Genomic DNA, 72089 nt, shown 5'->3' on the forward strand with positions numbered 1-72089 from the left:
GGAAAGAAAACAAGTCTCCTCAATAAATGGTGTTGGCAAAACTGGACAGTCACATGCAAAATAATGAAACAGGATCCTCATCTTATAGAGAGATCAGCTCAACATGGATTAAAACCTTGAACATATAACTTAAACTCTAGAAGAAAAATAGAGGATAAGCTTCTTGGCATCAGTCCTGGAGATAATTCTTTGAACTTGAAACCAAAAGCAATGGTAACAAAAGCAAAAATAAGCAATGGCACTACAAATAAAAAACCTCTACAAAAGAAGCCATTCACAAAATTGAAAGTCCTGCTACAGAGTGGGAATAAATATTTGTAAGCCTACCTGGCAAGGGATCAGTACCCAAAATATATGAAAAACTCATACAACTCCATAGCAAAAAATAAAAATTAAAATTAAAATGGCAGAATAACTGAATAGATATTTTTCCAAAGACCTACAAAGGGCCAACAGGTACATGAAAAGATGTTCAGCATCACTAATTATCAGGAAAATTCAAATGAAAACCACAATGAGATATCATCTTGCACTTTTTAGAATGGCTCTCATCAAAAAGAAAGGAGATAAATGCTAGCATAGATGTGGACTATTGGGAACCCTTTTTTACTGTTTGTGGAAATGTATATTGGTTCAGATACTATGGAAAACAGCATGGAAGTTCCTCAAAAAATAAAATACAGTTACTATACTATCAAGAAGTCCCACTTCTGGTATATATCCAAAGGAAATGAAAATAGGACCTTAAATAGATATTTACAGGCCCATGTTCATTGCAGCATTATTCACAGTAGCCAAAATATGAAAACACCCTAAATGTCCACCAATGCAAGATGTAATAAATATATATATATAGACTATATTATACACACACGTATATATATGTTATATATATATATATATAATGAAATGATATTCAGCCAGAAGAAAGATATCATTCTGCTGTAAAGATTATATATCTAAAGATTATATAAGAAAAAATTAAGAATAATAAAATATAGGAAATTAAGTTCCATAGTTTGACATTGGAGGCCTGAAAGCTAATTAAGGGAGATTTTTAAAGATTTAAATGACTGAAGAAACATTCTGTGTTCATACATTGAACAACTCTATTTCACAAAAATGTTAATTTTTCTGAAATGTGTGTATAATTTCACTATAATTCCAATCATATGTGTTTATCAACTCCACATTTTAAATGCATCTAGAATTTGCCTTCTTCTCACTGCCTACTCTGCTAGTACCTCTTAGTTGACTCTGCCATCATATTTTTCTTGGACTGTTGCACTGACGCCTTAGCTGCTCTTGTTGGCTCTGCTCTTATTCCTGTACAGTATAGTCTTACCAGGATCTACAGTGACATGTCTTTCCTTGTACAAAGCACTCCAGTGTTTGCCAAATTGTTCAGAGTAAACATCAATATTTTAGGAACCTTCAATGTCTTTCTTGATCTACCCCTATCCTACTCAGATCTCATGTCACTGCAGCAGCCAAAATGGTCCTTCTTTTGTATCGTGAACATTTTTGGCACACTCCACATCAAGGTCTTTGCTGTTGCAAGTGCTCTATCCTTTGCGTAGATGGTTTTTTCCCCAATCAGCCACAGCTTGCACCATACTTCCTTCAGGCACTTAGTGACTTCAGATCCACCTGATGATAACATTTGAATACAGAACTATCAACAGCAGGATCTACACCAGGGCCTGACATTCATGCATTAATGTGTTCAGTAAATGATTGTTGAATATATCTGATATACATGTACTATGGCTTGAAGGATGCCAACATTGAAAAGATTCAATCTTTGTCAGTGAAAGTGTCAAGCGAGGAAATAAGTATAACAACTAACATTTACATAGGAGCTGCATTTTACAAAATATGTACAATTTACATACTGCTTATATTTGAGCCTCCCAAACACTATGTTGAGAGAGAGCAGGTGTTTCACAGATGTAAACTCGGAGAGGTTAAATAATTTGCTCAAGCCTCAAAGCCTGGCTTTCTGATTTTGAAATTTTTTTTTTTCCCTTTGGTCACACAAGATTGCATTCTCTTTGCACTTTGGGGAATACAATAGAAGAGTAAAATAAAGTCTATTCCTATAATAAATTTGAAATTTTTGTGGGTTATAGCTGTGGCATGAGAAACAAAATGAATACCATGACACTCAGTTCCTTAGGTTAGTTTATAATCTGTAAAATAGAAGTCATGCATACACAATTATCTTAGGGGACATTGAGAAAATTAATGAAGCCATGTTTATGAAAAATCTTTAAATTACATACGGAAAAGCATTATCTTCAGAAAAGGAACTATTAATAATACATATTTTTCTTATATACAAGCTTAGCATATGATCTTGTGAAAGGAAATCCATAACTGTGTAATTCTAACTTTGAAACTTACTATTATTTAAAAAATAATGTTGTGTGTGATTTGATTTCTAAATATTGCTTAAGTTCTTTAATAAAAAAGGAAAGACAGATATGTTTTCCAGTGGAGCTCAAATTTGTAGACCATCTCTCCTACTATTAGGAGACTGAAAAAAATTAAGTACTTCTAAATTTTTAAACTCTGGCAGCTGAACTATTGAGAAAAGAACAAGAATAATATCAGGAAGAAAAATTAAAACAATGTTGAGCAAAAGAATTGAAAGGGAACTATTTTATTTCTAATCTCAGCTGGAAAAATTGTAAGGTTAAAAAAAGATTACTAATATATGAAAATGGCATTTAGTTAATAAAAACTACAGGGTGACTAAGGCATTAGTCTCCTTAAGAACATTTATTTCATTATGACTATGCTTCTTATAAATAAATTTGTAAAAAAGTGATAAAAGAAGTATTTATATAAAAATACAAATATTTTCTAAGTTAGAAAGTTGCATAAAATAAGGTTTAAAATGCTACCAATTAGACAAGCATTGGTTTTATATAATATGCTTTATAAAAATATTTGTTTGTGTGTATATCTAAAATTGATGCACCATATATAGCCACTACAATTTATTTTTGTAAAATGTAGATAATGTAAAGAAGATTACAGAATAAATGTTCAATGTTAAAAAACAATTTTACGAATTTATGTTAGCTTTAGAGAGCATTTTATAACACATCAAAGTTAATTTATCTCTCCTACATAAGTTTGATCAGATTTTCTGTTTGGGAAATATTGCAAGTCATTTTTCACTTTGATGAATTTCCTTAAAATACATTTTAATAATATTTAATATTCTAAAATAATATTTTAATAAGTTTTTAAAGCTTTAATTATTTTTTGGCTGCCCTGGGTCTCCACTGATGTGCTTGGGCTTTCTCTAGCCATGGCAAGTGAGGGCTTCTATTGTTGCACACTACTGGCTCTAGGCATGTACAGGCTCTAGGCATGGCTTAGTTGTCCACGGCATGTGGAATCCTGCTGGATTCACGTCCCTGGCATTGGCAGGCAGATTCTTAACCACTGGACCACCAGGAGAATATCTAAAATAATATTTTGGATTTTATAGTTATATATTCAAAATGCATATTTCCCCAAATATTTCATGTTACTATATTTTTATGATAAATTAAAATGCAATACAATTCAGATTAAATAAATTTCTGGTCATTTGACATGTCAAAGGAGGGACTTGTGACAAAATTAAAAGTAATTGTTAAGTTTATGTGTTAACTTTGGTTTGGCTATGGTGCTCTGTTGTTTGGTCAAAGACGAGTTTAGGTGTTGCCGTGAAGTCATTATTTAGACATGCATCACTATGAATAAAGCTAGGGGAGGTGATGGAATTCCAGTGGAGCTATTTAAAATCCTGAAATATGATGCTGTGAAAGTGCTGAACTCAATATGCCAGCAAAATTGGAAAACTCAGCAGTGGCCACAGGACTGGAAAAGGTCAGATTTCATTCCAATCACAAAGAAAGGAAATGCCAAAAAATGCTCAAACTACCGCACAATGGCACTCATCTCACATGCTAGTAAAGTAGTGCTCAAAATTCTCCAAGCCAGGCTTCAGCAATACGTGAACCGTGAAATTCCAGATGTTCAAGCTGGTTTTAGAAAAGGCAGAAGAACAAGAAATCAAATCGCTAACATCCGCTGGATCATCGAAAAAGCAAGAGAGTTCCAGAAAAATATCTATTTCTGCTTTATTGACTATACTAAAGCCTTTGACTATGTGGACCACAATAAACTGTGGAAAATTCTGAGAGAGATGGGAATACCAGACTACCTGACCTGCCTTTTGAGAAACCTATACGCAGGTCAGGAAGCAACAGTTAGAACTGGACATGGAACAACAGACTGGTTCCAAATAGGAAAAGGAGTATGTCAAGGCTGTTTATTGTCACCCTGCTTATTTAACTTCTATGCAGAGTACATCATGAGAAACGCTGGACTGGAAGAAGCACAAGCTGGAATCAAGATTGCCGGGAGAAATATCAATAACCTCAGAGATGCAGATGACACCACCCTTATGGCAGAAAGTGAAGACGAACTAAAAAGCCTCTTGATGAAAGTGAAAGAGGAGAGTGAAAAAGTTGGCTTAAAGCTCAACATTCAGAAAATGAAGATCATGGCATCTGGTCCCATCACTTCATGGGAAGTAGATGGGGAAACAGTGGAAACAGTGTCAGACTTTATTTTTGGGGGCTCCAAAATCACTGCAGATGGTGACTGCAGTCATGAACTTAAAAGACGCTTACTCCTTGGAAGAAAAGTTATGACCAACCTAGATAGCATATTCAAAAGCAGAGATATTACTTTGTCCATCTAGTCACGGCTATGGTTTTTCCAGTGGTCACGTATGGATGTGAGACTTGGACTGTGAAGAAAGCTGAGCACCGAAGAATTGTTGCTTTTGAACTGTGGTGTTGGAAAAGACTCTTGAGAGTCCCTTCGACTGCAAGGAGATCCAACCAGTCCATTCTAAAGGAGATCAGTCCTGGGTGTTGTTTGGAAGGACTGATGCTAAAGCTGAAACTCCAGTACTTTGGCCACCTTATGTGAACAGTTGAATTATTGGAAAAGACCCTGATGTTGGGGGAGATTGGGGGCAGGAGGAGAAGGGGATGACAGAGGATGAGATGGCTGGATGACATCACCAACTTGATGGACATGAGTTTGAATAAACACCGGGAGCTGGTGATGGACTGGGAGGACTGGTGTGCTTCGATTCATGGGGTCGCAAAGAGTGGGACATGACTGAGTGACTGAACTGGAATATTTAAATCAGTAGACTCTGAATAAAATAGGTTATCTTCCATAGTATGTGTAGGCCTTATCCAATCAGTTAAAGGACTTAAAAGAATGAGATCCGACAGAAAGGAAGGGATTCTGTCTCCAAACTGCCTTCTAACTCAAGAGTGAAACATCAACTCTTACCCTAAGTTCTAGACCATAGGCCTGCCCTACAAATTTCAAACTTGCCACTATCCACAACTGCATGGGTCAATTCTTTAATCACGTGTATACCCACACATATTTGTATGTACACATGCGTACATCCTATTGGTTCTGTCTGGAGAACCCTGACTGATACAGGGTTTATAGCCATACCCCTCCCCTCAAAATAACAGACACTGCGCGCTATAGAAACTATCCTAGTATGAGAACAAACAACAGCAGTTTGGACAGAATTAAAGAAATAGTGGAGGAAAGACACATGGCTGTTCTCCTGAATTTTGTTTTTAACTGGAGTAAAAGTTTTGATATAATGTCCCTTGAAATTTTACTTGAAAAATTAATTTGATTTGGCTGGGATGAAAATAACCACATTATCAGTGCTAAAAATTGGCTTAAGACCATTACTTAAAGTGTTGCAGAAACCAGTAATTAGGAAACCAAGCACCACACTCGGAGAGTTGGAGAACTCAGGTTTATTCTGCCAGCGTGCCCAGAGGAGTTAACACTCCAAGCTCTGAGCCCCAAACAAAGGGGTTACAGAGTTTTTATAGACAGACTGTAGTGGGCAATACCAGCTGCTAGTAGCCTGGTTTAAACTAAGGGGTTTGGCGTGTGCAGGAACAAACGGTTAGGACAAGGTGGTGGAATGCCTGACCTTTATACAGACAAGCATGGTTAAGCAGGATTAGAGAGGCTGGGCAATTGAAAAGAGCAGGACAAGGGTGAGTGAGATAAGCTAGTATTTTAAGTCCCCACTTCCCAAGACTACGAAGTGATCCAGACTTTGCAAGGAGTAAGCTGAGATACAGAGACAGAATGAGCAGGAGATTATGTAAAATTTTAACTTTTCCTCTTCAAAAGAAGAAAAAAATTATCAAAACAGACTCTTAATGAGTTAGACATAAATAATTAGGAGAACATTTAGAACAGAAAAGAGATTGAAAATCAGTGATAGTTTTATGAGTAAAATTTGATATTACCTTCCTGGAAAGGTGATAAATCTTTTCAACATGATTTCAGAGATGGATGGTTGGAATTCTGGGAATATTCATGCAAAATGGAAGATGGTATTCTAAGCAGAATGGATGTGGATTGGATTTCATGATGACGCTATTGGAAGAGAATAGCTTTGATTAACTAAATATTCATTAATCCTCCACACTAAGGGGAAACATAAACTCTATAGACAGAGCACGTGAGAAATACTTAAAGGAAGATGAGACAAGTGCTCTAGGCTTCTGCCTTGGCATCTCAATATCATTCTTTGTGTTCATTCTTGAAGATAACCACTCAAGAATGAACACGAGGAATATTTTGCTTCTATAACCAGTCAAATAAAATAATAATTATGGTCACCCAAATAATTTTACAACCATACCCACTCCAGTGTTCTTGCCTGGAGAATCCCGGGGATGGAGTCTGGTGGGCTGCTGTCTATGGGGTCGCACAGAGTCGGACACGACTGAAGCGACTTAGCAGCAGCAGAAGCAGCAGTATTGTACGGAGAAGGCAACGGCACCCCACTCCAGTACTCTTGCCTGGAAAATCCCATGGGCGAAGGAGCCTGGTAGGCTGCAGTCCATGGGGTCTCAAAGAGTCGGACACAACTGAGCGACTTCACTTTCACTTTTCACTTTCATGCATTGGAGAAGGAAATGGCAACCCACTCCAGTGTTCTTGCCTGGCGAATCCCAGGGACGGGGGATCCTGGTGCGCTGCTGCCTATGGGGTCGCACAGAGTAGAACACGACTGAAGCGACTTAGCAGTAGCAGCAGCAGTATTGTAAAAGGATGGTGACCAAATCAAAGAACATTGGAATATGTGATCAGACTATAAATAAAGGATTTTATTCCATCAGAAGCACAGACATTTTTCGAAACCATTTCTGGCTATGAATGGTTTGGAAAAGGTAAGAGGATGGGAAAAGGATTCTTAAACTTTTTATTTCTCATAATTCATGTGCTGGTCATTTGCTATCTGATCAATAGTCTCTTTTTCCAACTACTTTGCTTTGCTCTCTATCACAGATCATCATGTCTATAGACTTCTGGTTATATTCAGCAAGTTGTAGGCACTGGTGAATGTGAGAAGGGGGTAAATGGGTATTTCTCCTTCTCTTGTTCTGCCTACAGTAGCATTCTAGCAGTGATTGTGGGTCCACATTGGTTCCAGGTTCTGATAGGAAGCACGGTTCCATAGTTCCAGCTCCTGCCTGCAAAGAAGTGGATTCTAATGCACATTAGAACTGCTCTGGTTACACTACTTTCTCTGATTTCCCTGTTGCCCTAAAAATAGTTGATGTCTTCCTGCTGTTGCTTCATGGTACTCAGTTTGGCCATTCAATGTTTTTATCATTTGCTTAATCAATTCTCTATGTTAAATTTCCTCAGTATGAATGAATTAAATAGATATCTTTTTCTTACCTCATACAGTTCTTACAATTCATCACATAATTATCTCCTAAGAGAACAGAATTTCTCCTAAGTCAATTTAGGTATAGTCTCATATGAAGCCAGAAAATTGAACTTTCTGACCTCTCAACATCTTTCCAAAAATTGTCATAACCTGTTACATTTTGCATTGTCAAGTGCAATCCAAAGAAGTCATAATCTTATGGTTCGTGGCATTTTACATTCTATCACTTCTAAAATAAATGCTTTACCGTTACTCCCCCAAGTACTTTTTTATTTCATTTTTTAATAGGGGATTTAAAAATTATTGTTGACAAAGTATAATTGACTGCGTAGTTGTTAACAACAATGGCCTTTCTTTTTTTGCTATGGATCTGATCTATTTTAAAACTAATTTTGTTTTTGGTGTAGCTAATTACTTCCAAAATATCCCTAGGCTGAGTGTAAATGCCAATGTTTAGGAGAAAATTTATAAAGACATTATATATTCCAATTTTGTTCTATTAAACAGTATTTCACTAGAAACGAAGTGAATACCTTTAAGATTCCTTATTGTGCTGCCCTTGGGATCTTTGCTATGGGCCAACCTTGAAGGTACAACTGTTAAACAGCAACTACATTCTAACAATTAAGCCACTTGAATTATCACAGATTATTAATGGTTTACTTAGAGGACTTATCTACAGAAAGGCTTTGTGAGTGTGTGCATGTGTGTATGAAGTTCCAGGATTTATTCTCTTGATCTGTTTGTGGCTCTTTACTCATATCTTAAACATTAATATAGCCCACAGTATCTTCAAAACTGTCAGAAATCTGGCCACTGTGCTAAGCTGGACTTGGAGTGTAACCCGGTTATACCCTGGGGAGAAAATGAATATTAAAAGCAGCATGCACTAAAAAAGAAGTCCACTGGGAGAACAGCAAAATTCTGTACTGCTTGGATCTGAGCTCAGTGACCCAGATGCAGCAGAGTCACCTAGGAGCTCCCAAAACAATCCTCTAACTTCCAGAATGAACGGCAGGTAGGACTTCAAACTCAGGAAATCATAGTTAACATGTACAGAAAACACTGAAATATTGGCATATATCATAAGAAATATATATGTACTGAATGTACTTAAACATGTTTGAAATTTTAAATTTAAAACAAATTACAGTAAAAAGCAAGCAAACATATATATATGTATATATGCATAGATGTTTGTATGTATACATATATATGTGTGTGTGTGTGTGTGTATACATATATATAGTGCATTCATATCTATTTACCTTTGAGTTAAAATCACTGTGTTCTCAATATTTAAGATTCTCTCAATCTGTTTAAGACACATACTCAGATTCTACCAAATATAGCATTTGTCAGAAAGCCATACATTGATTGAATGTGAAATTAAAGGAAATGAAAGATTCATTTTCATGTTTTTCTCCAAATGGCCAGAGTCTTTTTTTTTTTTAATGTATTGACTCCTTATTTTGCATCAGAATTCTTAACAAAGTAGCTGAAACTCTCCAGATTTTTATAAAAAAAAAAAAAACTCCTTTAGATATGATACTTATTTTATAACAAAAAAAGAATAAATAAGAACTCTTAAGGATTAGAAGATTCACCAAATACTGGAGGGACTTAAAGGAGAGATTTTGTTACTTTCTGTTGCCAGAAAGTCAGATTCAATTTGCTGCCACACTTTTGTTTTCGTTGTGGTTATCTTAAAGTTTCCGTGGAGTTGTAACTGAGAAGTGGAATTCCTAACAGCAAAAAAATAGAGAAAAATGTTTCAAAAGAGTTCTAAAGGCTTCTATGAAGAGAGATTTCTGTCAAAATAAAGATAAAAAGTCACACAAGGGTAAGGGAGTCTTAGAAGCTTTGGCTTTTGAGATACGAGCACCACAGGAAAAACTATTTTATCAATCTTGATCTAAATTTAACAGGCAATATGTAGGTGGTGAAGAATTTTGTCAACTACCTGTGGGTAATGAGGCTTCTCTTGACTACATATGAGTTTTCAGATCTTTAATTAATGACAGAAATTTCATACCTAAATTGGAATTAATATCTGTTATTTTACTTGTTAGTGGTGATAGTTCAGTAACTAAACCTTAAGGAGGCATTTACCTACGTTGCTTCCCTGGTGGCTCAAGTGCCCAGATGCTAAAGTGTCTGCCTGCAATGCAGGAGGCCTGGGTTTGATCCCTGGGTTGGGAAGATCCCTGGAGAAGGAAATGGCAACCCACTCCAGTACTCTTGCCTGGAAAATCCCATGGACAGAGAACCCTGGTAGGCTGCAGTCCATGGGGTCACAAAGAGTAAGACACGACTGAGCGGTTTCACTAAGAAGTAAAATACAACTGTTAAAATGTATATTTTTTAAATTAATAAAACCCAAGTCACATAGAATCAGATAATTTGTTACTGGGATTTATTTAGTTTTCTATTGACCCCTTAGAACTTATGTTTAGTGTGATATGAAGATACTTGAACAATACTGCTTAGGTTTGGAAGAAGGCAATGGCAACCCACTCCAGTACTCTTGCCTGGAAAATCCCTTGGACCGAGGAGCCTGGTAGGCTGCAGTCCATGGGGTCGCTAAGAGTAGGACATGACTGAGCGACTTCACTTTCACTTTTCACTTTCATGCATAGGAGAAGGAAATGGCAATCCACTCCAGTGTTCTTGCCTGGAGAATCCCAGGGATGGGGGAGCCTGGTGTGCTGCCATCTATGGGGTGGCAGAGGCAGACACGACTGAAGTGACTTAGCAGCAGCAGCAGCAGCTTAGGTTTGATGTTGTTTAAAACTATAATTTTATAATAACCCTATGGCATGACTGTCCCTAGGGAAGTCTCTCTCCAATTCCTTTATAAATTGCCATAGTTTAGTGATAATGATGGAGAAGGCAATGGCACCCACTCTAGTACTCTTGCCTGGAGAGTTGGACACGCACAGAGTTGGACAGGACTGAAGCGACTTAGCAGCAACAGCAGTGATAATGAAATAATATTACAGTTCTCAGCACGTTCAGCAAGCTTCAAGATGTCCTATTGACTGAACAATATAGAGGTATCTAGATTTACTATTTGTCAGGATCAGCCTTGTTCTGCACGGCAGCAATGTTCTGAGATCTTTCTGTAATGACAGCAAAATGTACTGAGTTATTCCATTTCATTTGCTTATAATCTCACATGTCCAAAATAAAATTTATTCTCATTCTCTAAATAAATGCTGCACAGTGGCTGCACACTATTCTCAGAGACACAACCATGGTTCTAGAGCCACATCACCTGAATTTGAATCCTCCCTGTTAATAGCTAAACTGGTGACCTTGGGTAAATTACTGAGCCTCTTGAGATCCAGATTACTCATCAGTAAGCCTGGAATAATGATACAAACCACCTTATAGCATTGTTATAAGGATTAAATCAGTTGATATATTCAAACCAGTTCTGCTACTCACTGAATAATGGCAATGCTCTCCACCTTGTCCTTCAAGGTAGGAATCTTAGGGTCATTCTGTCTTCCTCCTTTAGCTAACCATGATCAGATTGTAACAGTTCTTTTCTTTTTTAATCTATAAAAATTGTCTTTTTCACTTTTTTCCCCATTATCTTTGAACTAGAGCTCTTACAATTGATGTCTCTGTTCTTTTGGATTCCCTTAAAATATTCACAGAATGTCCAAGCTTAAATCTGTTCACTGGTTTCCTGGTGATTGCTGCAGATCATTTGCAAACGCTTTCCATCTTTATTCATAGGGAAGTTTTCATGAGAGTCCAATATGTACAAAAAGTTAAGAACTGAAATTCCCTAGTAGCAGTGGGAAGTAAGGGTGAGGATCTTACCATTCACTCTGCATATTACCTCCCCTTGGGATTTTTCTTGGTTTCTGTTTTGTTTCATTTTTGAAGCACTGGGTCTTAGTTGCTGCATGTGGGACCTAGTTCCTTGCTGCTGCTGCTGCTGCTGCTAAGTCACTTCAGTCGTGTCCGACTCTGTGCGACCCCATAGACTGCAGCCCACCAGGCTCCCCCGTCCCTGGGATTCTCCAGGCAAGAACACTGGAGTGGGTTGCCATTTCCTTCTCCAATGCATGAAAGTGAAATTGCTCAGTCATATCTGACTCTTAGCGACCCCATGGACTGCAGCCTACCAGGCTCCTCCGCCCATAGCATTTTCCAGGCAAGAGTACTGGAGTGGGGTGCCATTGCCTTCTCCGTCTAGTTCCTTGACCAGGGATCAAACCCAGACCCCCTGCATTGGGAGTGCAAAGTATTCACCACTGGACCACCAGGGAAGTCCCCTACCTCCTCTTGGTCTTAGACTGGCCTTTAGCCTCTATAGTCTTTGCACCTCTTTACATCCCCATCATCACTATTTGTCAAATACTCTTATCTGTGGACTCATGAAACTAATAATTTTGTGTATAATTTATTCTGTTTTAAAAAATTCTAATATTTTATAATGCATGCTACATCACTTCAGTTATGTCTGACCCGTTGTGACCCTATGGACTGTAGCCTACAGTCCAAGGGATTTTCCAGGCAAGAATATTGGATTGAGTTGCCATTTCCTACTCCAGGGAATTGTCCCAACCCAGGGATCAAATCCACATCTCTCATGTCCCCTACTTTGGAAGGCGGGTTCTTATGATAATATTGGGCCCACCCAGGTAATCCAGGATATTCTCCCCAACCCAAACATTTTAAGCATAAACTCTAAGCCCCTTTTGAAAAATAGGTAACATACTGATAGCTTTTAAAGATTAGGACATGGAACTCTTTGAGGGAAATCATTCTGCCAGCAACATCTGGGGTACTTGTCAAAATAATACTTTGATGATGATAATACTTTGCTCTTACATAACTTGTGTATCATTTTCAAATTTCTTTGTTCTCACATAATTTTCCCTTTACTGTCTTAAAAACAATATATTATGTATATATCTGAGTATCTACTATATCATAACTTGAAGGGATAAATTATATTTTGTTCATTTCCAGACAACCATTGTTTGTTTTGATTAGTCAAATGAGTGAATGAAGAAACTGAAGTTCAAAGGGGTTATATGACTTATCCAAACCAGCATTTCATTGAAGCTACAGCTAGTTTTCAGAGCTTCTGAGATATTAATAAAAATTCTTTCCAATTTATCCCAGTGCTGACCAGTTGACCGCATACATTCCTCATAGTGTTGTTATAGTGATCATAAGAGCTTATAAATACACAGTAACATATGTATTGATATAAGTTGCACTATTATTATGGTAATTTTAATGCAAATTTCTCAGGGTTGAAAGACTTCCCAGAAATAAATGAAAGTGTTTAACAAGAAAAGGTATAAAAAAATTCTCAACACAAAAATCATTTATATATTACTTCAAAGTAAATCCCTATTTTTTTGTCAGCATCAGAAGCACTGAAGTAGTATTCATTTAGGCATAAAAATATCTGATGTAATTAGATGAATAACCAACAAAATTGAGTGTTCACAAATTTTTTTCTGTCCTATCTAATAATTTTCTGATGTGGAGTAAATGAATAATTGAATGTTGGGAAAACTTGGAATCTTAGGGGAGAATGCAAATTTGGAAAAACTAAGGATATGATGATTTCAGTATACTTACTAGAGCTGACAATTAAGAAGCAGGAACCCTTTAAAGGTATTATTTTTCAGTCTTTGTGTGTTCAGTTCAGTAACTCAGTTGTGTCCAACTCTTTGCAACCGCAAGGACTGCAGCACTCCAGGCTTCCCTGTCCATCACCAACTCCGGGAACTTACAAAAACTCATGCCCATTGAGGCAGTGATGCCATCCAACCATCTCATCCTTTGTCATTGCCTTGTCTTCCTGCCTTCAATCTTTCCCAGCATCAGAGTGTTTTCCAGTGAATCAGTTCTTTGCATCAGGTGGCCAAATTATTGGAGTTTCAGCTTTAGCATCACACCTTCCAATGAGTATTCAGGACTGATTTCCTTTAGGATGGACTGGTTGGATCTCCTTGCCATCCAAGGAACTCTAGTCTTCTCCAACACCACAGTTCAAAAGCATTAATTCTTCAGCGCTCAGCTTTCTTTATAGTACAACTCACATCCATACATGACTACTGGAAAAACCATAGCTTTGACTAGATGGACCTTTGTTGGCAAAGTAATGTCTCTGCTTTTCAGTATGCTGTCTAGGTTGGTCATAACTTGTCTTCCAAGGAGCAAGGGTCTTTTAATTTCATGGCTGCAGTCACAATGTACAGTGATTTTAGGGCCCCCCCAAATAAAGTCTGACACTGTTTCCCCATCTATTTGCCATGGAGTGATGGGACCAGATGCCATAATCTTAGTTTTCTGAATGTTGAGTTTTAAGCCAGCTTTTTCACTTTCCTCTTTCACTTTCATCAAGAGGGTCTTTAGTGCTTCTTTACTTTCTGCCATAAGGGTGGTATCATCTGCATATCTGAGTTTTTGATATTTCTCCTGGCAATCTTGATTCCAGCTTGTGCTTCTTCCAGCCCAGCATTTCTCATGATGTATTCTGCATATATGTTAAATAAGCAGGGAGACAATATACAGCCTTGACATGCTCATTTCCCCATTTGGAACCAATCCATTGTTTCATGTCAAGCTCTAACTGTTGCTTTTTGACTGGCATACAGATTTCTCAGGAGGCAGGTAAGGTGGTCTGGTATTCCTATCTCTTTAAGAATTCCAGGCAAAGGAGGCATAATTTGAGGCACGAATATTCCAGGGTAAGTCTAGATTAGAAAACCAAGACCTTTAGTATTGGTAACTTGAATATCACTTGGTGGTACCAACTAGTGGTTTTATTTACTCTTTATCTGATATGTTTTTTTAATTTTTAAACAAAAGTTTTATTTTACTGAAGCATAGTTGATTTATAATATTAGTTTAAGGTATACCACATAGTGATTCAATATTTTTATAGTTTATATCCCATTAAAAGTTATACAAGATAATGGCTATAATTTTTATGTTATATAACACATCCTTGCCTCTTACCTATTTTATACATAGCAGTTTGTGCATCTGAAACCCATAACCCATAATGTGGCCCTTCCAGATTTCCTTTCCCCACTGGTATTCACTAGTTTGTTTTCTATATCTGTGAGTCTGTTTCTGTTTTGCTATACACCATCATTTTGTATTACTTTTTAGATTCCACTTAAGTAATATCACATTTCGCTTTCTCTGTCTAGCGTTTTGACTAAGCATAATATTCTCTAGGTCTATCCATGTTACTGCAAAAGGCAGTATTCATTGTTTTATGATCAATATTCCATTATATATATAATATGCCATTATACACATGCACACACACACACACACACACACACTACATTTCCTTTATCCATTCATCTATTGATAGACACATGTGTTGGTTCCTTATCTTGACTATTGTAAATGATGTTGCTATGAACATTGAGTGTATGTATCTTTTAACATTGTTTTTTTTTTTTTTATGGATATATACCCAGGAGTGGAATTACTGGGTCAAATAATGGTTCTATTTTTAGCTTTTTGAGAAATTTAAATACTGTTTTCCATAGTGGCTGCACAATTTACATTCTCATGAACAGTGTAGGAAGTGAAGTGAAGTGTTAGTCACTCAGTCGTGTCCAACTCTTTGTGACCCCATAGACTGTAGCTTGCCAGGCTCCTTTGTCTATGGGATTCTCCAGGCAAAAATACTAGAGTGGGTTGCCAATCCCTTCTCCAGGGGATCTTCCCGATCCAGGAATCAAATCCAGGTTTCCTGCATTGTAGGCAAATTCTTTACCATCTGAGCTACCAGGGAAGGGTTCACTTTTTTACACATCATGCCAACATTTGTTATTTGTGGACTTTTTTATGATAGCCATTCCCTAGACATATAGTTGATTTGCAATATTAGTTTCAGGTGTACAGCATAGTGATTCAGTGTTTTTATAGTTTATACTACTAGTTGGATTTTCCCTTTTCTGTAGATTCTTACTTTTTTTCCACTTACAGAAGACCCTTTAACATTTCAGGGTAGGTTTAATGTTGATGAGTTCTTAGTTTTTGCTTCTCAGAATTATTTATCTTTTCTGTTCTACTTGATAATCTTTCTGAGTAAAGTATACTAGGTTGCAGGGTTTCCCCTTTCAGCACTTTGAATACATCACGATACTCCCTGGCCTGCCAAACTTCTGCAGAGAAATCAGCTTATATGGACTGTTAGCTTGGCAGGCCACTGCAGATTTGCGATGTGCTGCCTGTCCAGACATGTGTGGCTCTACTCAGAGCCAGTTTTGGGTGCAAGTTCCCTTTTCCTCTCACAGCCAATCACTGACGCTGTCTTCTTTACCCATACCCTGTTGTGGAATCACTCTGAATGGCAAGTGGGGCTGCGTGGCCTCCTGCCGTGTGTTTGGGGTGAGTTGTGGTGGAGTGGCTACCATCAGAGATTTAGGCTGTTTCTGATGTGGTGCTTCTGTAAGCGCCAACCATGGCCACTGCTGCCCACCCAGGCTCCACCCTGGGACCAGGTCACCTCTGTCCCACAATTGAGTCTTTTCCCTAGTTGTGTCTCAGTGGTCCCCCAGCCAGACAAGAGAGCGTGTCTTCCCTGCACAGAACCGCAGGACTGGGGCGCCCTACCTGTGGCTTGTATTGCTTGCTCCCCAGGGCAGATGTCCTTCCATGTTAACTTCCATTTCCTCAGAGTCCCCTCCCAGGGACATGAGTCCTAATGTGATCACTTTTATTCCCTCCATACCCATTGACATATGCATCTTACTTATAGCCTTGGTTGTATAAGAATCCTTTGTCAAGTTTCCACTTAGTTTTCTGTTAGAATTGTTCCATAGGTAGGTGTGTTTTTTGACGTATTCATTGTGGGAAATGAGTTCCACATTCTTTCATTCCTTTGCTTAATCTGAACCCTTATCTTCACTTCATTTTTAATCACATGGAGTAGTCACACTACAGAGAGGTGTGTGCTTTTTCAGCAGACAAATAAGACTAGTCTTCATCCTAAGAAGAATTCTCTCTGGAGCTCCATTTAACATTGTGTTTTTCATCAGGATGGTCTGAAGACCTATTGGGGCCTAGGGTACCACAAATTTGGCATAATGACCTCGGGCTTTGCTGCTTACAGCAAGGACATGCTTCTGTGTTAGTCTGTTGGGAAAGATAAAATGTCTTTGGTGTTTAAAAGGAAAGAAAGAAGAAGAGAAAAGAAAAAAAGAAATTCCTCTTACTTTTGCATTGTATGTTACCAAGACAAAGTGATAGAGTATCTCTAGTTCTCTACATAAACATTCATTGCCTGACTTTTATTGACTTTTCACCTTCAAGATCATTAAACTCAATTTAACTTGCTACCAATTTTGCCTCTGCAAAAGAGTTCATTCTTAGTCAGCCCTAGAACTCTTGGGGGATTTTATATCTAATAAGAATATCCATTAAACATGTTTAATGAAAGTTGACAGCTAAGTATGATATATGAAGCACATTTTTTTCCCCTCCCACGGAAATGATCCAAGATTGACACAAAGTAGATCTCCAGGGTTAATCTTCAGGAAAATTCTGAAAGACTAACAGAAGACTCTGCCAGTGCTAAGAGGTTATAAGGATATGATTTTAATAGAATAACCATAGTTGAAATGCCATTGGCTTAATACATTTAGAATAACTAAAGCATTGAAAGCCTCTTTCTTCTTATTTTTCATTTGTGTCTGGAGATGGCATATTAATCTGTACTGGTCTCTGCAGATCATTTTCAAGAGAAATTTAACATGGAGGGACACATATCAAGCAGAATTTAAGATCAGGAATGCAACTTTTATGAACTTAATAATGTCATCATTTGTTTGAAACCAAGTTGTTCATTTTCTGTTGCATAGATTTCATTCTGACCTTAATAAGAAAATAGTACATTCCTCTGTGTGTGTTTTTTTCCTGTGAAGTTGTAATATTAAAAAAGCATAAATCAAAGTTGTTTTGATAGATGAACAACACAATTTTGTAACAGGACAGAAACTGAAAAAAAAGGAAAGAAAGGAAAGAAAGACTGACTAGCTGATAAAAGATGAGCTGAACTAGGAGGATTGATGTTAGAGCTGAAGGCAGCATTAGAGATTAGATGCTCATTGGCTTTTCAGCAAGCCTGGTGACTCATTCTACATAAATGAAGTTTGTGATATGTAATGAAAAGCTTTCTATCTTCACTGCAAGCAAATTAGCAGGTATTTTGTGGCAGGAATGTTAATGTTATCTTGCATTTGTTTCTAAGCAGGAACACATTAACAGAGCAGGTTTGAAAAGAATTTCACTTTTATAACATCAGGTGCCGAAGGTATTAGAACAAGGTCACCTCTGTAAAGTAATGAGGGAAAATTAGGTTATAAACATGCAGTGCCTAAAAATATATTCAGTCTACTTTGCAGAGTGAATGCAATATAGAATTGCCCCAAATTACTAATTTTCTTTTACTCCAAATAACACTCAGGCCACAAACTGAATCCAAGGAGTTAAATAATAGAGCAGGACACTGTAGAGGAAGATCACTGGGGCTCATAATAGGGAATCAATCAAAATCAGTAGTGTTCAAATATCTGTATATATACACAAAACAGTTCATAACTTATAAAGTAGGACATTTGAAATGTTTTATGCAATAAACCTCAGAGGTCTACATTTCTGTTTGGGAGAAAGCAAAGAAAGGCAAATGAAAGACAAAGGCAAAACATTGCCTGTCTTCAGTGACACTTAAAGTATAAAAGAAAGTCGAGTGATTGCTGGGAATATTATCACAATTAAAAGCTAGATGATAAAATGACAAAAAAGTTCTTTAAAAGTGGGGTAATGGGAGTATGAATGATTCTACCCCTTTTTGGAATACATATAAGAGGCAGGATGGGTAAAGTGTTTGCAGAAGACCCACCAGATCTGGGTAATCAGGTCTTGGGCAGGATATCATCTTATATGATGAATCATTAAGACGCCAATGGCCTGACTTTTTTAAAAAATTAATTAATTTAAAAAATTGTATAGAAGGATAATTGCTTTATAGAATTCTGCTGTTTTCTCTCAAACCTCAACTTGAATCAGCCATAGGTATACATATTTGGATAATCATGCTTACAGATTTTCCCAGACTAGGACTAGACAAGATGGTATAGTTTCTCACCTTGCCCTAAATATCGTCAACCCACATGCCTGACCTTCAATCTCCTGGGCTGTAGCTTTGTCTTATTATTTATTTCTGCAACTAAAGTAAAGCTTGCTGTGATTCACTTCATTTTGTCCAGATATGATGAGACTATATAGGGTGATTAAAATATAACAAATCAACTCTGACCTCAATCTGTACAAGTCCTTCAGAGTAACACAACATTTTACTTAAGCAATTACCTATAAGCAGAAAGGTAAAAGGAAGAATGTTTTGAGTAGCAGTTGACAACATTTTTGTTGATTTCAAATTTTATTTTAGTAAGAATTTAATTGTAAGTGAAAATAAATTGATGGCTATGATAGCCGCTTTTTAAAAAACCAAAGGACCAGAATCAGTGACTGGTTTATAATGATTATATCCAACATGGAACTTAGTAGGTCTGGAATTTAGATGATTTAATTTGTTGATCTAATAAAAGATCAATCATCTTACCCAACTTTTTATTTTATAGGCAAAAAAATATGACTTGGAAAGATGAAACTTGGAAACATGAAATGACTCACCCAGATTTACAAGGTAATTATTGATAGAGTTCTAAAAGATTTGAACATAGGTCTTTAGATTTATTTCTATTTATTTTATTGTCTAATAAATAATTTTATTTATTTTATTGACTAATGCAGCATGCTTCTCAAGCCTGGCTGGGTTTTGTTATCACTAATTCAGGCACTACTCCAGGCCAATTAAATTCAGAATCTCTGAGAAAAAGGTACACTATGCAAATTTTTATAACTCTTCTCTTAATGTAATGCAGAGAAAGGACTGAGAGACACTGGACCATTTTGGATTCCCATTAGAAAATGTTGCAATTTGGGGCTTCCCAGGTGGCACTAGTGGTAAAACAAACAAACAAACAAACAAACAAACAAAAACCCACCTGCCAATGCAGAAGACACAAGAGATGTGAGTTAGATCCCTGGGTCAGGAAGATCTCCTGGAGGAAGGCATCACAGCCCACTCCAGTATTCTTGCCTGGAGAATCCCATGAACAGAAGAGTCTGGCAGGCTACAGTCCATGAGGCCACAAGAGTCAGACATGACTGAAGCAACCTAGCACACACACACAGAGTGCAATTTTACCCAAGGTAATATTGAGAGGAAAAACTTATCAGGGTCCATTTAATGGTTAGCATAGAAATTGCCCTGTATATGTCTCCAGTGTTTCTGTCATGTATTCAGTTAACAGCAGGACATGTATCCAGAAAAGAACCAGTGTTAAGGTAACACAGATCTCATTTCTGAAGCAATCTTTAAAATGAGAGGTCTGGCAAGATGAAACTCAGAAAATAAATCAATGCTTGTCTAAAGGTTATAGAGTAACTTGGGAACTATTTGAGCTCTAGTGATTACAAGATCAGAAGATTAAAAAATAACCCTGCTGGTGAGCTTTAGGAACCATTCCCTCTGAAGATATATGGGAGATTTATGATTGAGTTGAAATCACTTTTGATTGGAAATAATTCTAACTCAGGAAGAACATTAAAGTAGAAATGGCGGAAAGAGCATTGTCAGAGAGAATATGTTCTTTATTCATATTCTAAAGCCTACCATTTACCACTGAAGAAATAGGAACTACTTAATAAATTAATATGACAGTTAATGGGTAAGTTAACAACCAATCGTATTACTACTGACTATGCTTAAGACAAGTTAAGGGATGGGATCATCAGACAAAGATGATCAAGGTAGTCCTGGAACTTGAAGGCTTAGATATGACTCAAACATGACAGCTGTTTGAAAAGCTAAATAGCAAAAGAAGAAACAATTTAGTTTAATGCTATAATAGCTGATCACTTAAAAGGCACTTATGAAGTCAGATGAATGTTTAGAAAATAAGTACTTTTGGGGGTTCAGAGGCAAAGAGAACAAAGATTCCCAAATGACCATTTTTCAGATAAAATCTAAGTGCCTTATAACTTGGAGACTGTAGATCCTTATTTATTTTTCCATTGCCTGGGGTTTTGAGGGTTTTTTGTCTTTTAGTTTTACTGTTCATTATTTTCTGCTTAATGTAGATCTTCATGCTAGGATGGGGGAGGAGGAGAGAAAAGATATTAAGTTTTGAAACTAGCCTTTCTGACCTAGCCTTCCCTAACTTTAAACCAAGAGAAACATGGTTGCTTATCTGGATGTCATATTTACCAATACAATTTCCTTGCCCTCTTTGTTTGATTCAAAACTTCATATATGAGATAGTGCATGCTAGCTAAACTTATTATGGTAGTCATTCCACAGTATATATAAGTCACATCATTATGCTATACACCTTAAATTTGTACAGTGATATATGTCAATTATATCTCAATAAAGTTAGGAAAAAATAAGTAAAAACTTTCTTTAAAAGTGATATAAATTATTGCAGACAATTATAAATCTGATTATATTTTTAAAGATAGTTATGATTTTGTTTAAGTTCCAAAGGAGTTAAAGAGGACTCCTAGAGAAGAAAATGGTGAATCAAAAGAAATATAATGTGATACTATATTTATAGGCACTGTGATATATGGCTATATATTGGCTTATGCATTTATTCAGCCACTCTATAAAAGTGAATTGAAAACAGTAAATAAGTACTACTCAGGCCAGATATTGTGATTGCTCCAGGGTAAAGATGAAATTTGATCTCTCACTGAATAGAGCAATAATATTATGTTTAGGGATACTATAGGCCCAGAACTAAGTAAAATGCAAGACACGGTGTCATAAGAAAGGTAAAAATATTCAGCATCTATCAAACCTGGTCCTCTTTCAGTGTTCCTTATTAGAGAGAATGGGAGCTATTCAGTTATGTATGTCAAATACATAGGAAGTAACATTAAAATCCCACGGTACCTCAGCTTCCATTCTTAGCCTTTGGCAAGTTGTCCATAATTCATATTCAATTTTTTATCTATTCTTATGTCTTTACTCCATTTCATGTGTTTCTGCTTAAGTTAAACTTAGGTTTATCTCCCACTTGCACTAATATAAATACAGTAAGTAGCCTCCTAACTAGTCTCCCTGCATATGTTCAATGAGAGTAATCTTTTCAAAATGCAAATCTGGTCATATCCCACCCTTCTTAAATTACATGAGGGTAGTTTCTGTCTCTGCAGTTCATTATATCTCTATCAGCTAACATATTGTCAGACACAAAATAAATGCTCAATAAATAATTTCCATAAATAAATGAATTGTAAAGTTGGGAGAAGAATCTTGATATGTATTCTCAACTATTATGAAACACTAACCCGAATGAGAGACACTATTTTGCCTATTGTAGAGGGGGTTGGTCACACAAAACTTCAAGAACTTAGATTAGCTGACAAAGTACCATTAGTGATTCATAATGTGTCCTAAGTATCCCTAGTGGCTCAGACGGTAAAGTGTCTGCCTGCAATGTGGGAGACCCAAGTTCAGCCCTTGGGTTGGGAAGATCCCCTGGAGTGGGAAACAGCAACCCACTCCACTACTCTTGCCTGGAAAATCTCGTGGACAGAGGAACCTGGTAGGCTATGAGTCCATGGGGTCCCAAAGAGTTGGACACAACCGAGCAACTTCATTTAAGTATATATGCTTATTTTATACATATCTGCATATAAAGATAAACCATATACACATTTTCATCCAAAATCCACTTAAAGGGAAATGGGCGGAAATTATGTCACAAAGAATGTTATTGGTCCTATAATAAGCACTTAGTGAAACAAGAAAGTTTTCCTGTTTATAGTGTAGAAGTCATTTACAGTTTTCGGCCATTTATTATGTATTTCCCCTTTTCCTTCCAAGGAGCACCCGTATTTCCCTCAGTGAAAAACCCTTCTGCTACTTTCACTCTTGCTGATCTGATGGTTGTTGACTCCTTTCCCACTTCTGGAATTAGGCATTGCTTTCTCTTGGCCAGAGTAATTGTTTAAAGGAGGGGTGACTGACCCAGTCAGAACTAGTGAGTTGTAATTATATATCCACTGGGACTATAGAGTTTGAATTAGAGGATATAAAACTGAAGTCATTGCATCCATTTTGGGACCACACAGGGAATTCCTATCAAAGAATGTAGCCAACATAAAAAATTCAGAGCTAAGTGAGAGAGATCAAGTCCTGGTAACATTATGTGAGCTCCTGGATCTTGGCAAGTTGGAACCAGATCTATTCTATACATGAACTAGTAAAGTCATTTTTACATTAACTTGTTTGGGTTGGTTTTTTGCCACTGGTAAAGAGACACTTATAGTATCACGTAGCTTCCATATTCCCTGGGTGGCTAGGGTATAACTGTTCATCCTAGGCAACTGGTTTCCTCTTTGAAATGTGATAGGTTATATTCTTGGGCTTTATATTCTTGGGCTTTCCTAGTGGTTCAGGTGGTAAAGATTCTGCCTGCAATGCAGGAGACCTGGGTTTGATCCCTGTTTGGGGAAGATCCCCTGGAGGAGGGCATGGCAACCCACACCAATTCTCTTGCCTGGAGAATCCCCATGGACAGAGGAGCCTAGCAGGCTGCAGTCCATGGGATTGCAAAGAGTCAGACATGGCTGAGCAACTAAGCACAGCATAGCACAGGTTGTATTCTGGTCTGGGACAGGGTTTCTTAGTGAGTCACATGGATTTCAGAGGTGTAGGCAGTAACCACAGAAATGAAACTAGCCTCTACCTTACAGATTGTTCAGTGGCACTTATCTAGTTTTGGTGATAATAGGTTGCACCTGTTACTAAGAAATATCTGATGGCCAAAGGAACTTCCAAAGTGATCACCTGTGCAAGACAAAAAAAGGTGAATAAATTCCAAACTGACAAAGCATAGTTCTGCTTAACAGAAAACATTGACTTTACGGCTTTTATTGAGTGAAAACTCAAACCAAGGCCCCTGTGCACATTCAACTCTGCGGATGTTCAACTTCAAGGAACAGAGACTGATTTTAGAGTGAAGAGTGAAAGACTTAGAATTTTTTTTGTAGTTTGGGTAAAAATTCCATCCCCCCCCCCTTTTATTCTGTAATCCATTCTACCTTCGGTTGTTTTGCCTTCCTCCTGCTGAGAAAGAAGGACCAGTTCGACCCCTGGGTTGGGAAGATCACCTGGAGAAGAGAAAGGCCACCCACTACAGTATTCTTGCCTGGAGAATTCCATGGACTGTATAGTCCATGGGGTCACAAAGAGTTTGACATGACTGAGTGACTTTCATTTTCACTTTTTCTGTTATTTTGCCTTCCTTCTGCTGAGAAAGAAGGGCCAGCTGGGGGTAGTAACGTGAGGATCATGCCATACTATAATGTGAGGACCAGCAGAAGGTAAGGAATGCTCTGACAGTTGCTGAGCTAGTCCTGGTCAGTTATCTTTGATACTCGAAATGGTGAGGAGATCAGCAGTTATGTCACCATATCCTCCTATAAGTGGTTGTTTTTGGGTGAAATGGTGGGCCACCGTCTCTGGGGTCACACAGAGTTGGACACGACTGAAGCGACTTAGCAGCAGCAGCTGTAGCAGGTGTCTAAAGAGGACCCCTTGATCAAAGGAATTTGGAACATGGATGAATGAGGAAGAAACCAAGAGTGGTAAAAAAAAAAAAATAGAAGCCAGGAACTTAACTGGTTGTTAACGGTTCCATCATGGCGCAAGGCTTTCTTCAAGAACCTCCTGCCAATATGTCCTCAGACTGCTATCGACATGAACTTTGGAAGCCATATATCTGATCATATAACTAATCCTTTTTCAAGGTACTGGGAATAAGTGAAATTACAGACATCTTTGCTGTCCTTGTGGGTCTTATTCTTGAAATATAAATAAAAATAAAAATTAACCTGAACCAAGGCCAAGTGTGAAATACAGGAAATATATAATATGAAATCAGAAAGGTGGGTATTTCAACTGGAGAATTTTTCATGGAAGAAGAAAAGACAGTGACTTGAAGAGTGGGAAATAAATACATTGAAAAAAGAGAAAGGATTTTTGGTTGAACCTTTGCATAAACAAAGCTTGAGGGAAAGCAAGGAAAATGTTTGTCAAATGGAGAGAATAAAGAAAAGAATTTGTGAAATAATACCTCTTCACCAAGTTTATAAAGTATCTTTTGGAAAGAATTGTGTGTTTTTCTTTTATAATTCATCCTCATAGCAATGATTTCTTTTAACTACATTACCTGAAGGAAAATATATGTTTTTAATTCACACTTGGATATTTTTAGAAATGAAAAAAGTATGAAGTTAGCCTATCATTTTTTGATGATCTGTAAAACTTACCAGACCCAGAGGAATTCCAATTATTCTATTAAATTACTCTGTAATTGAACTAACATCTCCACTCTCAATAAAACAGGTTCTAATGTCCAAAGCAGTGTGTGAGCTATTGCTGAGTGTCTTAATGGCTCCTGTGTTTGCCTACATACTCTCATACTAGCCTCCAACTAATTACTTTGTAAAGCACTTTGGGATAATTTGGTTGTGAATAGTATTGTATAAAGCAAACACATTTCTTTTCTCAAACATTGGCTCATGTTGGGAGCTGAAGAGCTACAAGTACATTTTTTTTTAACCTTAGCAGTAGATATTTTATGTTAGGCATGCATGCATTTTCAGATCTTCTTTTAAAGTGATGTATTTTCAGGAACAGGATACAAAGACCTTTCTAAGAAGGACAGAGAATTTTAGAGAACAAAACATATTAAACCAACAAAAGAGAAAAAGAATTTTCACTTTATATAATGCAATTAATGGAACTATTCCTACTGACAAAGCCATTACATAAAATATTTATTTTGTTGTAAAGTGTTTTGTCAATGAATATGAAGTATTTTATAAATAATTTTCATGAAATAATTGTCTTTTAATATCTATTTCATTTTCATGTAGCAGACTGTTAAGGAAAATTCTTTCATCGCAAAATAAATGCCAGCAAAGTAAATTTTTAAAAAATTATTCAAACATTGATAACTAGTGAACTGTGTCTCATCCTATGCCTTCTTCAAGAATTAGTGGCACTTTTATTCCAGATATATACCCATTTCTTCATTGATCATATTCTTTTTCAAGTACTGGAAATGGGATTTAGAATATGGGTCTGAAATTGCCTATTGTGCACATAGACAAGGAAATATTTGTGTTTCTATAACTGCATAGTTCCCATGGAACCCCTTCTCTGGTTCCAGGTTAACTGTAGTCTGCTCCAATCTTTTCTGTATAACTGTTTTCCCCTGAAAACTTCATCAGATGATAAAGGTCCTTTTATGCCTTTCTCTTACTAACGTTCAATATTATGACTTGTATTTTTATTTCCTGGGGAAAAATGATGATTCACAATTTTCAAGAAATATGTGTCCTGTTTGTTTGCTCATATCTGAAAGTACAGGGAAGTATTTAACGCTCTTAAAATTTGTAGGTATTCTTTAGTACATCATGATTTATTGATAATGGCTTGGTAACATTATCTTCCTATAAACAAACCTAGACATTGAGTACCAGAGAAACTAGGGCAGAATGTAAATTTTGCCCTTTAAATGGAATGACCGTTACTTATGCTCAGTGATGGAAATGCATATGCGTATACATGTCTTCCTGACCAGGATGAGAGATTTGAGAATCTTCATGCCCTGTGAGTCCATTTGGAGATGGAATTAACATTTTTGTCTCTTTGATAAACCACTAACTGCCTTAAATGAAGTTTAATGATCCTTAGTGAGTTATTAGTGGATTGTTCCATTGTATAATGGTTATATTAGTGAAATCTCACAACAGTATAGTAACTGTATCCGAAGGCATCTGGAAATTGATGCATATCTACAGAAGGAAGTGATTTCTTTGTTCTTCCCATTGTGTCTCATTATGTTCTTTTCCTTTTTAATGTACCTACCATTATTAAGAGAATATGAGATTATTATCTGAATTTCAAATGGATTACTCCATGTGAATTGTTTCAGGATATGTGATTGTGTTATTCTGGAGAATAATTATACAAGATTCTCAAGGGTCTTGTGTTCTTGATGTTAAAACCCCTTAAGATAAAACTTTAAAATGCAGTTTTATTTTATGAGGTTTTATATTTGTTAAGGTAAGGGAATTCTCAGTGATATTTCTTCTGAAGCAGTCTGTGTTTGGATACATTACAAATATGTGATAACTTGTGTTGAGAGTCATTTGTAGACTTCAGATTACACGCAAACTAAGTACTGACACCAGAGTCTGAGCTTTATAGATGGTTTGGGCTTAAGGTGTCATCATGTACCAATAAGTTTTATGTTGTCATGAACTGCAGTCAAGGATATTTACTTAAAATGTTTGTGGGGCTTCCCTGGTGCCTCAAATGATAAAGACTCTGCCTTCAATGAGGGAGACATGGGTTCAATTCCTGGGTTGGAAAGATCCCCTGGAAAAGTGAATGGCTACTCACTCCAGTATTCTTGCCTGGAGAATTCCATGGATAGTGAAGCATGGTGAGCTACAGTCCATGGGGTCACAAAGAGTTGGCCATGACTGAGCAACTAATACTTTTGAGTATCTTGATTTGGAAATGTAAAATTTCAAGGGATATTTTACTTTTATGTACTGCTACAAGTTTAGCTACTGATAAATAATAAAACATACTATAAGTTAGAGAGGACAATCAAAGGCAATGAATTAAAAAAAGTTCAAGGATTCTCTCCTTCATTCATTATCCAATAGCCTAGAGACTGAACTGCAGTGCTGAGAGGCAAGTTGGGATTTTAACTCAGTATGCCAATATGGAAAATGTCCAGACCATGATCACAAAACAGCTGTTTTCCTCCATAACAGGGTGAATTATAGTACATAGTGGAGCCAAGAAATCTCTTAGCATTTGTGCAAAAGGTTCTTTTGCCAGCCAGGGAGCAAGCATCAACAAGCATTGGCTTTGGAGGAGTTGGCATCTATGTTACTATTTCTCCATGGCAAGTCTTTCCTATGAGAAGTTTTGGTAAATGCTTACTTAAGGATTTAAGATGGTCATGAGCAAGAGAGCACCATAAGTGAAAACAAGAGTGGTATTTTCACAAAATGCCTTTACAAAATACCATTCTTAGAGTACTTATTTATGTGATCTAAATGCAGTTCTCAAAGATAATATCATCAGTACCTGAAATATTTTATACATATTAATATAATCAGTTTAAAAACTAGGAAACCAATTGAAGACATCAACATCAGGTAAGAAAATTTGGAGATTACGTGAAGTTATACTTCATCTCTGAGAAGGAGACTCATAACCTTCCTTAAAATATTTATCACATGCAGAGGTCATACCAATCACACTCCAGAAATGTAAAATAAATCACAGTAAAATCAAAGCAAAGTTTTGGTTACTAATTGCAGAAAATTTCTAAGAATGGGGAAAAGGGAGACATTTGCATGGAGAAAATATTCTTCCTGTAGAAAAATCCATGGATGAAAGCTAAGAATTTAACCTCAAAATGGAGAGAAATCAAAGATGAGCCTTATACCTCTTTTTCTGGCAAAGTTTACACTAACAGCTCCTGAAGCAGGGGCAGTGGGTTGTATCCTAGTCATAATAACCAATCTTACTTGAACTGCATTCCTAAGTATATATAATCTGTCTCCTAACTTTCAATTTGTGACATTGACATGGAATCCCAAGGCAAATACTCTAGTAAAGATAAAATTGACATGAACGACATTTTTAAAGTTAAACTTTTACTTCTAAACTTGTAGTTCTCTGGGCCATCTGTGAAACTTATCAAAAGTATATATGGTGGGTTCTCATCCTCTAAATATTCTGAATCAGAAATTTGAAAATAGGATGTTTTTCTTTTTTAAAAAAGTTTCACAGAATTTTAAAAACTGCAGCATTCAGTTCAGGTCAGTTCAGTTGCTTAGTCGTGTCCGACTCTTCACAACCCCATGAATCGCAGCACGCCAGGCCTTCCTGTCCATCACCAACTCCTGGAGTTCACTCAGACTCACGTCCATCGAGTCAGTGATGCCATCCAGCCATCTCATCCTCTGTCGTCCCCTTCTCCTCCTGCCCCCAATCCCTCTCAGCATCAGAGTCTTTTCCAATGAGTCAACTCTTCACATCAGATGGAAAAAGTAGTGGAGTTTCAGCTTGGGCATCATTCCTTCCAAAAAACACCCAGGAATGATCTTTAGAATGGACTGGTTGGATCTCCTTGCAGTCCTAGGGACTCTCAAGAGTCTTCTCCAACACCACAGTTCAAAAGCATCAATTCTTCAGTGCTCAGACTTCTTCACAGTCCAACTCTCACATCCATACATGACTACTGGAAAAACCATAGCCTTGAATAGATGGACGTTTGTTGGCAAAGTAACGTCTCTGCTTTTCAATATGCTATCTAGGTTGGTCATAACTTTTCTTCCAAGGAGTAAGCGTCTTTTAATTTCATGGCTGCAGTCACCATCTGCAGTGATTTTGGAGCCCAGAAAAATAAAGTCTGCCACTGTTTTCACTGTTTCCCCATCTATTTCCCATGAAGTGATGGGACCGGATGCCACGATCTTCGTTTTCTGAATGTTGAGCTTTAAGCCAACTTTTTCACTCTCCACTTTCACTTTCATCAAGAGGCTTTTTAGTTCATTTTCACTTTCTGCCATAAGGGTGGTGTCATCTGCATATCTGGGGTTATTGATATTTCTCCCGGCAATCTTGATTCCAGTTTGTGCTTCTTCCAGCCCAGCGTTTCTCATGATGTACTCTGCATATAAGTTAAATAAGCAGGGTGACAATATACAGCCTTGACATACTCCTTTTCCTATTTGGAACCAGTCTGTTCCATGTCCAGCTCTAACTGTTGCTTCCTAACCTGCACATAGGTTTCTCAAGAAGCAGATCAGGTGGTCTGGTATTCTTGTCTCGAATTTTCCACAGTTTATTGTGGTCCACACAGTCAAAGGCTTTGGCATAGTCAATAAAGCAGAAATAGATGTTTTTCTGGAACTCTCTTGCTTTTTCCATGATCCAGTGGATGTTGGCAATTTGATCTCTGGTTCCTGCAGTATTAAATATTAATAATTCCTGAATTGCAAAGATAACATATTCGCCTTTGAAAACTCAAAAGAATTTGTTTTGCATGCTCCGTAAGAGCATTTTGCAACCCATAACAACTGCAGACAGCCTGGGCCATTTTATCCCACATTTACCTTTAGTCAAAACCACACTGCTCCATTGCATTCACGTCTGGTTCATCCCACAACTTGTTGACTTAGTCTCTCAGGTCAGCTACTAGTAATCTGCCTATCCTCACTGGTTACTCTAATTTCCTCTTATGGGTTATAGTACATTTTATTTTTCCTGGTTGGATAACCTTGAAATAGTATCTAAGTAAAAGATTCCTTTGCTTAGTTTTCTTGGATGCTTATTAGAATTAAGGGCAAATGTATAATTGTTCATAGCAGTCCCTTATGTTTCTTTGTATATTTCTGTGATATCAGTGATAACATCTCCTCTCTCATTTCTGATTTTATTTGTGTTTTCTCTTCTTGCTGTGTTTTTATGGGTCTAGTGAAAGGCATTTCAATATTAATTATCTTTTCAAAGAACAACCTCTTAATTTCATTGATCATTTCCTTTGTCTTTTTTGTGTCTATTTCATTTATTTCTGCTATAATCTTTATTTCTTTGTTTTATTAATTTTGGGCTTTCTTCTTCTTTTTCTAGTTCCTTGATATGTAAAATTAGGTTATTTATTTGAGACTTTTCTTGTTTCTTAAAGTAGGCATTTATTGCTACAAACTTTCCTCTTAAGTAAATAAGTGTTAGTTGCTCAGTCCTGCCCGACTCTTTGCGACCCTATGGACTACAGCCCACCAGGCTCCTCTGTCCATGAGATTTTCCAGGCAAGGATATTGCAGTGGGTTGCCATTTCCTTCTCCAGGGGATCTTCCCAACCCAGGGAATGAACCCAGGTCTCCTGCGCTGCAGGCAGATTCTTTACTGACTGAGCTACAAGGGAAGCTTGCTTTTGCTCCATCTCACAGATGTTATGTTTTCACTTTTGTTTGTCTCAAGGTACTTTTCAATTTTTCTTCTGATTTCTTCTTTGACTTTTTGGTTGTTCAGTATCATTTTGTTTAATCTCCACACATCTGTGAATTTTCCAGTTTTATTCAGGTAATAAATTTCTAGTTTTTCTACCATTGTGGTTGGAAATGATACTTGATATGATTTCATTCCTCTTAATTTAGTAAGACTTGTTTTGTGGCCCAATATATGATATATCCTGGAAAATGTTATATGTGCATTTGAAAGGGGTGTATATTCTTTTGTTTTATGATGGTATGCTTTTCATATATTTGTTAAGTTAATTTGGGCTAATGTGTCATTTAAAGCTGTTTATTCATTGACTTTGTGTGTAGATGATCCATCTATTTAAGTAAATAGAGTATTAAAGTCCCCTACTATTAATCTGTTGCCATTTATTTCTCCCTTTGGATCTATTAATATTTGCCTTATATATTTAGGTGTTCCTATGAAACTCCAGTACTTTGGCCACCTCATGCGAACAGTTGACTCATTGGAAAAGACTTTGATGCTGGGAGGGATTGGGGGCAGGAGGAGAAGGGGACGACAGAGGATGAGATGGTTGGATGGCATCACTGACTCGATGGGCATGAGTCTGAGTGAACTCCGGGAGTTGGTGATGGACAGGGAGGCCTGGCATGCTGCGATTCATGGGGTCGCAAAGAGTTGGACACGACTGAGCGACTGAACTGAACTGATGGGGGGTGCAAAAATGTTTACAAGTGGCATATTCTCTTTTGGATTGACCACTTATCTTTATGAATAATAACTCCATTTTGTCATTTTTTACAATCTTTGTTTTAAAGTCTATCTTGTCTTATCTGAGTATAGCTATGCAAGTTTTATTTTGGCTTCATTTCTATGAAATATCTTTTCCATCCCTTAACTTTAAGTCCACACATATATGGATTCCTGTCCAGACTGACAATTCTGAAAAAGACAAGAAGTAACAAGTGATGACATGGATGTGGAGAAAAGGAAACATTTGATTACTCTTGTTGGGAAAGTATATTAATGCAGCTACTGTGGGAAAAGTATGGAGGTTCCTCAAATGATCAAAAATAGAACAAACATATAATCCAATAATTTTACTTCTGAATTTTTATCCAAAGTAAGCAAAAAACTAACTAATATATCAAAAAGTAAGCAAAAACTAACTAATATATCAATATATCAAAAGATACATACCACCATGTTCACTGTAGCATTATTTATAATAGTCAAGATATGGAAACAATCTGTGTCCAGCTATTAATGAATGGATAAAGAAATTCTGTTATGTGTGCTTGTGTACATACATGCATACATATATATTATGGATCCTGAGGGCATTATCCTAAGTGAAATAAGTCACACAAAGGAAGACAAATACTGTATGATCTCTTTTTTTATGGAGTCTTTCAAACAAACAAATGAAACAGTAACAAAACCCAGGCTCACAGATACAAAGAACAGATTGGTGATTACCAGAGGCGAAGTTTTATGGATGTGGAAAATATGTGTGGGGTGTGAGTGTGTGCGTGTGTGTGTTTGCTTGCTCAGTTGTATTCAGCTCTTTGTAACCCCATGCACTGTAGCCTGCCAGGTGCCTCTGTGTACAGAATTTTCTAGGCAAGAATACTGGACAGGGTTGTCATTTCCTACTCAATGGATGGGTAAAGGAGGTCAAAATAAATAATAAAACCTATAAACTTAAGTGGGGTTCATACATGTACTGGGAAAAAAAAAAGCTTGGGCCAATTTTGAAATAATTATGAAGTTCTGTTTCAGAGTAATCATCATCAAGCTGTGTAAAGAACTACCCACTATAAGAAAAGGATTTTACTTCCAGACCACACACATACATACGAAGCCAGAAAAAAAAGTTTGCTGAAAATCTTTATCCCTACTATGTATGACATAGCCGATTTGTTATACTTTTCTATTTCATTAAAAATATTTGAGGCGTGGCCATTAATTAGTTGAAACCTCTAACTCAATAAAAACTTTTACAAGATGCAAATAATAATAATAATAAGGGCAAAGCTTTTTGTCTATTATTCAGTTTAGGATTTAAAACAAGTAGAAGTGTATGTCGGAGAAGGCAGTGACACCCCACTCCAGTACTCTTGCCTGGAAAATCCCATGGATATAGGAGCCTGGTAGGCTGCAGTCCATGGGGTCGCTAAGAGTCAGACACGACTGAACGACTTCACTTTCACTTTTCACTTTCATGCAGTGGAGAAGGAAATGGCAACCCACTCCAGTATTCTTGCCTGGAGAATCCCAGGGACAGTGGAGCCTGGTGGGCTGCTGTCTATGGGGTCGCACAGAGTCGGACACGACTGAAGCAACTTAGCAGCAGCAGCAGCAGAAGCGTATGTGTTTGGACATAAGTTTCTATCTGTTTGCGCCTTCAAAATGTCACCTAATTGGGAAATCTTTGACAATATAATTAGTAGAGGAACTCAAGATGAAATCGTCCTGTATTTAGGGTGGGCCCTCATTTGAAAACAAATATCCTTTAAGAAGAGGAAAGGGCACGCACGTGGAGGAGAAGGTGAGATGAAGACAGCAGCAGAGACTGAAGTGATGTGTCTACAAGCTAAGGAATTTCAGGACCAGAAGCCAGTAGCTGTAAGCAATGATTCTTCCCGAGTCTACAGAAGGAGCATGGCCCTAAACACTTCCTGCTTTCAGACTTCTGGCCTTCAGAACTGTGAGAGAATGCATTTCTCTTGTGTTGTCATCTAGTTGGCGATGCTTTGTTACAGCAACCCTAGAAAGATAATACAATGAGTGCTCAGTAAATCTTTGTTGAGTGGTTGTAAATGAATGAATAATTTCTGAAGTTTTTATGTTCACTTCAAAGACTAACCTTCTCTGTGGGGATAGTTCTAGAAGGAACTTATAATACAGTACTTTGCAAGCAGTAACTTGTGGGCCATTAGCAGATGTTTCAGTGAGTTTCGCTCAGTATTTTAAAATACAATATAATAAATATTATTAGTTCAATATAACAGAACCATCAACATGCCACACATTTTTAAGGTAAATGTGTGAAAAAAAATTGTGTGTGTGTGCGTGTACATACTATGTGACAATGTCATATTTATATTACTTTGGGCTACAGTAAAATAGAAATATTTGAAAGCCAGTGATCCTGCCACACCTTATTCACATGTTTAGTCAAGCCAGAAGGCTTTCTTAAATATTGGAATATACAAAGTATGTCATTTTTTTTTCTGTTATATCATTGTAAATTTACTGTCCTTATAAATGATCAGGAATACATATTGGAAAAGGAAAGAGTAAACCTTTTTTTATTTGAGAATGAAGTAATTTGTACATCAGAATGTGTGTGTGTGCTTAGTCACTCAGTAGTGTCTGATTCTTTGTGACCCCCATGGACTGTAGCCTGCCAGGTTCCTCTGTCCTTAGAGGTTTTCTAGGCAAGAATACTGGAGTGGGTTGCCATACCCTCCTCCAGGGGGTCTTCCCAACTCAGGGATCAAACCCAGGTCTCCCACACATACATAGGAAATAGAATCTTTAAAAAAAACTACCAGAAATAATAGTTGATTTTACAAGTTGCTGGATAGATGGTCATACAAAGGTATGTTGTATTTCTACACCTACCAACAGTTGAGAATTAAACCTTTCAAAAATACCATTTAAAATAGTCTCTAAAAACATAAAGCATATAGAGGTAAATCTAGAATATATGTCAAGACCTGTTCACTGAAAACTAAAAACACTGCTTAGATATTTTTAAAAAACTAGACAAATGAAGTGATATATCATGTTCATGAATTGAAAGAATTTATGTTAAGATGTCAGTATTCCCCAAATTGATCTAGAAATCAATACAATCCCACTCAAAATTCCAGCAGACTTTGTGATAGATATTGACAACCCAATATTCTAAAATATATTTACAAATGCAGCAAATTTACAGTGGCCAAAATGATTTTGAAAAAGAACAAATTTGAAGAACTTATCCTATTTAATTCATACAGTAAAAGTATCATATGATAAATGTAAGTTCTGGTCAAATCCTAACTGGAATTGTTCTAACATATCAGTTACTTAGAAAATCGGATCTTTTTAGAGTAAAGTCCTTTAGCATTCATCTATTTAAGATCATAATAATTCACATTTTCCTTGGTGGATCCTTATTACAAATTCTACGTGTTTCTATAATTAAAACAGAAGGAAATTAAATGCATAAATAACAAAATAAATGACTAAAACTGTATCATGGAATGATTGTATTCTAAAGATACTTTGGGTGAGAGATTACAAATATGAGAAAAAGAAAGTTCATTGCTTTCTGACTAGGTTCAAGGACACCCTCACCTCCTTTAAAGAAGGAGGTCTGTGAGGTAATGCCTTTAAGATCTTTAGAGGAACTTCTGTTTGACTGAATAGTTGTCTAAGACACTGCCTTATGTATTTCTGTGATCATAACCAAAATCTTGTTGTCTCTCTATATAGAGAGATTTTTGTTTGGAAGTCCTTTTTAAATTTGAGAATCATGGAGAGGCTAAAAATATTAAGCAGTTTTGTTTTCAAGTCCAATAAGTATTGGCTCCTTTGTATTCATTTAACTTATCTTCTTCCTCTTACCTCCTGCTCTAGGCTTCTTACACAGCTAGCTGGAAGGAGACCAGCAGTATCTCCAACATTCTATTTTCCCTAGATGGTTCAGCTTATTAAGTATGTTCCTCACTATCCACATTGCTTCAGGAAACAGTTTTGGTAAACTGTTCCACCAAATAAAAGACTGCCTTTCCTCCAGTATCTGATAATCCTTACTTTCCTTTCAGTCCTCAAACTCCTTCACTGGGTTTCTATTGGCACTCTCTTCACAGTCATTTTAACTCGCCACCCACTTCTGAAACCACATGTTCTGGATTTTATTTTAGTGGCATTCTATTTCTAAGTAGCAGAATCTGTTCCAGTTATCTATTTCTGTGTAAAGAACAACCCTATAACTCAATGGCTCCAAGAAATGACAGCATTTGTTATACCTATGACTCTACAATTTGAACAGGGTTCAGCCAGGCCAGTTTGGGACAGCATATCTCTGTTTCATTCTACAGAGCTGGGTGGCATTCATTTGCATGTCTGGTGGTTGGTGATAGCTACTGGCTGGGACTGTAGGTAAGACTAAATCTTTACATGTGTCTTGGTGCTGCTAAATCATTTTAGTCACGTCCGACTCTGTGCAATCCCATAGACGGCAGCCCACCAGCCTCCCCCATCCCTGGGATTCTCCAGGCAAGAACACTGGAGTGGGTTGCCATTTCCTTCTCCAGTGCATGAAAGTGAAAAGTGAAAGTGAAGTCGCTCAGTCGTGTCTGACTCTTAGCGACCCCATGGACTGCAGCCCATCAGGCTCCTCCATCCATGGGATTTTCCAGGCAAGAGTACTGGAGTGGGGTGCCATTGCCTTCTCTGACATGTGTCAGGCTGTTTCATAATATGAGGAACTTGTCTCAGTGTTAAACATCTCAGAATGGCAAGAAAGAATCAGGCAAAGTTGTATTACCAGTTATAAATGGATCTTAAAAGTCATTTATCATCATTTTTGTCATATTCTAAATATTGTTGCTGTTGTTCAGTCACCCAGTCATGTCCAGCTCTTTGAAACTCCATGGACTGAAGTGGCCCAAGCCTCTCTGTGCCTCACCATATCCTGGTTTGTCCAAGTTCATGTTCATTGCATTAGTGATGCCATCCAGCCATCTCATCGTCTGATGCTCTCTTTTCCTTGTGCCCTCAATCTTTTCCAGCATCAGGGACTTTTTCAGAGAGTAAGTGTTCACAACAGATGGCCAAAATACTGGAGTTTCAACTTCAGCATGAATCCTTCCACTGAGTATTCAGGATTGATTTCCCTTAAGATTGACTGGTTTGATCTCCTTGCTATCTAAGGGACTCTCAGTTTTCTCCAGCACCATAGTTTGAAGGCATCAGTTCTTTGGCATTCTGCTTCTTTATGGTCCAGCTCTCATGACCATACGTGACCACTTGGAAGACAATAGCCTTGACCATACGGACCTTTGTCAGCAGAGTAATGTCTCTGATTTTCAGCACACTGTCTAGGTTAGTCATAGCTTTCCTGCCAAGAAACAAATGTCTTTGGATTTCATGGCTGCAGTCACCATCCACAGTGATTTTAGAGCCCAAAAAGAAACCTGTGACTACTTCCACCTTTTCACCTTCTATGTGTCATGAAGTATTGGGGCAGATGCCATGACATTAGTTTTTTAATATCTAGTTTTAAGCCAGCACTTTCACTCTTCTATTTCACCCTCATCAAGAGGCTCTTTAGTTCCTCTTCACTGTTTGCTATTAGAGTGGTATCATCCACATATTTGAGGTTGTAGATGTTTCTCTTCCCTATCTTGATTCCAGTTTGTAATTTATCCAGCCCAGCATTTCTCAGGATGTACTCAGTGGACAGAAATAGTATGGACCTAATAGAAGCAGAAGATATTAAGGTGACGTGACAAGAATACACAGACGAACTCTACAAAAAAGATCTTCACAACCCAGATAATCATGATGGTATGATCACTCACCTAGAGCCAGACATCTTGGAATATGAAGTCAAGTAGGCCTTAGGAAGCATCACTACAAACAAAGCTAGTGGAGGTGATGGAATTCCAGTTGAGCTATTTTAAATCCTAAAAGATGATGCTGTGAAAGTGCTGCATTCAATATGCCAGCAAATTTGGAAAACTCAGCAGTGGCCACAGGACTGGAAAAGGTCAGTTTTCATTCCAGTCCCAAAGAAAGGCAATGCCAAAGAATGCTCAAAGTATTGCACATTTGCACTCACCTCACACGCTAGTAAAGTAATGCTCAAAATTCTCCAAGCCAGGCTTCAACAGTACATGAACCGTGAACTTCCAGATGTTCATGCTGGTTTTAGAAACGGCAGAGGAAACAGAGATCAAATTGTCAACATCCACTGGACTATTGAAAAAGCAAGAGAGTTCCAGAAAAAGGTCTATTTCTGCTTTACTGACTATGCCAAAGCCTTTGACTGTGTGGCTCACAGCAAAATGTGGAAAATTCTGAAAGAGAAGGGAATACCAGACCACCTTATCTGCCTCTTGAGGAATCTGTATGCAGGTCAGAAAGCAACAGTTAGAACTGGACATGGAACAACAGACTCGTTCCCAATCAGGGATGGAGAACATCAAGGCTATATATTGTCACCCTGTTTATTTAACTTCTATGCAGAGTACTTTATGAGAAACATTGGACTGGATGAAGCAAAAGCTGGAATCAAGATTGCCAGGAGAAATATGAATAACCTCCGATATGCAGATGATACCACCCTTATGGCAGAAAGCGAAGAATTAAAGAGCCTCTTGATGAAAGTGAAAAAGTTGGCTTAAAGCTCAATATTCAGAAAACTAAGATCATGACATCTGGTCCCATCACATCATGGCAAATAGAAGGGGAAATAGTGGAATCAGTGACAGATTTTATTTTGAGGGGCTCCAAAATCGCTGCAGATAGTGACTGCAGTCATGAAATTAATAGATGCTTACTCCTTGGAAGAAAAGTTATAACCAACCTAGACAGCATATTAAAAAGCAGAGACATTACTTTGCCAACAAATGTCTATCTAGTCAAAGCTATGGTTTTTCCCGTAGTCATTTATGGATGTGAGATTTGGACTATAAAGAAAGCTGAGAGCTGAAGAATTGATGCTTTTGAACTGTGCTGTTGGAGAAGACTCTTGAGAGTCCCTTGGACTGCAAGGAGATCAAATCAGTCAATCCTAAATGAAATCGGTCCTGAATATTCATTGGAAGGACTGATGCTGAAGCTGAAACTCCAATACTTTGTCCACCTGATGTGAAGAACTGACTCATTTGAAAAGACCCTGATGCTGGAAAAGATTGAAGGCAAAAGGAGAAGGGGATGACAGAGGCTGAGATGGCTGGATGGCATCATCGACTCAATGGACATGAGTTTGAGTAAACTCCGCGAGTTGGTGATGGATAGGGAGGACTGGCATGCTGCAGTCCATGGGGATGCAAAGAGTTTGACATGACTGAGCGATTGAACTGAACTGAACTCAGTGTATAGATTAAAGAAGCAGAGTGACAGCAGACAGCCCTGCTACTCCTCTCTCAATCTTGAACCAACCAGTTGTTCCATACAGGGTTCTACCTGTTGCTTCTTGATCTGCATCCGGGTTTGTCAGGAGACAGTTAAGATGGTTTGGTATCCCACTGATTTAAGAGCTTTCCACAGTTTATTACGATTGACACAGTCAAAGACTTTGCCATAGCTGATGACACAGAGGTAGATGTTTTTTTGGAATTCTCTAGCTTTCTCTATGAGCCAGTGAATGTTCAGGAATATTCTAGTCACAGAGTTCAGGAAAAGGATATCACCTCCATCTATTGATGAGAAAGACGGTGCATTTCTGGAAAAGTATGTGAGCTTGGAAATATTGCTGTAGTCATTTGAGGGAAATACAATTTGCCGTATTCTCATTGTGCCCATTCCTTATCACATCCCTTATCTGTAAATGGTAACCACTATGATTTTCTTGGTTTTTAATTTTTGTCCTCTTGTTTCTTTTTGGTTAGTTTACCACATATAGGGACTCTCCCTGTATATATGTTAGTTATGTGTTCGAGGTTTTAAATTTTATATATTAAATTATGCTTGATATATTCTGACATTTACTTTAGCAATTGAATATTTTTTCTTTTGAGAACATTCCAAGTTGATGATGCAGCTGTAATTTCTCTATTTTTACAGCTCAAAAGTGTTTATTTAAGCCAGTAACACAATTTACCTATTGTATTATTGATGAACATTTAGGTAATTTACAATTTTTGCTTTTATGAATGATACCCATATGCATACTCTTTTACATATCTCCTAGGTATACATGCAAGCATTTTTTTAGGGTATATATTTATGAGTGAACTTGAGTTATATTTACATACTCAAATGTATTAGCTGGTCACAAATTGTTTTCCTTGGAGGTAGTATAAATTTATGTAACTACCAATAGCATAAGAGTCTTCCTTTAGATACATGCTTCCCAATCTGGTAGAAGTGAGAGGTATCACAAAGTATAGTAGTTGTATTCTCTGTGTAATGATGATTTTGGGTCTTTCTAAATACTTTTTCTTACAGTGTGTGTATTCCTGTTTTCTACATTTGTTTCTTATGTATTGATTTTTCGTAGCTGATAGATTAGGATTTTTAAGTATATACTTTGTATATTAATTTTTGTCAGTATCAGTGTAACACATATCATCTAGTTATTGAGCTATTTTTTCATTTCTTAACTATGTTCTTGATATATAAAATTACATAATTCTGATTGCAATTTAACAATTAATCACTTTTTTATAATTTGTTTTTTTGTTGGTTTTTAAAAAAAAATTCCCTGTATCAACCTCTTAATTATATTATCCCCCTGGAGAAGGTAATGGCTACCCAGTCCAGTGTTCTTGTCTGGAGAATCCATGGACAGAGGAGCCTGGCTGGCTACAGTCCATGGGGTTGCGAAGATCAGACATGACTGATTACATTATAGATTCTCAAAGTTTTCGAATCATATTCCTTTCATGTGTACATGACAAGTTGCTTCAGTCATGTCCAAACCAGCATCTCTTACATCTCCTGCATTAGCAAGCAGGTTCTTTATCACTAGCTCCACCTGCTGCTGCTAAGTCACTTCAGTCGTGTCCGACTCTGTGCAACCCCATAGACGGCAGCCCACCAGGCTCCCCCATCCCTGGGATTCTCCAGGCAAGAACACTGGAGTGGGTTGCCATTTACTTCTCCAATGCCTGGAAGTGAAAAGTGAAAGTGAAGTCACTCAGTCATATCCGACTCTTAGAGACCCCATGGACTGCAGCCCACCAGGCTCCTCTGTCCATGGGATTTTCCAGGCAGGAGTACTGGAGTGGGGTGCCATTGCCTGGGAAGCCCCTTATTCCTTGAAAGTGAGTAGCTCAGTCGAGTCTGATTCTTTGCGGCCCCATGGACCATACAGTCCCACGGACCATACAGTCCATGGAATTCTCCAGGCCAGAATACTAGAGTGGGTAGCTTTCCCTTCTCCAGGGGATCTTCCCAACCCAGGGATCAAACCCAGGTCTCCCACATTGCAGGCAGATTCTTTACTAGCTGAGCCACAAAGGAAGCCCAAGAATACTGGAGTGGGTAGCCTATCCCTTCTCCAGGGGAGCTTCCCAACACAGGAATCGAACTGGGATCTGCTGCATTGCATGCTGATTCTTTACCAACTGAGTTATCAGGGAAGCTCTCACATTTACCAACTTTTCTGATGGGGATTGATAAAAAAAAAAAAAAGGATTATGTTAGGGAAATATGGTAGTTAGCTCTATGTGTCAACTTGATTGTTCTAAAATATGCCTTGATAGCTGGTAAAATATTATTTCTGAATGTATCTTTGAGGGTTTCTGGAAGATATTAGCATTTGATTCAGTAGACCATGTAAAGAGATACACTCTCACCAGTGGGCATCATTCAACCTTTTGAGGGCCCAGATTGGGGGGGAAAATGAATGAAGGGCAAATTTTCTCTCTCTTCTTGAGCTTGAACATTCACCTTTTCCTGCCATTGGATATCGATGTTATTGGTTCTATGGTCCTTGGACTTTGAGACTTATACCAGCAACCCCTTGGTTCTCAGGACTTTGGACTTGGATTGAATTACATCACCAGCGTTCCTGGTTTTCCAGCTTGCAGAAGACAACTGCATAACACAGTTTCTATAATAAACCCCTCCTCATCTCTGTGGGAGCTTGACATACACAATTGGTTTTGTTTCTCAGAAGAACCCTGACCCATATATAAAGCACATTCAGTTTTCTCAAATGAATTTGTAGAACAGCTTTGAGTACAGTATTTTTCTATAAATCCATTAGATTACATTTGTCAATTTTTATGATTAAAATCATCTATAAATTTATGGATTACTTGCCTTATTAAAAATAATATCTCTCTCTCTAAAGATCAATTTCTCATTTTGTGGTGTTAGTTTGGTTACTTTTTACTTTATGTGTTTTCATGTTGGGTTATTTAGATACGAAATGAATTTGTCATACCTCTCAAATGAATTTTAACCTTTCATTTAAATTGTGCATGCTATGGAAAGCATTTCTTTCTATAGAAAATATCTTTTTTTTGCCTTAGCCTAATTCATGACTATAAATATCACCTCTCCCTGGTGGCTTAGATGGTAAATTGTCTGCCTACAATGCAGGAGACCGGGGTTCAATCCCTGGGTTGGGAAGATCTCCTGGAGAAGGAAATGGCAACCCACTCCAGTATTCTTGCCTGGAGAATCCTATGGATGGAGGAGCCTGATAGGCTACAGTCCATGGGGTTGCAAAAGTCAGACATGACTTCACTTTCACTGTCATCTGTATTCTAAATTCCGACCTCCTCCCCCCGGAGATATACTGCTACATTTCCAACAACTTGCTCAATGTTTTCACCAGTACATTCCATTGGAATTTCAAATATAGACAGCCCCCAAATTAAATAATCATGTCTTTCTTAAACCTGCTTCTCTTTCTATTTTGTCTGTTTCTTTTATAGTGCCACTTCATATAAGACATCATGCTTAAAGTGACTTTTCCACTCTCCCTTGTCATATATTTGAATATGCAATTTAGTTATCAAGTACCATAGAGGCTACCTCTGCAGTTTGATCATCATCAGTCTCTACACACTGCAGTAATAGTTGAAGGTGCTCAATACTCTGATTATTGCAAATCAACCCGATTGCCTCAATTCCATTATCAATTCAGTACTATCTTTTTCTACATTAGCTTGCAGATAAAACTTTCTGAACAAATATTCATATATAATGTCTCTTTTAAAAACTGTTTAACAGCATAAACATTAAAAATATGGTTTTGGAACTTGATGGACTTCTTGTACTGAATATGTTCTTCATTTTGTATTGTCTCCAGATCCACTCTATTCATTTTCACCTTTTTCTTAGCCTGCAGCAAGGGGCTGAAGAGTCACAGATTACATTATATCCTTCTTGCTGTTCAGTTTCTTGTAGATTTTTGAATTTCCTCTGCCTTGTCCTTATACAATCTTGGACTGATTGATTATGTTATGCTGTCAAAGTCAGCATAACATAATTGCCATCAACATGATCTCCATATAATGTTCTCCTTCCAGTTCCTGATAACAGTTTCTTTCCCGCACTCCTTCAGATATAGGGATAGAATTCTGCATGCCATCTTCTTCATCCAATCACTGGGGCATTGCACTATCCTTACTGGTTTTCCTACATGATGTCTTTATAGATAATCTTTTTATTAAACTCTCTTGCGTTATACTGATTTTATTGTGCCATCTTTCTCCTGGCTTGAAAATTGTCTTTACCTCCTGACTTTGCAACTTGCTACTGGGTAAACTTGAAAAATTTATTTAAAGTTGTCATGTCTTATTTTGGTCATCTGAAATGTGATGAGTAATTGTGCCTACAAAAATCATTGTGGCATATATAATGCTTAATGTATAACTTGCTATTATTTATAAAATAAAACTGGAACCCTTAAACTTGAAATTAAAGACATGTCAGAGGAAGAGGAAAGGCAAAACCTATTCTCCTTTTCCATACAACAGAAAGAATATTTTATAGTACCTTCCTCACAGATACTCAGAGCTTCTCCAGTAGAACTGAGCCACAGTTGCTTATGAGGAAAACCAGCTCAATAGAGGACATATAAATTGGCTTTTCCCTTTTGCCTGTTTCTCTAGTCTGTCCTCCCACTCCTCTATACTAGATCCCTTCCACAAACACTTTATATCTGAACCCTTATTTCAGATTCTTTTCACAAAGAAATATTAAATTAACAAAAAGCTGCTGGGATTAATTTGGGGTATTGTGGTCAAAACATTTTTTTGGTTATAAGGTAAAGATCAAGTTCTAGTCACTAGTACGAAATGTCTGAGAATTGCTAAAGCTAATATTTTAAACTCTTCTACAAGAAAGCATTTCTTATTCCTTAAACTTTTATCACCAATGTTTTATAGACATTTATCACCAGCTTTTGGGACCAGGAGAAAATAAAAACTGTGTCAGTCTCTATATAGTGGTATTGACTTCATACAAAAGGTAAAGGAAGGAAAGATATAAAACTCAGTGGGTAACTACACAGTCAGTGGTGGAATACTTTCATCTTGGATGTTATGTTTAATTTTATTGATACGAATATGGCTGTTTCATTTGGAAATACCTAATTTATGGCTATATCAAACCAGTTTTATATGATTGCATTTATTATGTGGCAAACATTTTCCATTACTGTATGAATTTTTATATACACTAAAAAGCAGAGCACTCTAAATCACAGGAAAAAAAATCCCATAATAAAAATTACTTTTTTCAGAATTTACACCTCATTTTTGCTAGTTTTGACTGGATTATACTGTAATACACATTCAATGTAATTTAGCAGATATTTGCAGAGTGACAGTGCAGTGTAACTGGAAGCTTAATCCTCAAAATTCTTTATCCCTAAACTCAGCTAGTTTGTGAAGTCTGAACATCTGATTTTTAACATGTCGCTGAATGTAGGAAAAGCATAAAGCTCTAATAGGTCAAGGCCCAATTTTCTTAAAATCTAATGATGTAATAACAAGAGGATATCACTTAGGGTGCAGAAAAAAATTAATATGTCAGGTAGACCTCGAGGACCTACATGTTTCCACTCTCAAGCTTGAGGGTATAAAACACTCCGGGATTATCTGCTATGAAAAATATCCCATTCTGCCTAGATTGAGCATTCCTCACCAAACTATTAATGCACCTCCATAAGAAACTAGACAGGCATTGAGAAGCTGTATTTATTTACTCATTTATAGTCTTTTCTAGTGTATTTTTTCCCACTGAATGTCTGCTGGTTCAATAAAAAATTCAGAGTAAAAGAAATAAGTCTCTCATACTAGTCTTTAGAATGGTGATACCTCTGGAGAAGGAAAGAAGAGAATATGACAGCTGGGAGAAGAATGATTTAATAATACCCATAGTATTTATTTTGGTTAAAAAAATCTGAAACAAATATGGTAAAAGTTAATGTTTAAAAATTTTATTTGGGGGCATATATAAGTAAAAAATTAGGATATAAGTTAATTATATGACAAATGGATCCCAAATATAGAAGTTAAATAAAGATGCAAGTTACATTCATTACACTACATGATAGTGTGGAAGTAGACAGTTCTGTTTCACAAGGTCAAAAAGGAATCTTCTTCCTTCTATTTCAGGCTCTACCATTCAGCTGGGTGTCTGCCTGCATCACATAGTTGGAGCTGGCAAATCACAATCTTTCCGTCTCTAGCCTGTGAGAAGGGAATTACAGAGGCCGTGGAAAGCAGGCAAGTTTCTTTTCTGGAAATGATGTGGAGCTTGTACATATTGCTTCTGCTCATATTCCATTTGTGTAAGTCCTTGTCCACACGCAGTACAAGGAGACTATGAAATATGCTCTTTAACTGGGTAGCTATGTGCACTGCTAAAGCTCTGAGAACATGCGTTCATCTCTATTACAAAATAGGAAAAGGTCAGAATGAAATTTAAGGGGATATTAGTTTCTGCCAAAATGCATGTCCCTTACATTATGTGTTATTCATTTCCCTCTCTTTTCCCCATGTTTGAAATTTAAAAGAAAAATAATTCATTAAACACTTAGGGAGTTAATGAATTTAGTAAGAACAAATCTTGCCATCTAATATACTTTGTAGTGGTTTCTCTTCATCAGTTAATTAATAGAAGTGAAGTGAACAGTCATGTCCAACTCTTTGCGACCCCATGGACTGTACCCTGCCAGGATCCTCTGTCCATGGAATTCTCCAGGCCTGGATACTACAGTGGGTAGCTGTTTCCTTCTCCAGGGAACCTTCCCAACCCAGGGATCGAACCCAGGTCTCTCACATTGCAGGTGGATTCTTTACCATCTGAGCTAACAGGGAAGCCCAAGAATACTGGTGTGTGTAGCCTATCCCTTCTCCAGCAGATCTTCCTAACCCAGGAATCCAACCAGGGTCTCCTACATTGCGGATAGATTCTTTACCAGCTGAGCTACCCGGGAAGCACATCAAGTTAGAAGGGGTGAACAATATAGACATAGCATTGATATGTCTCAGTTTCTGTAAGACATTAAACAAATTCTACTGTAATATATTTTTTTAAATATAGGAGCCTGTAGACTGATTGGATTCTTGGTTGACATATTAAGAATTAATCACCATTCTTGAAAGTGAAAGTGTTAGTTATTCAGTCGTGTCTGACTCTTTGTGACCCCATGGAATGTAGCCTGCCTATCTGTCCTTGCAATTCTCTGAAATGGATTTCTTCTCTGTCCATGAAATTCTCCAGGCAAGAATACTGGAGTAGGTTGTCATTCCCTTCTCCAGGGGATTTTCCTGACTCAGGGATCGAAACTGGGTCTCCTCAATTGCAGGTAGATTCTTTACCATCTGAGCAACCAGGGAAACCCAATCACCATTCCTACATATATTGTTAATAGATGATGATTCTAGAAGGAAATTATTGATAGTGTCTTACAGGGTTTCATCTTGAATTATGCTATTAATGTTGTACGAGGTGGGGGAAAGGAAGTGAACTGGTAGCTATTAAGGCCTGCCAGTTTAGGCGTTAAGAGAGGCCAGTTCAATCCTTGGGTCAGGAAGATCCCCTGGAGAAGGGAATGGCACTACAGTCCAGTATTCTTGCCTGGAGAATCTCATGGACAAGAGAAGTCTGTCTGGCTATAGTCCATAGCGTTGCTTAGAGTCAGACACACCTGAAGATACAGCACAGTGTAGGCAATGCTGAACTTTAAATGTATAATTTAATTTACTAGACTTTATTAAAGATAGACATATTATTATCACAGTTTGCAGATAAAAGTGATTATATTGCTGGCATTAAATATGTTATTGAATGTTTGCAAGAAAAGGTTAAAGATAGAATATTGCATGTAATATCAGAATTATGAACTGAAAGAAACATATGAATATAGGTAGAGAATTATATAAGAATTATATATAGGTAGAGAATTACTAAATTAAAACCATTGATTTACAGGTAAGCAGGTAACGACTCGTGTAAGGAAAACACTTTTAAAAACTTTAACAATTATGGTTCTTCAGTCGCTCAGCTGTGTCTGACTGTTTGCGATCCCATGGACTATAGCACGCCAGGCTTCCCTGTTCATCACTATCTCCTGGAGCTTGCTCAAACTCATGTCCATTGAGTCAGTGATGCCATCCAGCCATTCCATCCTCTGTCGTCCCCTTCTCCTCCTGCCTTCAATCTCTCCCAGCATCAGGGTCTTTTCCAATGAGTCGGTTCTTCCCATCGGGTGGCCGGAACATCGGAGCTTTAGCTTGAGCATCAGTCCTTCCAACAAATATTCAGGACTGATTTCCTTTAGGATTGACTGGTTTGATTTCCTTGCAGTCCAAGTGACTCTCAAGAGGCTTCTCCAGCACCAGTTCAAAAGAATCAATTCTTTGGTACTCAGTTTTCTTTATAGTCCAATTCTCACATCAGTACACGACTACTGGAAAAACCACAGCTTTGACTAGACCGACCTTTGTCGTCATCAGATACTACATTTATATAAAAATGTTTATGTAAGAAAATACTTACCGCAAGTAGGTTTTTGAGATATTTATTGTGTAAAAAAAAAAAGTGTGAAGTTTAAAATCAGCTGATAATTCAGTTAACAGTGAGTTGTTGTTGCCAACAAAAAAAGCTATTGCAGATTTTATCAGTAGAAACCCTGATACTATCTGGCACATGGCAGGTAATATCTTCCTAGTATGCTGTTAGTCATGTGGTTTGTGCCTATTGTGTTCGTTTTGAGAGTCTGCATATTGAGAGATATTAACTGTCTGCAGGGTGTCTGGACTAAAGAGATCGGAATGGAAAAATATTTAGAAATTGTGCTATATGTAAGGACTTGAGATATCTAATATGTTAAATGTCTGCTATCTTAAAATTTTGAAGGATTTTACTGGGAAATATAGAGCGTATTATTTGTATACTCTGTCATTCAGATGTCTAAATTAAAACCATTGATTTACATGTAAGCAGGTAATGACTCATGCAAGGAAAGCACTTCTAAAAACTTTAACAATTATGGTTGCTCAAAAGTGTAATGTTACATACTTCCTGTCAAGAAAAGAATTCAGACAGAATAGATTCATCTCTAAAGTGTATCCAAATTTACAGAGAGTTGGGGATGGTAGTAGATATGTGCCCTTTTAACTTTAAATTATGCAAACGATTTTTATCTCATTCCATTTTTATGTTACCAATCATTGTTCACTGTTATCATGAAATAATGTTATTTATACATATATAGCATATAGTAGCAGAGAAGGCAATGGCAAGCCACTCCAGTACTCTTGCCTAGAAAATCTCACGGACGGAGGAGCTTGGTAGGCTGCAGTCCATGGGGTCACTACTCGTCGGACACGACTGAGCGACTTCACTTTTACTTTTCACTTTCATGCATTGGAGAAGGAAATGGCAACCCACTCCAGTGTTCTCGGCTGGAGAATCCCAGGGACAGTGGAGCCTGGTGGGCTGCCGTCTATGGGGTCACACAGAGTTGGACACGACTGAAGCGACTTAGCAGCAGCAGCAGCAGCAGCAGCATATAGTAGAACATTAGCCCTCTAGATAATTGTATTATGGATAATTTTGTGAAAGTGAATAATGGACAAGAAAGATAACTGAATATACTGTAGCATTTTTCTAACAAAATCTGAATACCTGAAAGTAGAATTTTTTTTCTTTTTTTTTTCCCATAACCGTTTGATATGGGAAGAATTCTCATGCAGCCCATTACATAGGTGTCAACAAGGGCATTTGTAAATATGAGGAAGAATTTTTTTGGTGGCACAATGAACAAATAATACCACGAGAATGTATTGGATAGATATCTGTGCTGTGCTTATTTGCTCAGTGGCATCTGACTCTTTGCCATCCCATGGACTGTAGCCTGCCAGGCTCTCATCTGTCCACGGGGATTCTCCAGGCAAGAATACTGAAGTGGGTTGCCATGCCCTCCTCCAGGGGATCTTTCCAACCCAGGAATCAAACCCAAGTTTCCCACATTGCAGGCAGATTCTTTACCATCTAAGACACCAGGGCAGGGGTCAGTTCAGTTCAGTTCAGTAGCTCAGTCGTCTCCAATTCTTTGTGACCCCATGGACTGTAGCACGCCAGGCCTCCCTGTCCATGAGCAACTTCTGGAATTTACTCAAACTCATGTCCACTGAGTTGGTGATGCCATCCAACCATCTCATCCTCTGTTGTCCCCTTCACCTCCTACCTTCAATCTTTCCCAGCTGGGTAGGGGTCAGGGGTGCTAAATATCCTGTTCCAAATGCTGATAGCACCACTCAGTTCATTAAGAAATATTGTAGGGGATATTCCACCTCATGAACTGACATCTGATTCATCTAGCCATTTAGAAATAGTAATATTGCTTCAGTTATGTGTACTGATAAGCAAGCAAGCCCATGCCCAGAACAGATTTGGTGAGGGTGGGGAAGACTCAAGGGCAGAACTATATAAATATCGTTTGCCAATATCAAAGTTGAGCTTCTTCACATCCATTGGAAAGTTTCCTTCCGGTGAATAGCTTTGTCAATAGCCCTGTGCTTCCTTGAGCAACTTTGAGAGAAGTTGGAAATGTGTACTTCCACCAGGTAATATGGTGCATCAACTCCTTTTCTATTCAATGGCCTTTCAAAAATTATTTTTTCTAATTTATTTTATTGAAGTATAATTGATTTACAATATTGTATTAGTTTCTACTGTACAGCAAGGCAATTCTTTCTTTTCCATTATGATTTATCACAGGATATTGAATATAGCCCCTGTACTATATAGTAGGTTGTTTTGGCTTATCCATACTATATATAATATTTTGCATCTGCTAATCCCCAACTACCTAGTCTATCTGTCCTGCACTTCCCCTTCCCCTTGATAATCACAGTCTGGTCTCTCTGTGAGTCTCTGTTTTTTAGATAAGGTCACTGGTGTCATAATTTAGATTTCACATATAAATGATAGCACATGGCATCTGTCTTTCTCTTCCTGACCTCTTTCTGTTAGTATGATAATCTCTTGGTCTATCCATGTTGTTGCAAATGTCATCATGTCATTCTTTTTGTGACTGAGTAATATTCCATTGCATATATTTACCAAATCTTCTTTATCCATTCGTCTGTTGATGAATGTGTAAGTTGTTTCCAATGCATTGTCTATTGTAAGTAGTGTTGCTTTGAACATTGGGGTGCATGTATCTTTTTGAATTATATTTTGTCTGAATATATGCTCAGGCATGGGATTGTAGGATTATATGGCAATTCTATCTTTAATTTTTTGAGGACCCACTATACTATTTTCTTTAGTGGCTGCACCAAATTCATATCCCTACAAACAGTGTATGAGGGTTCCCTTTTCTTCACATCCTATCCAGTATTTGTTATTTTTAGGATCTCACTAAAATTCTTTATTCTTTTCATTAAAAGAATGTATAGTACTTAACTATGTCTTTTGATGTCTTTCCATCATATCACTGTCCCTTTGGATAACCTAAATTACTCAGGATAAAATCTAACATTTTAAAAGGCAAGACTTTCTGTGAAAAGATAAATGAATGTCTGTGAAACTATTACTATAAACATTAACTTACTAAATTTCAGTTATTCATTCTATCTTGTTGTTCAGTTGAATAGAGATCATGGCAGAGATTCAGAAGGAATATGTTCTATCACTATCAATTTGACCTCTGAAAATTTATTTTAACACTTTTGAATGTAGTTATATAATGGTAAGGTATAGATAATAACTGCTAAAATATCTTTTGAATTTTAGAAAACCAATATTTATGATGGAATTTTTAATAACATAAAAAGTAATAATATATTATTGAAGAGAGACAGTTCTAGATTGTTCAGAATAACTTAACAGAAATTTGGTGGGTTTGTGTTCTTATTTCAAGAGGCCAAATGTATAAATAAAACTCCCCATATTTATGGGATTATCCTATAAAAATTTCAGATATTATACAAAATATGTCTCTAATAATGCACAAAAACTAGTCCAGTAAAATAAAGTAAAGAATAATACACAGTAAACCTGATAACCTTGGGCTATCTGCCCTCAAAAACAACATGCCAGACACACACAGCTTGTGGCACTTTAAAACTCTCATTGAAATTCAGGTTAAAATAGTAAACAGTACAGAATAAACCAATGAAATACATTCAGAGCACAGAAAAAAGAAACTAATAAACAAAACACCAGGCTCCAGCATTGTCAAAACTGTACTGCTGAGTTAAGAAGTCAGGCAAGAAAATCAATTTTCTCTAATACATGAATTTAATGAATAAAAATTCAATATGAAGACAGAGGAAAAATAACCCAGCATTTCTAAACCAACCTAAAAATGTCAATAAAAAGGGAGGAACAGTGTTCATCTGCATGTTTTTACTTATTTATTCAATTGACATTCATTAAGCAACTACTAATGACCAGAAATAGCACTGGGCATTTGAAATTCAAAGCTGCCTCTAAAATACAGCTTCTGGTTTCCTATAAGTATATTTACTATGTATATTTATCACAAATACAATGTGATAAAGATTTTGTTAAAGGAAAAGATGTATAGAAAACAATTTTAAGAGGTATCTGATCCAAATTGGGAGGTCTGGAGAAGGATTGTTGGAAAAATTGACATCTGTATCAAGCTGTGAAAGCTAAGAATGCATTAGTCAGATGAAGCGATATGAGCACCAAGCAGAAACATAACAAGCGCAAGGAGGGAGGTGAGAACCTGGGCTAGCTTGTAAGGCAGATTTGCTATAATTCAGTTTCTAAAGCATAGGATGAACCCCTAGCAAGAGATGAGTTTGGAAGTGTCCATGGATTGTGATGTGTGCCTTTCTAAGGACTGTGCAGGTGGTGGTGAGTTAGGCATTCAAGGGTCTAAGGTACAACACTGGTCACAATCTCGGTACAATTGATATGAGCATTTCCCAGATGTTGCATGTGTGTCTTATTTTGAATAAGACTAATAGTAAATAGAGGTGTTGAAATCTGTATTTTGGTACTACCTATGCTTTGAATGAAGATAATATAAAGTTGGAAACCAAGGTCTTCATATATACTGGTACTGTGACCACAGAAAGTGATGGAATGTGATAGAAAAAGTTATACTTTGAATTAATAATCCTTTTTCCTAGGCCATCTCACTGACAGAAAAACTTATAATTCCATATGAAAAATTTTGTGAATTCATAAGCACTTTATCCATCTAAAGCAGTAAGGTTAATACGGCAATGACTAGTTTAGCTAGTAGTCGTAAGTATACATCTCAGATCTGAGGGGCCACTTGTTTACTGAGATAGATGCAGAATATTGATAACCTTTCAGCTGGGGATGTTGTTAGGCACACAAATAAAACCTACTCCTTCTACCTATTAGGTGGGGCTCTTTGGAGTTAGTGATTGACAATGACAAGGGTTTTGCAAATATTGCTTTGATATTCTGAATAAAAATTTTTGATCACTGTATTTGTGATCAAAAATGTCTTTGTGCATGCTAAGTCACTTCAGTCCTGTCCAGCTCTTTGAGACCCTATGGACTGTAGCCCACCAGGCTCCTCTGTCAATGGGATTTTCCAGGCAAGAATACTGAAGTGGATTGCCATGCCCTCCTTCAGGGGATATTCCCAAGGCAGGAATCAAACCTGGTCTCTTATGCCTCCTGCGTTGGTAGGCATGTTCTTTATCACTTGTGCCACCTAGGAAATCCCAAGATCCTTTTTGTTAGAGTTAATTGCTGAAACATCAATAGATGCCTCAAATAATAGAAATTATATTTGAAGACAGTTTTTAGGAGCTAGAAACAACTTCCACAAAGCAAAACAAAAGCAGTCTAAATTCACCTCAGCCTATTGAATTCCTTACAAGTCTGCATTTCCTCTCAGGCCCTAAGGTGTCCACTGTGCCTGGCCCATTCGTCTTCATCTTCTCTTTCTCTATGTGTTTAATTACTCCAAATAATTTTGTCTTATTTTTTAGGACACAGTAAGATGCCATTTTCTTTATCCCCATCTTCTTATAAGACATATTTCTCTTTCCTCTTTAAACCATGAGTTTCTTAAGCAGTTTGTTCACTGTGAAAGAAAGAATAGCCTGAACAGGAGAATACTGCCAGCAATGTTCCTCCTTCTCATGTTATACACCAGACAGATCACAACTTGTCAATGTCTAAAACGTGATGAAAGACTCAAACGCCATTCCCTCTAACTACTACTTCAGTAATTTAAAGAAATATTTTATGCTTTGAAAGATACAGGCCACATGCAGTAAAACACAGTTAACCAGAGTATTTAAAGGAAATCATTTTAATTGTTGGAATTCCTGGCTCTTCTTCCATCTCTAAATAACACACATTCCTCCCCCACCAAAATCCACTCTTTTTGTTTAAAAGCTTATTACAAATGATTTGCCCTTTTTCTACCAGTTCTTCTGGTTCAATCTATACAGGATAAGAAGGCTATTGTAACTGAAAGTGGGGTCTGGCTGCTTGCTGCTCAAAAGCCAATAAAGAATTCAGGTGTGGAAAGGAAAGTTTGTTATTTGGGGTGCCAGCAATGGGGGAGGGGGTCAAACACCTGTGCAAAGGCTGACAACACCCCCTCCCACTGACAAAACCATTAGGCAAGAGCTTTTATAGACAGAGGGAGGGGGCTAAATGCAGAACCAGTACAGGTCAGCTCTAACAGTCATCTTGAAATTGGTCATTGGTGGCCTGACCACATCATCTTGTTTCATGTACAGTTTATCTTTAGTTTTGTTTCCATTTCCTTGAGATCAATTCTTTAGAATCACGGCAGTTTATTTCATGGCTTCAGTCTGGTCATCCTGTAGTTAACTTCTTCCACCTGGTGGGGGTTTCAGTATCCATGACAACTCACAGGATATGGCTCAGAATAATGTCTATAGCCCTTGAGAAGGAATTGAAGGTCTTTAACTATGCTTAATGACTAAATTGTTATTATTCAGTCTTGTTGGGCTGTTTTCCTTTGTTTCTGCCTGTTCTCACTTCTCTGATTAAATTTATTCTTTGGCTAAAGTTTTTCCAGAGACAAAAGGCAGGCAGGGGACACAGGAGACAAGGACTGCAGGGTCTTGCTACGTTTCACTATGACTATGGAGTGAAGCTGGAGAAGGCAGTGGCACCCCACTCCAGTACTCTTGCCTAGAAAATCCCATGGACGGAGCAGCCTAGAAGGCTGCAGTCCATGGGGTTGCTGAGGGTTGGACACGACTGAGCGACTTCACTTTCACTTTTCACTTTCATGCATTGGAGAAGGAAATGGCAACACACTCCAGTGTTCTTGCCTGGAGAATCCCAGGGATGGGGGAGCCTGGTGGGCTGCCATCTATGGGGTTGCACAGAGTCAGACGCAACTGAAGTGACTTAGCAGCGGTATGGGGTGAAGCTTTCTTTGTCTGTTCCCTATCTGAAGAGTTCATGGTCTGTATTTCAGAGATTCCGCTAAACCACACGGAACCTAAGATATACACTGAATCCTTCCTTTTTAAGGGGGACACTATTGATTTTGTTGCCACTTGTTTGCTTGCTTTAACTTTAGTTATCACTGTGAAAGTCGCTCAGTCATGTTTAACTCCTCGCACCTCCATGGACTATAGCCCACCAGGCTTCTCTGTCCATGGAATTCTCCAAGCAAGAATACTGGAGTGGGTAGCCATTCCCTTCTGCAGGGGATTCTTTACCATCTGAGCCTCCAGGGAAGTTAGCTGTCACTAATCTCTACATAATTTTGAGTATTAATCTATAGTTCTTAAGTATATTTGTTGCTCTGCTATACTGATTTGATACTCAAAAGAGTAGCAACACAGCTTGTCTGTCTGTAGAAGGAATTTAAGGACAAGGAGGTAGTCATTTCCAGAATTGCTGATGGTAATCCCTTAAAGTAAACAGATGGTTTGCTTTCATAGCTCTCTGGATGTTAAGAGATAAATCGTCACTAAATTTGAAAACTGTCTTTTCTTAATCAGAAGAATGGTATGCTTGGGAACAAAAGAGATTATACTTTGTGGAATAAAAGAGGTTATACCTCCTCTTTAGAAAGGACAACTTTTGAATCAGCTGCAAAATCTTCTCCAAGAACTTCTTGCCTAGAGAGGGCTGACACAGAGAAAAAAAACATCTGCATTCTTGCTTCAGGAAGTATTTTGGTCTCCACATATGAAACTGACTTCTATGTTTGCAAGCATTTTGAGTACTCTTTCATGGAAATGTAGTTTATTTTCAATTATCAGCAGTGGTGTTGGGACATCTCATACCATCTTATAACCCTTATATGCATATTTTGCCTTATGTTTTAATTCCACCAGAATAATCCAGGTATTCCTATCACACTACCATTTTATTGTCATTATTTAACTTAAAAATGAGCAAAAGTAAGTGAAGAAAAGAAAGGTCAAATTGATTTGGGTCAAAACAAACTGGAGAATCTTGTAGTCTTTAAGTCGTAAAAATGGCAGTAGGGTTTTTGAGAATATTTTTTTTTTCCTTTGCAGACATTGACTGATAGCTTAAAAATGTTCCTAGTTAGAGACATCCCTCATCCATCTATCTCCAGCTTTTTGGAAGGATTGCCCTAGTTATTTTGATATTTGGGGAGCTTATCCACAGATAGATACAATGTTATTTCCTGAGGTATTTCTCACATGTACATGTGCTAAGTGATGTAATACCTTATGTCAAAAGATAATAATACAAATTTAGAGCTGAGCAGAGATATAATTTAAATAAGCAATCAAATTTAATATTTTTAAGGCAAAGAGAATCATGCCTCTGTCCTAAAACTAGTTCATCATGAAAAATGAACTAGTTTTTTTTAACTTTACTCACATAAACAAATTTTATCATTCATAATAAAATATGCAGAAAACATATGATGAGAGCTGGTCCATTTTGATAGAGCAATAAATAACCTAACATCATGCATTAGAAAAAATGAGGACAGTTCATCAGGAAGAGGTGGCATATTGTAGAGAAAAACAAACTTGTTTTTTAAAGCTACTCCACAGGCTACAGGCTAATTTATTATTACATTATTATTTCCCTCTAGACTTCAAAATAGTGTGGTGGAAAAAATTTTATACTTATCAGGAGTTCTAAATCCTTAAATTTTCAGTGCTTTGCATTTTCAATTCTTTATATACTAAAAGGAATAAAATGTTTCAGGCTCTCTCCTTATTTTTATTTCTGTTCAGAGATGCTGCAGGAGCTGTCACAAAGAGGATTAGCCAAACATGTGCTGAATTTAAAGCATGTGTATGGATAAAGAGATATATGATTCAAGAGGAAAGAACAATACCTCTTGTGTGGATGTGTTTTTATCACTATAACTGATTCCAGGCAATCATTATTATGCAGATGAGTTGGAAGCAGCTAAACATTGTGAGCTTCTAGTACAACATAATTAAATAAACACATTGTCCTTTGTGTTTCCAGGAAAGTGGCTATAGAGTTGCAGCCCTTTGGCAGCCCTCCAGGGCTGGTGGGCATCTGTGGCAGGGTATTTTTGTTCTCTGATGAATGAAAACTGCATTTGACAAATGGTCTCACACTCTGAAGTGTGAGGGGGGGAAAAGATATGGGTCAATGTACATTACTTCAGATTAGTTCTTTGTAAAATATTGATATGTTATCTCAATAATACATTGTAAAATACTGCACCTGTACAATGAGGCACAAGTTTGTGACTGTCCCATCACATCTTAGGAGGTGGCAAGAATATAGTACAAAGGTGTGTACAGATCACAATCATTTACTTGTGTCTGAAAGTGCAACAGTTGGGACAAAGTGTGAAGTTAGATAAAAAACAGATGAAAGTGGGACTGTATTAGAAGTAGGAAACAGGCTGTAAAGTAGGGACATTTTGTAGAGAGAACAGATTGAATTCCAGAGAGAAACTAACTGTTGTTGTTTAGTTGCTAAGTAATATCCAACTCTTTTGCCACCCCATGGACTATAACCTGCCAGGCTGCTCTGTCCATGGGATTTCCCAGATAAGAATACTTGGTGGTATTAACATTTTGGGTCAGGTAACTCGGAGCTGTCTTGTACATTGTTGGATGTTTAGTAACATCCATAATATCTACCCCCTACATGACAGTAGTACACTTTCTAGTTACAGCAACAAAAAGTCTCTGCAGACATTGCCAACTGTCCTTGCAGGACAGTTGCAATTCCTGTTGTTATTGTTCAGTTGCTCAGTCATGTCCAATTGTTTGCGACCCCATGGACTGCAGCATACCGGCCTTCTCTGTGCTCTATCTCCCAGGGTTTGCTCAAACTCATGGTCAGTGAATTGGTGATGCCATCTAACCATCTCATCCTCTGTTGTCCCCTTCTCCTGCCTTAATCTTTCCCAGCATCAGGGTCTTTTCCAGTGAGTCAGTTCTTCACATCAGGTGGCTAAAGCATTGGAGTTTCAGCTTCAGCATCAGTCCTTCCAATGAATATTCAGGACTGATTTCCTTTAGGATTGACTGGTTTGATCTCCTTGCTATCCAAGGGACTCTCCAGAGTCTTCTCCAATACCACGGCTCAAAAACATCAATTCTTTGGCACTCAGCTTTCTTTGAGGTCCAACTCTCAATACATCCATACATGACTATAGATTTGGTCTCTATCTGCCTCAAACATGCTTCCTTGGTGGCTTAGAGAGTAAAGAATCCACCTGCAATTGAAGGAAACACAGGTTTAGGCCCTGGGTCAGGAAGATACCCTAGAGTAGGGCATGGCAGCCCAATCCAGTATTCCTGGCTGGAAAATCCTGCCAGAAGAGCCTGGAAGGCTACAGTCCATGGGGTCGCAAAGAGTCAGACCTGACTGAGCAACTAAGACTTTCACTTTCACTTTGCCTCAAACACTACCATACCCGAGACAGAAAAGTTTGAGGGACTGTATATTACCATTATTGGTTTTAGCATCATTCTTGCCTCCTCATAGGCTACTCTTTAGCATGTATTCAACTTCATGAAAATCAGATCCAGCCTGTCCTTCGTTGTTTGTTGTTGTTTTTTTTTCTTTTAAATGGACTTCTTCTCTTTTCCCTATGTCTCTACACTGTTAATCTGAAAACTATGCCACCATTCTGGTAAAGAAACCACTCCCTTACTCTTATCAAGTGTTATTCTGCTTTCTTTCCAAGAATATACTAGCTTTCCCCCACCTTTGTACTCCAGTCTAATAGTTGTCATTTAGATATTCACAATGAATTTAAATGATGCTGCTGTCTTCTTTACCTAAAATCCAAAGTAGGACATATATTTAACAGCATGACTGAGTAGAGTTTCATGCTTTCTCAGTGAGAAAAATAGTGAGAGTTACTGTCAAGAACCAACTGAAGCAAGAGAACATATGCATTTCCCTGACCAAGGCAAAGTCATAATACACCAAAGGCAGTTTAGTTCAGTTCAGTTCAGTCGCTCAGTCGTGTCCGACTCTTTGTGACCCCATGAATCGCAGCACGCCAGGCCTCCCTGTCCATCACCAACTCCCAGAGTTCACTCAGACTCATTTCCATCGAGTCAGTGATGCCATCCAGCCATCTCATCCTTGGTCGTCCCCTTCTCCTCCTGCCCCCAATCCCTCCCAGCATCAGAGTCTTTTCCAATGAGTCAACTCTTCACATGAGGTGGCCAAAGTACTGGTGTTTCAGCTTTAGCATCATTCCTTCCAAAGAACACCCAGGGCTGATCTCCTTCAGAATGGACTGGTTGGATCTCCTTGCAGTCCAAGGGACTCTCAAGAGTCTTTTCCAACACCACAGTTCAAAAGCATCAATTCTTTGTCGCTCAGCCATCTTCACAGTCCAACTCTCACTAAAGGCAGAGATGGCCTTAAATTGCAAATGCTCCCTTTTGGAAATTAAAATAAAATTATTGAGCAAATTTATTAAGATAATGTATGGGAAGTAGTTTGTCATACAGTTTTCTTGTGGTAACTCTAGAGCTTCTTGTTAGAAACAATTATACGCTATTGCAATAAGCCCTTAACAATATTGACGGAAGTGAAATGAAAGTCCCTCACTCATGTCTGACTCTTTGAGACCCCATGGACTATACAATCCAATTCTCCAGGCCAGAATACTGGAGTGGATAGCTTTTCCCTTCTCCAGAGGATCTTCCTAACCAAGGATTGGACCCAGGTCTCCCGCATTGCAGGTTGATTCTTTACCAGCTGAGCCACAACAGAAACCCTAACAATATTATCTTCAATTATTTCTTTTGTGCATTGAATCTACATCTTCTGAAATACCTGCTGATATAAGTGGATATTTACTTAATTTGAAAGAGAATAGGTGCATGAAGAGGTTTGTTTCACATCTTTATTTGGGTTGATAGTTGTTTGCTTTGTGTAAAACATCCAGTAGGCTTCAAAACAGCCATTGTTATCATCATATTTTCCCTGTATGTTCTGTTCCTATCTCCCTCTCTACTCCTCCCTCCACTGATGACCAAACTTTGTACTCAATAAATAAGATCCAATCATACATCTGCTCTTTTCACCTTCCCATTACAAAACTGTTAACTCACCTGCATCTGTAATCATATACACTGTCTGATTTTCCTTCAGCTACTTTGGATGATGTGTCTCTTTTCCAATTAAACTTGTGAGGTGTGACCTGGATTCCACCTTCTCAAAACGTGACTTCAGTAATTAGCCACTTCTCTCCTGTTCCTCTAGGGAGCAAAGACAGCCTAAACTAAGATTATCTGTGGAATTACAAAGAATAAATAGTTGAGAGATGAGGTAGGGCAACATCAGTAAGAGTTGTTAATTGATCCTACTTGAAAAATAAAGGAGAAAACAGTGAAGATTGCAGTACACTTTCTAAATAAATAGAGATACCATGGATTGGAGCTGAACAAATAAGAGCTATAACATTAATCTTATGATTTAGGGTTGATTCACACATACAGAGAATTACTTTCTATCTTTCCCAAGTGAAGAAAGTCCTTGTGTATTTTTATGCACTTACGAGCTTCCTAATATGTCCATGAATTCTCCAATAATGTTGTTTCTGAAGGAATCCTTTACCACTCATACTTTAGGCAGAACCTTTTACATATCTTGTTTAAAATTGTGTTCTGTGCCCAAGGGCAGTTCATATATTCACCTTGATAGTAGAATCTCTTTATGATGATGGTGGTTCTATTTTCTTATACTATATTAACATAACAATAGTAAGGACCTTGGGGAAGAAATATTTTTTTAATATCTAAAATGAATACATTATGGCTGTGATTGTTTCACATATTCTAGGAATTATTAGTTCTTTCGATATATAGTTGATAATATTTATTCCCTCCCCATTGAGTTATTGTATCAAAATATTAGACTAGTTTTCCACTTTCCTAGAGCTTTTTTATTTTGGACAGAATTCACTTACCAGTACATAAACTTTATTCAAGAAATTTAAAGTGCTATAACTGATTTAATCTACTAGGTTCTTTTATGAAAGTGATAGATAGCCATGATCTCAATTTCAATTTGAAACAGAATTTAAATCTCTTAATTTCTACCAGTTGTCAATATCTATTGACTTAACAAGTTTGAAGTTATAGCATTGCTTCTACACACACACACACACACACACACACACACACACACTGATTTCAAATTTTTGTAAACCAGCTATCACAAAATGAAAGGGCTTCCCTGGTGGCTCAGAGGTTAAAGCGTCTGCCTTCAATGCAGGAGACCTGGGTTTAATCCCTGGGTCAGACAGGATTTACAAGGTTAATCCCAAGATATCACATCTTCATACATACAATGACTTGTGTTTATATACTTGTTTTTATATCAGCTGTACTTCATGGGTTTGGAAGAGGGCAGTGAAAAAGGACCAATGAAAGTTACCAGTTTAGGAAAGCCAATAATTAATACAGTAATAAGTTAGCGGAGGAAAAAAAAAACAATTAAAAATCAGTACCCATTCCTATTTGACCAGTCTCTGGTTGAATGAGCACATGAATTTCTGGGTATAACATTGGTTTCAAATTGTGTACCGTTTTCCCCATGAGCACACTTGGATCAAGTTATTGATTGAAGACTGAATCTAGAATATATTGCTATTTTATATCAAACAAACTTAACTTTTAAAAGTTTCTATAATCAGAAATATTCTGAATTTACATTCTAGAACAATTCAGGTAATTAAACACTTTAATAAAGATCCCAAGTTGTGGTGAATTTCCTTGCACTGTAACATCCCTATATACAGTTCTCAGTATGAAACCTGGACATAAAAATGTGAATAATTTCCTTTGTAAGAACCATAGCGAAAGTGAGATGACTTGAGATTACCAAAATTATTAAAGGAATATAATTACCCTTTAGACTTAAAGATGATCACAGATCACATCATAACTCACAAAGATTTTTAGGCCTTAAACTGCTTAATTCTTCTCCAATATTTTCATTTCTCCCTCACTTGTATGTTCAGGAAATTTTATATGTGTATACATATATATATAGTCCTGAATAAAGCCAGTTTTTAAAAACTAACTTTAATTTTCTTCTTTGAAAGAGTCACAATAGCCAAGCAATTATCTACATCTTTGTAAAACTATGTTTTGTCTTAAATTTTGGCTCTTGGTTTGGCATAAAAACTTTTCTGAAATAAGTGCTCTATAAAACATGAATCTCTTGGTAGTTTCCTTAAATACAGTTGTAACCATAATTTTTAATTATGTCACAACCCCAAATTTTTCCAGGAGTAAGATATACATAGTTATAACCACATAAGATTCTGATATAATAATACGGTAGAATAATTACATCCTTTAAAAATGTATTTGTAAAGATGGATCAAAATATAATTTTTGTATTTCTTTCATAGCTTCCCTCATAGCTCAGTTGGTAAAGAATCTGCCTGCAATGCAGGGTTGGGACGATCCCCTGGAGAAGGGATAGGCTACTCACTCCAGTATTCTTGGGCATCCCTTGAGGTTCAGCTGGTAAAGAATTTACCTGCAATGCAGGAGACCTGGGTTCAGTCCCTGGGTTGGGAAGATCCCCTGGAGAAAGGAAGGGCTACCCACTCCAGTATTCTTTTATAACCACTAAGAAGCTGTGGTTCTAGCATTAATTGTTATTTGAACCTTTCTTGCACCCCCAAATCCACATATAAAATGTGTGAAGAAAAGATCTCTTCATTTTCATTCTTTCAGTCATCCTGTTACCATGACATGAATTGCCTTTACAGTTTTCCAAGCACGTTATCAGGTACACTTGTTGGTCTCAGCAAAGCAACAAAAGGAGTTAGCATGAAGTGATCTGACGTTTAGAAAACAGGGATTTTGTTCCTGCCTTCATCACTTGTTCATTTTATCACTTTAGCATTACTCCTCCTCTGTGGGCTTGAGCTTTTCTGTCCACAAAGTATCTTGTTTAGTTCAGTGTATCCAGGGGACCCTCTTGTGTTGTATTCCACTCTTTGCCAACCAATGGACTATAGCCCACCAGGCTCCTCTGTTCATAGTATTCTCCAGGTAAGAGTACTGAAGTGGGTTGCCACGCCCTCCACCAGGGGGTCTTCCAGACCCAGGGATCAAACCCTTCTGTCTCTTATGTCTCCTGCATTGGCAGGCAAGTTCTTTATCACTAGCACCCCCTGGGAAGCCCCATCCAGGGGCTCCTCAGGAAACATTAAAAATGATAATTGGAGCTTTCTGGGCTACAGTCCGTGGGTCAAAAAGAGTGGGACATGACTGAGCAACTCGCACATTCACTTTTCAAAGGTAATTTACCTCTTACCTGTTGACTACAGAATGTGCCGTGTGATTAAATAAACAAAAGGCTTTGAAATTATAGGTGGGGCCTTTTATTTTCCTTTTTTCTAGCAGTATTCAGTGCATTATTTTCTGCTTAATTTTGAGTTGGACATAGTGGAAAATACTCACAGAGACAGTAAATATCTATATCTTTCTCAGTGTGCTTTCTATCAAAAATAGTTCATTTTCTTCTGCTGTGTTTCCTGTTGCTCCTACAGGTCTATGGAGAATAGCAAATACAAAGTTAAATATATTATTACCTTTCCCATGCTGTAGTAGTAGCAGTGTTAGTCACTAGGTTGTGTCTGACTCTCTGGGAACCTGTGGACTGTAGCCTGCCAGGCTCCTTTGTCCGTGGAATTCTCCAGGCAAGAATATTGGAATAGGCAGCTATTTTCTTCTCCAGGGGATCTTCCCAACTCAGGGACCTGGGTCTCCACTGTGGGCAGATTCCTTACCACCTGAGCCACCAGGGAATCCGTTCCCACGCTGTCAGGTTATTCTAAAGTTGTCTTTCTCTGTAATAATATTCTTTGGATTTTTATATAATTTTTATTTCATTTCTCTCCAGATGTACTTTAGATGTTACACATATTTTATGAGTGGTTTTGCTTGTTTTGGCGTTGCTCTTATAGCACATAAAATTCTACTTTTATTTCAAAAATTGATTTTATTTTATAGACATTTTATTTCAAAAATTTTAATTCTAAAATTTCTAATTTTATTAGAATTTTATATTCTAATATTCTAATTGGCCTGAAAAGGATAATGCATCTTCCAAAAATAAGAACTAAGTTCATATTTGATGAATGTGGTTGGCTTTTTCAAAAGAAGTAAAATAATTTCAAAGGTTGCAGGGCAATCCCTTAAACTTAGCACCTCTCTGAAATTCAACCCTTATTTTAAAATAAACATACTTAAAATTTGAAGACATTGAAATCTCTATTAAATTAATCATCTATAGAATTTTTAAAATAGCCCTGTTATTTTGCTCTATTTTATGTGAAACAGTTCTTTCAGCCTTAGTTTATACTCTCAAGAGTATAAACCTTAGTATCAGTTCAGTTCAGTCGCTCAGTCGTGTCCGACTCTTTGCGATCCCGTGAATTGCAGCACGCCAGGCCTCCCTGTCCATCACCATCTCTCAGAGTTCACTCAGACTCACGTCCATCAAGTCCGTGATGTCATCCAGCCATCTCATCCTGGGTCGTCCCCTTCTCCTCCTGTCCCCAATCTCTTCCAGCATCAGAGTCTTTTCCAATGAATCAACTCTTTGCATGAGGTGTCCAAAGTACTGGAGCTTCAGCTTTAGCATCATTCCTTCCATAAGAGTATATAAGAGTATAAGTATAAACCTTAGTATATAAGAGTATAAGCCTTAGTTTATACTCTCAAGAGTATAAAAGGGTTCCATCTTTTTAATTTATCTAAATTCTTACCTTTTGATAGGAATTTATTATTTTCAGAGCTTTAGGGGAGAATCACTCTTTACCAAAATGCCACTATCTGCTATTTATTGAAATAAACATCTATATCTGATACTGTTTCTCATTATCTAAGAAAAAGAGTTGTGATCACTCTATGTCTTGGCTCTTTCCTTTGTGTTTGTTTTTAATTATGCTAACTTGCATTTGATGCATAATGCTTTCTTATTTTAAAATTAGTTTTGCTGTTTCTTTATTTACTGATAATACTTGTACACAGAAAGAGCACATTGCAGGAGTGCCAATAGTGAAAAGATCTGAAAGTCTTTTTGAAAAGTTAATAGTTGGAACTCAAAAATAGATCCTGCTCCTAACAAGCATTTTCTTTTCTATTTCTACTATACCAGAGAGAAGGTTTCATTTAATATGCATAAAGCAAAATCTATTGTATACATTAAACTAGCTTTATGACAACAGGGAATCTTCATGGGCCTAAAAACAAAAATCAGTAAAATATTTATAAGAAAAAAGTGGCAAGGAAGAGCATGCAATCCCTGGTTATCATTCCATGTTATTAGGTGATGGCTTCAGCCATTTTTGAATTGCAAAATGCAATTATTACTATAAAATCTTTCTCATCATAAAGCCATGCTCTTTCCAAATTGATACAGGCTATTGCACTGCAAGGAGGTAGTGTTCATCTCCACTCAGAGCTCAAACAGTTAATGTTCAGCACTTGGGACCAATTTGGCTGACATAAAAGAGCCCCTGGAGTGGTAATGGCTCTTTTCTGGTGATCTGTATATCACTGCACTTAAGTTCTAGAATGCCAGGAGTGCTTCAGATATGAATTTATTTTGTTACTGGGCTTAATGCACCCACTTGAATATTTAGATGAATCACTCTTCTGTCAAACAAATTTCTCTTTTGAATATCAAGCACTTAAATATAATGCTGATAAATAGGCAATGGATAAAATTATGTTCTGCTTGATCAGAGTTTTTATTTTTCCACTTATTCTGGCACCACTAAGATTTGAATAATTCTTCAAATCCTTTTTGGACTGGAACAAACCTAAATAAATCTGAAATTGACCTTGATTTTACAAGGCTGGCTTTTCATGGCCGTCATATATGGCCATTAAGCTCAGGCATCACATAACTTTACAGAGCACTGATCGCTTTTAATCTTTGCAAAGAATGCCCCCTGTATCTGGATGGTGTACAATTGGCACAATAGTACATGGAGGCACTACCACAGATAGATATGAAGCAAGTAAGGGGTTTGATTAAATCATCATTCTGAAATTGCATGTTAGGTCAATGAGTAAATCAGAGCCTTACCTGCTTTGAATGACCTACTTAATAGCATCTGATCTGAGACTACAAGTCAAAATTGACTTAAAAGTTCATCTAGTTCAAACTCATTACAGTATAAGTTAGGTAAACTTAAGTTCCTACTCACCAAAGGGTTGAACTAAGTCCTGTGGGTAGCTGCTGCTGCTGCTGCTAAGTCGCTTCAGTCGTGTCCAAATCTGTGTGACCCCATAGACGGCAGCCCACCAGGCTCCTCCGTCCCTGGGATTCCCCAGGCAAGAATACTGGAGTGGGTTGCCATTTCCTTCTCCACCTGTAGGTAGCTAGTAGCTGTCAAAGCTAGATGTAAATTCCAATCTATAGATTTTTCCAGTGCTCTGTTTTCAAAACTCAATGCTAACTCTCATTATCTTATTAATATGTTGACAGTCACCTCTCCCCTGATTATGAGACATCACTGGGAAGTGACCTTACAATAATAGAGTTGTGGTTTTAACCTCCCTTGAAGTCCATTCTGCTGTAGGGATTCCACAGTTTTGATCTTGGCTTGTTAACCTCATTAGCATTGATTCTCAACACCTGTGCCTGTGGTTAGTTGGGACGCTAGGGTACGTATGACTTCTTTGTACCGGAGACCACCACCAATAATCATTTCTCCCATGACCAAATAGAGTATGAACAGCCAGAAACACTGAATCCAGAATCTTGTATGGACACTGAACAGGTTATTATAAAGATTTCATTTATATGCATATTTGATAACATTTCATGCAATAGAGGTTTTGGACAATAGGTGAAGGAATGGCAAATGAAGTTAATTCTCTTTCTTTTTTTCCTAGTGAAGATGATGGGGTTTTGTTTATTTTCCTAATGAGATGGTGATTTACATGTTTTAGAGAACCGCTTACTCTGGGCCCTCTGTGCATGGTTTCAGCCTTGCAGATCTGAACTGGAGGCATCCATAAGTCCAGAGCAGATGTGTGCAGCTGGGCAAACCTTTTTGCCATTGCTCTTCCTTGGAATGATAATCCACATGCCAGGATTTCAAATGAGTTTAATACACATTTTCTTGATTAATGGAAAATGGCAGAGTGTAGGAGACTGAAACAGTTCGTGCTTTGCTTGATTAATTAATAAGGGACTCTCTTTTCCCAGCCTCGACTCATTATGCTAATGAAGTGTCATCAATTAAGGCTTTCCCTTGATTATTGAATCTGTCAGGTAGCGCTCAATGAAAATGCTGCATTCTTTTGCTGTCTGGGTGGAATTACCATTACAGCTTTTTATGGACTGCTTCTTCCATTAGCTGCTGTTTGTTCTATTTTCTCATTATTGTATCTTTATCTTGACCTTAAGAGAGGTGACTATCAAAACTTGGAATGAACTGGAAAATGTTTTCTCTGGAAATACAGGTCAAGAAAACGTGCTAACAGAAAGATACACACCATTTTTCATTCAGAATTCATTTGTAATTATTAATGATATAATAAAAAATTAATCAAAAGAATATGTTGAACTTTCTAAAGTAAGCCTTTGGCATTGTCATTAAATTAGATAAGCAGTTCCAGAAATACATCATTAACCATTTCCACCCTACTATTCAAATTAAGGTTTTAGAGGAAAGCACCCCCCCACCCCCACACACTGGAAATAGTCTGAGACCAAAAGAGTACTGATTCAAATGCTTTATTCTCTTTGAAAAAAGTGAAAGTGAAACAGTTAGTCACTCAGTTGTGTCCGGTTCTTTTCAACCACATGGACTGTAGCCCATCAGGTTTCTCTGTCCATGGAATTCTCCAGGCAAGAATACTGGAGTGGGTAGCCATTCCCTTCTCCAAGGGATTATCCCAACCCAGGGATCAAACCTAGATCTCCTGTATTAAAGACAGATACTTTACCATCTGAGCCACTGGGAAAACTCATTATTAATTTGTTTGCAGATATTACTTAGATTTGGATCCACTTAAAGATGACAAAAATGTGAAAAGAATAGAGCATAACCAAATACAGGGTCTAGATTAGATTTAAGAAACAAACATTTTTATATTTCTTCATGGCTTTTGCTCCTCAGCACTGAAGATAAGGCTTTTGCTATGGATCAGTTTTGTACCCTCATGTGATCGAATTCACTGATTAGGGTATACCTTACTTTAAGGTTAGGTAGTCTCCATTAATGAGGGGCTGTTAAGCCATGTCTAAAGGCTCTAAGTAGAAGACCTGAGTAAGGCACTCATAATCATCCATCTTATCTGATTTTGGTAACTGACATCTTGGGGAAGCAGTAATAATTAATTTGTTTAATTTCTCATCACTTCACCTAAAGTAAAAAATAATTATATTTTATGATATATCTCTGGTCTTGAAAAAATTCTTTTTCAACTGGTGGTATAATCTGTTTAACTCATTCATCAGCTTCTCTGTTTCCTTAACTACAGAATGAGGAGACAGTATTCATTTATAGCTGTTTTTCTGGAGATTTTGAATATAAATGAATATATATATATATATTTCTTATTATAAATCACAATATCACATCTTCAGTGGCCACATCTGAAATGAGTAGGGAGGAAAATGACCAACTTGGAAGTTTCACAGTTCAGACAACTGTCTTCCTGATAGTGAAATTCCTGGCATTCATTGGTTGATGAGCACATACTCTTCTCTTATTGGCACATGTGAGCTTCTTTTCCACTTTTCATTTTAATATATATCAGACTTACAGAAAAATTTCAAGAATAGTAATTAAATGCTCATATCCATATCACTGAAATTTCTAAATTGTTAATGATTTGATGGGCTTGTTGTTTCTGAGATAATGCAATTCCACTGAGAATGAATTCACTTCTGATAAGTTCCATGTTCCAGTCATTTTCACATTCTAGTTAAGCAAGAGTTTTTTCCATGTTTCCTTGGTGGCTCAGACAGTTAAGAATTTTTCTTGCAATGCAGGAGACCCAGGTTTGATTCCTGGGTTGGAAAGATCCGCTGGAGAAGGAAATGGCAATCCACTCCAGTATTCTTGCCTGGGAAATCCCATGAACAAGAGAAGCCAGGTGGGCTCCAGTCCATGGGATCACAGTGTCAGACATGACTGAGCAACTCAATATACAACATGCTTCTAGGAGTTTTGTATCTATTAATATATTTAATCTTCATAACAACTAAATGTGGCAGGTATTACTTTAGTTAAGGAAGAGAAAAATGAAACACAAAAATGTTAAAGACAGTTAATATTCACACAGCTAGTTGGGAGGTGGGCTAGGATTCACACCCAGGCTGTTTGACTCCAGGATCTGTCTGTTTAACTACTTTATGGCTCGCTTTCACAAAACACTGAATTCCTACCAGGAAGAAAGTTTGTTAGAGGAGGTGAACATTTGGCATCAACCATGGCAAAGTATTGACATGTCTGTTAAAATGATTATATCCAATTTCCTTTTGGTTAACTGTTGGTTACTGACTAAACACAGTATTGTTCATCATACTGTTTTTAATCTGTTGATCTGTTGTTATACTATATACATATTCAGGCCCTGAAATCTATTTCTCTAAAAATAGTCACAATTAATCAATTATATAAATATGGCATCCCTTTCTATACACATTTTATTCTGTATTTCAAAACAGGCAAGACACAAAGATTATGTTATACACGCAGCATGACTTTAGTTATGAATGACAGAATCATATCTCATATCCTCAGATCTATGGTACCCATCTATTTCTCTCACTCAACCAACATTGCAGTGTTATAAATATAACAGTCTGACGACTTCAGATTTAATGACAGCAGGAACATGTACGCTTTGGTGAAAAATTGAACATAAGTTGTTTTCCACAATGAAAGTGAAATTTTATTGTTAAGAGGAAGAAACTGACAGAGCAATTTGATTCTGAAAAATATTTTATCCCGGTTCATCCTATCTAGTTATCATGACTTTAATATAAAAAATAAACCACATAGAAGATTAAAATGATGACAATGAATATATACGCACTGCAGTTGGTAGGCCTTAAACTAATTTTTCATTCCTTAGGTAATTTGATCTTCGACCACTTTGTTCCAGAAGGTTGTTTACCATTTGTCCACATCACATGGAACAAATGCAAGTATGATTATCAAGTGAAATTCTGGCTCTAAGGGTTGAGTGGATTACCCTTTCTGCACAGCCACCTGCATAGAATCTGAGGCTTGGGGCACGTCCTCTAAAGGAGCTACAAACTCAGGCCTGAATTCTGATGATTACCCATCCCTGAACCAGTCCATCCTTAGATTTGGATTCATTTCTCACCAAGATCCTTCTGAGAAGATAAGACAGTGTTCCATATTGAGGCAGTCAATATTGCCTCTGCTTGGCAGCTAGTGGAGGTGATGGAATTCCAGCTGAGCTATTTCATCATCCTAAAAGATGATACTGTTAAAGTGCTACACTCAATATGCCAGCAAATATAGAAAACTCAGCAGTGGCCACAGGACTGAAAAAGGTCAGTTTTCATTCCAGTCTCCTGTATGAGTGCACTCATCTCACATGCTAGCAAAGAAATGCTCAAAATTCTCCAAGCTGGACTTCAACAGGACATGAACTGAGAACCTCCATATGTTCAAGCAGGACTTAGAGAAGGCAGAGGAACCAGAGATCAAATTGCCAACATTGGATCATTGAAAAAGCAAGAGAATTCCAGAAACATCAACTTCTGCTTCATTGACTAAGCTAAAGCCATTGACTGTGTAGTTCATAACAAACTGGAAAATTCTTTAAGAGATAGGAATACCAGACCACCTTATCTGCCTCCTGAGAAACCTGTATGTGGGTCAAGAAGGAACAGTTAGAACCAAACATAGAACAACAGATTGGTTCAAATTTGGAAAAGGAGTACCTCAAGGCTCTGTACTATCACCCTGCCTATGTAACTTATATGCAGAGTACATCATGTGAAATGCTGGGTTGGATGAAGCACAAGCTGGAATCAAATTTGCCAGGAGAAACATCAGTAACCTCAGATATGCAGATGACACCACTCTTATGACAGAAAGTGAAGAGGAACTAAAGAGCCTCTTGATGAAGGTGAAAGAGGAGAGTGAAAAAGTTGGCTTAAAATTCAATATTCAAAAAACAAAGATCATGGCATCTGGTCCCATCACTTCATAGTGAATAGATGGGGAAACAGTGGAAACAGTGACAGACTTTATTTTGGGGGGCTCCAAAATCACTGCAGATGACCGTAGCCATGAAATTAAAAGACAGTTACTCCTTGAAAGGAAAGCTATGACAAACCTAGGCAGGATATTAAAAAACAGAGACATTGCTTTGCCAACAAAGGTCTGTCTAGTCAAAACTATGGTTTTTCCAGTAGTCATGTATGGATAAAGGAGGCTGAATGCTGAAGACTTGATGCTTTTGAGTTGTGGTGTTGAAGAAGACTCTTGAGAGTCCCTTGGACTGCAAGGAGATCAAACTAGTCAATCCTAAAGGAAATCAATCATGAATATTCATTAGAAGGACTGGTGCTGAAGCTGAAACTCCAATACTTTGGCCCCTTGATGTGAAGAGTCAATTCATTAGAAAGGACTGTGAAGCTGGGAATGATTGAAGGCAGTAGAAGAGGATTACAGAGGATAAGATGGTTGTCTTGCATCACTGATACAACGGACATGAGTTTGAGCAAGCTCTGGGAGATGTTGAAGGACAGGGAAGACTGACGTGCTGCAGTGCATTGGGTTGCAAGGAATTAGACGCAACTGAGCAACTGAACAACAGCAGCAGCATACTTAGATTTATTTATGGATCAGTCTTTCTTTAATGCTGTAACAAGTTTTGGACTCAAAGAAAGAGTTAAAGGTATGAACCAATGAAAGCACATATAGAGTTCCAATGAACTACAGACATTATTCCTGAAAGCAGAGGAAAGGAGTACTCTCTGACAAGAGAAATAAACTTTGGTATTAGCTGATGGAGCTAACTAGGCATCAATATACTCAGAAATGAGTTATATTAAAAGTCTTCCTCTCACTGTAAAACTCAGAACACCAGAATGAAAATGTGTTCCATACAAACAAGTAGTAAATTATCTCATTTGTATTCAACACCACAGTTCAAAAGCATCAATTTTTCGGCACTCAGTTTTCTTTATAGTCCAACTCTCACACCCATATATGACCACTGGAAAACCATAGCTTTGACTAGATGGACTTTGTCGGCTAAGTAATGTCTCTGCTTCTTAATATGCTGTCTAGGTTGGTCATAACTTTTCTCCAAGGAGCAAGCATCTTTTAATTTCATGTCTCAGTCACCATCTGCAGTCATGTTGGAGCCCAAGAAAATAAAGCTTGTCACTGTTTCCATTGTTTCCCCATCTATTTGCCATGAAGTGATGGGACAGGATGCCATGATCTTTGTTTTTTGAATG

Source organism: Ovis canadensis, chromosome 18, assembly GCF_042477335.2.
Source record: "Ovis canadensis isolate MfBH-ARS-UI-01 breed Bighorn chromosome 18, ARS-UI_OviCan_v2, whole genome shotgun sequence".
NCBI lineage: Eukaryota > Metazoa > Chordata > Mammalia > Artiodactyla > Bovidae > Ovis > Ovis canadensis.